Source organism: Lissotriton vulgaris, chromosome 3_1, assembly GCF_964263255.1.
Source record: "Lissotriton vulgaris chromosome 3_1, aLisVul1.2, whole genome shotgun sequence".
In the NCBI taxonomy this organism is placed as follows: Eukaryota; Metazoa; Chordata; class Amphibia; order Caudata; family Salamandridae; genus Lissotriton; species Lissotriton vulgaris.
The window spans coordinates 284,767,698-284,839,786 of NC_141689.1; positions in this window are offsets into that span (position 1 = coordinate 284,767,698).

A 72,089-nucleotide genomic window follows, 5' to 3' on the forward strand; every position below is an offset into this window, starting at 1 on the left:
CTTTCTGATAATCACAGACCATGCATTTTATGCAAGAATACGATAATTTCAATAAATGTTTGAAAAATTATTATTGTATCTTTCTTTTGTTTACCTTGGGTATGCAAGAGAGACAAAGGCTTAGATCTGTTTCCACAATTCCTTGAGAATCAGAGTGTCATGTTCGAGGTTACCAACAACATATAGACCCTGGTTAGATTAGGGGTTGGATGTTGTACTGTGAGCTAGCCGAAAACATGCCAACACGGATTGATAGTATATGTGGACCAAGTCCATATACTGTGACGTTTGTGTTGGTCGAATACACAGTCCTGCTATATTTGTAGGAACCTTATAACAGATCTAAGGCTTTTGTATTAGAAATGCTGGCCTTGGTGACAGCCTCTAAGGCCTTAACAAGAGACACCACAATTATACATTTCCCCTAAGCCAATGGACGTACCTTCATAACAGCTGTTTGAGCTGCAGTCAAAACCTTTTCTGTAGATGCAAAACACATTTCCGCATTGGAATATAAATGCAATTTATAAGCAATCTGCACTGTTTCTCCTTCTTTAAATAAAATATTGTGCCTCGACTGGAACCTGAAATTATGTGGGTTACCAAGTTGGTAGAGTTAACCCAAGTGTGTAAATGTTTAGACACAAGCATGTCTGTCTATAAATTTCTGAGAACAGTATTGTTCCAACGCATCCAGAATGCATCCAGAACGCCTCTGCACGCCTGATCCTCTACATCCCTCGCCGCAGCCACATCACACCCCCCCTGAAAGACCTGCACTGGCTCCCGGTCAACAAGAGGATAACCTTCAAGCTCCTCACCCACGCACACAAGGTACTCCACAACACCGGACCAACGTACCTCAACAGATGACTCAGCTTCTACACCCCCACCCGCCAGCTCAGCTCCCCCGACCTCGCCCTCGCTACAGTCCCCCGCTTCCGAAGAGCGACCTCAGGCGGCAGATCGTTCTCCCACCTTGCCGCAAAGACCTGGAACACCTTCCCCATCCACCTACGGCAGACCCAAGACCTGCTGACCTTCAGAAAACACCTCAAGACCTGGCTTTTCGAGCAGTAGCAGCATTCCCCACGCCACCGCGCCTTGAGACCCTCACGGGTGAGTAGTGCGCTTTACAAATGATATGATTGATTGATTGATTGATTGATTGTGTTCAGTGGACCAATGTTTATTAGAAAAATCTGGATGAATTGAATTGTATAACATTTGAACCAATTGTGCATAGTTCGGTATACTTGTTCTACCAACAGTTTAAAAGCCGAAAAGAGATTGAAGTTTCTTCAATGTATTTGGTATTTGCAAGCGAGCACATTTCTAAGGAATGGGGTGCTAGGCTTTTGCCTTCATTAAAAACCTCACCACCCAGAAACAGGACACTGAGAAAAGCAATTTTATATTTTGGAAAATGTAATTTAAAGCCATGGTCAGCGAACTCCAGAATAATGTGATCCACTGTGGCCAAATGTGTGTTTAAATCATCATTTATGAGGTAAATGTCATGTGGGTCCCTTGCTCACTGTGCCACTGGATTCAAGCTAGCCTGGCTGATGAAGGGTGACATACCCTGAAACCGGTGCCAGGATGCTTGTTTCCGGTCCAGGGAGGATCTGGCGTGGGAGTTCGATCTGGACTGTTCCCATGAGGCCCAGGGTCAAGACTGATTTGTATATGCCTGGGTTCAAACTGGAAGGCATGGTGAGCAATAAAACAAGGGATTTAGGCCCAGATCTCTGTACTGGGGTGAATGTATGACATTGTTCTGCATTCTGTCCATCAACTGTTGGTTTTGCATTTGTCACCCCGAGTGGGACGGGTATGCTCAGACATGAGTCCCGTGCTCTCCATGCCACTGGAATCAAGCTATCCAGGCTGATGAGGGCTGAAAGCCCGAAACCGGTCCTTGGATGCTTGTTTCCAGTCCAGCGAGGACCTGGCTTGGCAGTTCAGGCTGGACTGTTCCCATGGGGCACAGGGTCAAGACTGATTTGCATATGGCTGGGTTCAAACTGGAAAGGCATGGTGAGTAAAAAAACGATGGATTTAGGCCCAGATCTCTGTACCTGGGTGAATGTATGACATTGTTCTGCATTCTGTCCATCAAATGTTGTTTTTGCAATTTCTAAAAGTGGCATTTTCGAGCACACAATTTAAAAACCACCTTTACTGAAAGGTATGTTATTAAATTCTGAGTTATGGGAGCCTTAACTTAATTTCTCCATCTTGTCCCAATGGAAAGTTACACTTGTAAGATGTTACAAGGCAGCTCCTATGTTAACCCATTGCGACAGACGGCCTTTCAACAGTGAAATACGAAATACACAGATTTAACTATACGGACATATAACACACACCAGTACATGTCCCACATTTCATATACACTGCACCCTACCCACAGTGCTACCTTGGGCCTAACTGAGGGGTGCCTTACACTTAAGAAATCTGAAGGTTAGGGCCTGGCAGTTGTGTGTACTTGCTAGATCTACATGATAGTTAAAACCTGCAGTGGCAGGTCTGAGACACATTTACAGGGCTACTCCTGTGGGTGGCACAACCAGTGCTGCAAGTTTGATTTGCATACAACTATATCCAAACTGGGGTGGCGTGGTAAGCAAAAGAATAATGGATTAAACCCAGATCTTTGTGACTGAGGGTGAATGTTTGCATTGTTCAGCATTCCGTCAATCATTTGTTCCTTTTGTTTTTGTTGCCCTAAGTGGGAAGGGTATATCCAGACGTGAGTCCCATGCTCACAGCGCCACTGGATTCCAGCTAGCTTGGCTGATGAGGGGTGATGCCCAAACAGGTCTCAAGATGCTTGTTTCTGGTCCAGGAAAGGACCTGGCTTTGCAGTTTTGGATGGACTGTTTCCATGAGAAGCAGGGTCAAGACTGATTTGCATATGGCTGGGTCCAAACTGGGGTGGCGTGGGGAGCAAAAGAACAATGGATTAAACCCAAATCTTTGTGACTGGGGGTGAATGTTAGTATTGTTCAGCATTCCATCCATCATTTTTTCCGTTTGTTTTTGTTGCCCTAAGCGGGAAGGGTATGCCCAGACGTGGGTCAATCAATCAATCAATCATCGGCATTTGTATAGCGCGCCACTCACCAGGGAGGGTCTCAAGGCACTGGGGGGGAGGGGCAGTTACTGCTCGAATAGCCAGGTCTTGAGGAGCTTCCTGAAGGAGAGATGATCCTGGATCAGCCGGAGGTGGGTCGGGAGGGAGTTCCATGTCTTGGCTGCCAGGTAGGAGAAGTATCTTCCCCGGCGGTGACTTTGCGGATGCGTGGTACAGCGGCGAGGGCGAGGCTGGCCGATCGTAGCTGGCGGGTGGGCGCGTAGAAGGTCAGGCGGTTGTTGAGGTACTTGGGGCCCAGATCGTGGAGGGCCTTGTGTGCGTGGGTGAGGAGTCTGAACGTGATCCTCTTGCTGACGGGGAGCCAGTGCAGGTCTCTCAGGTGGCTGGAGATGTGGCTGTGTCGGGGGATGTCCAGGACAAGTCGTGCGGAGGCGTTCTGGATGCGCTGGAGTCTTTTCTCAAGTTTGGCTGTGGTTCCGGCGTAGAGGGTGTTTCCGTAGTCTAGCCATGTGGTGACGAGTGCCTGGGTGATCGTCTTCCTGGTTTCAGTGGGGATCCATCGGAAGATCATGCGGAGCATGTGCAGGGTGTTGAAGCATGATGATGAGACGGCGTTGACTTGTCTGGTCATCGAGAGGGAGGAGTCCAGGATGAAGCCCACGTTGCGTGCGTGGTCCGTTGGTATGGGAGTGGTGTCCAGGGCAAGGGGCCACCAGGAGTCGTCCCAGGCGGAGGGCGATGATCTCAGGATGAGGATTTCCGTCTTGTCTGAGTTCAGTTTCAGGCAGCTGTTCTTCATCCATTCGGCGACGTCTTTCATCCCTTCGTGTAGGCTGGTTCTGGCGGTGGCGGGGTCGTTGGTGAGGGGAGAGGATCAGCTTGGTGTCGTCGGCATAGGAGATGATGTTGAGGTTGTGTTTGCGTGCGCATGCTGCGAGAGGGCTCATGTAGACGTTGAAGAGGGTTGGGCTAAGTGATGATCCTTGTGGTACGCAGATGACTTCGGTGGTCTCGGATCTGAACGGGGGGAGGCAGACTCTCTGGGTTCTTCCGGTGAGGAATGAGATGATCCCTTCCAGTGCCTTCTCTTGGATTCTGATGTTGTTGAGGCGGTGTACTAGGTCCAGGAGGATGAGAGCCGCTGTTTCCCCGTTGTCGACCAGGGATCTGATGTCGTCGGTGGCTGCGATGAGGGCGGTCTCGGTGCTGTGGTTGGCTCGGAAACCAGACTGCGAGGGGTCGAGGGATCCATTCGTCTCGAGGAAGGCGGCAAGCTGTCTGTTGACTGTCTTCTCGATGACTTTGGCAGGGAAAGGGAGGAGCGAGATGGGGCGGTAGTTCTTGAGGTCGGTTGGGTCCGCTGTTGGTTTCTTCGGAAGGGCGCTGACTTCGGCGTGCTTCCAGATCTCCGGGAAGGTGGCGGTGTTGAAGGAGGTGTTGATGATGTCCCGGAGTTGGGGTGCAATGATGGAGTCGGCCTTGTTGAAGACATGGTGGGGGCAGGGGTCGGTTGGTGATCCGTAGTGGATGGTGTTCATCGTGCGTCTTCGGTGCTGACAGGGGTCCAGGCGCAGATGGTGGGGGTGGGGGGCGTTGGTTCGGTGGTTGGGCGCGTGGTTGGTGCGCCGAAGCTGTTGTGAATATCGGCGATCTTGCGGTGGAAGAACGTGGCGAGTGAGTCGCAGAGGTCTTGCGAGGGAGTGATGTCATTGTTTCCCGCGCTGGGGTTTGAGAACTCTTTGACGATGGTGAAGAGTTCCTTGCTGTTGTGGGCGTTGTTGTCCAGTCGATCTTTGAATGCTGTCTTCTTGGTGGTGCGGATCAGCTGGTGGTGTTTGCAGGTAGCGTGCTTGAGGGCCGTCATGTTGTCTGTTGTCTGGTCTTAACGCCAGGCTTTCTCGAGGGTACTGCAGTTCTTCTTGGAGATATTGAGTTCGTCGGTGAACCAGGGGGCTTTCTTGCTGCCGAGTCTGCTGGGAGGGTACTTCAGTGGTGCGAGGTCATCTGCGCAGTTGGTGAGCTACTGTGTGAGGTTGTTGGCTGCTTCGTTGGGGTCCGCTGTGCTGGCGGGAGGGTTCTTGTGGAGGGAGGTGATCTTGCTCCAGCTCCTGCGAGGGATCTGTTGCGGGTGGTGGTGAATCGTGGGTCTTCTGAAGCTGAAGTGGATGCAGCTGTGGTCAGTCCAATGGAGTCCGATGGAGTGGCTGAAGGAGATGTGTTTGCTGGAGGAGAAGATGGTGTCAAGCGTGTGGCCGGCGTAGTGGGTGGCGGTGTTCACTAGTTGCTTGAGTCCGAGGTTAGCGAGGTTGTCCAGCAGGGTGGTGGTGTTGCTGTCCTTGTTGTTCTCCAGGTAGAAGTTGAGGTCCCCTAGGAGGATGTAGTCAGCGAGGGGAGGGCGTGCGTGCTGATGAAGTCGGCGATGTCTTCGCTGAATTGGGTGCATGGTCCCGGGGGTCTGTAGATGAGGGTGCCTCTGAGGGTGGTCTTGGGGTCGGTGTGTATCTGGAAGTGGAGGTGTTCGGCGGCGGTGAAGGTGTCGTCGGGGTTGGTCGTGATGCGGATGGTGTTCTTGTGTAGGATGGCGATGCCTCCTCCAGTCTGGTTGACGCGGTCCTTCCGGGTGATCTTGTATCCGTCCGGGATGGCTATGGCGATGTCCAGCGCTGAGGAGGCGTTCATCCAGGTTTCTGTGAGGAAGGTGACGTCTGGTGATGTTGTGTCGAGCAGGTTTCAGAGTTCGATGGGCGTGTCTGTGGACGGAGCAGGTGTTGATGTGGATGCACTTGTGGTGGTTGCTGCTGGTGATCGGCTTGTCGGGTGCGGTGAAAGTCCGGAGGTAGGCGAATTTGCAGGCTTGGCTGGTGAAGGGTCCGTGGGTGCGTTTCGGGGCGGCTCGGTAGCAGGCGGGGGTTTGGCCAGCGTTGAGAGCATTGAGGGTGGCGGCATCGTAGGTCCGTCTTGTGGTCTGGCGTCGACGGGGGCCAGGGGTCCTGGCGCTGGGCGCGGTCCAGGCGCGGACGGGCGCAGACGAGCTTGCCTTTGGCGCGCCTTCGGCGAGCAAACGGCACGCCTGCTGCGCGCGCCTGCTGCGCTGTCGCTCTGGGGGCATCATAAGTACGGAGCCGGGAGGGAGGAGCAGCTGGGTGGCGGGAGCGGGGCGGCGCATGGGCTGGCGGGGGGCAGGGCCGCAGGGAGGCAGTGGCGGGAAGTCTCTGGGGCGGGCGGCTCAGCGGCGGCTGGGTCGTCCGAGCAGCAGGACAGCAAGCGGGGCTCAATGGAATCCAAAAGGCAGGCAGCAGAGCGTGGGGGCGACCTAGCCTGGTGACCATGGGTCCCATGCTCACAGTGCCACTGGATTTCAGCTAGCTTGACTGATCTGGGCTGATGCCCAAACAGGTCTCAGGATGCTTGTTCCCGGTCCAGGAAAGGACTTGGCTTGGCAGTTTAGGCTGTACTGCTCCATTGAGAACAGGGTCAAGAATCCTTTGTATGCGGCTGGGTCCAAACTAGGTTGGCGTGGTGAGCAGAAAAACAATGGATTAAACAGAGGTCTTCGTGACTGGTGATGAATGTTTGCATTATTCAGCATTTCACTCATCATTTGTTTATTTTGTTTTTGTCGCCTTAAGTGGGAAGGGTATGCCCAGACGTGAGTCCCATACTAACAATGCCACTGGATTCAAGCTAGCCTAGCTGATGAGGGGTGATGCCCCGAAACTGGTCCCAGGATGCTTGTATCTGGGCCAGGGAAGGGCCTGGCTTGGCAGTTTGGGCTGAAGTGTTCTCATTAGGAATCGGGTCAAGACTGATATGCATATGCTGGGTCCAAACTGGGGTGGCATGGTGAGCAAAAGAATGATGGATTAAACTCAGATCTTTGCGACCAGAGGTGAATGTTTGCATTGTTCAGCATTCCGTCCATCATTTGTTCGTTATGTTTTTGTTGACCTAAGTGGAAAGGGTATGCCCAGACCCTGTGGGTCCCATGCTCACTGCCTAACGGGATTCAAATCACCTTGGTTGATGAGGGGTGATACCCCAAAACTGGTCCCAGGATGCTTCTTTCCGGTCCAGGGAAGGACTTGGCTTGGCAGTTCGGTTTGGACTGTTCCCATGAGGAACAGGGTCAAGACTGATTTGCATACGGCTGGGTTAAAACCTGGGTGGTGTGGTGAGCAAAAGAAAAAATATATTAAACTACTCGGGGCATATTTACAATAAAATGGCGAAGTATGACGTTAGGCCAAGAAGTCTAACAACACATTTCGTCACTTTGTAAAGGCAGGGCTGCACCATATTTACTGGAATATGGTGCAGCCGTTTTCCCCTGCGCTGGCGCTAACTTTAGCTGCCTAGCACCAATGAAGGCACCCTTGCACCATAGTGCAAGGGTGCCTATGTTGAGGGAAATACTGTTTATGTGCAGGAAGGTCCTCCTTCCTGCACATGAACACTTTTTAAATGCCGTTTTGTAACTTCTATGTGTGCTGATTAATGCAACACAGATAGAACTTGCAAAACAGCTTTTTTTTTAAATGATTGTTTATGTGCAGGAAGAGGGACCTTCTTGCCGGGGGAGAGGGGTAGGGGACAAAGAAGAGACTGCCTCGCTTTTCCTCGGTACTTCACTCTCTCTCTCTTATTCTACCAGCTCTTCTTCCTGTAAATTCTTTACTCTCTACGCTCTCTATTCTTGGAAGAACTGAAAAACAAATAATAACATTAAAAACTTCCTTGAACCTCCCTCTTAGATTCTCTCAATTAATGTCTGCTGGACTCTAAACGACCTTACTCTCAAAGCCAAAGGCATTAGCTCTTCTGCGCATATATAGGATAAGAGTTATCTGAGCAGTCACAATATCCTTTCTTTATTCACAGGTACTCTTACGAGGAACTGGATAGAAATTGCCTCATGGTAAGTATACAACAAGTCAACAATGACTCACTCTTAATTTAAGTGTCAATTTATTTAGTAATATCCTAAGCAAGATCTTTGTACTTTTCTTCCCACACAGTATATGGTGACGAAAACCTCTGACTGGGTAAGGAGAAAACTGGCCTCCTGGGTTTCAGCTGAACCCACAGTAAGAAAGCCAGCCTCCTGAGGGCCACTTGGAACTCCGGTAAGGAAAAAAACGGGTAGAAATTTGAATATTCCTTTTCTTCTAATAAAGCCTAACTGTCCATCGGAAAGGCGTCATGGAAAACTACTCTACGCCTTAGACTGGCAAGCCCTCTAAAAACAACCTCTGACTAACTACTACAGAATGAACACATATACTGTCACACCAAAGAATGTTGGTGAAGTACACGGTTTAGAACACTGCTGCCACACTTCACAGCTGGTCATATCCTCGCACTCAAAGCCATAGGTGAGAGTCTAGACCTGTGATTGAACTGGCACACCTCCATTTTAGGTCAATTGCTCCGCACTTGGTCACGATTACCTGTAGTCTCCGATTGATGAGCACGGAGATCAGGATTCGTTTTACTGAGGTCTCACTGGTGCAGGGAAGCACATGGGTTCAGGGCCCTGACAGTACCCTCCGCCTCTGGGCTGAGGTTTGGTTTAGCGCGTAGATCCAGCTACAAAGAAAATTGGCCCCAGGCTCAAGATCGATTTTACAATCACATCATCAATGAGGGGGAAGCTTCTTTGATTCTGATTCACTGAACACTTTGGCAAACTCCTGGTATTCGACAGGCAGGCTCACACTTTCTACAGTACACACCAACAATTTATTTTTGCATAACAAGGCTGCTGGGTTTCTCTCTTGCGTTTCAGACTTCTCGCAGTTGCAATGTTCAGAGCAGTAGTTGGAGTTTAGTGTCACCGTCCTCTCCCTCTAATTTATCATTGGTTTGTGTTCCGTCAGCCAGGGAAGCCCCAAAATAATTCCAAACTATGGGTCATTAATCTGATTTGATCGAATCTCCTCTCTATGACCTTTATTAGAAATTAGTTCCACAACCTTCGTATGACTGGTGATGGATCAGGATGATACATTTGTACCATCAATAGCCCTCACCGCTTCGCTTCTCTCTTTAAGTAAGGCCTTCAGACCTATCTTAGCTCCTGAGTTCAACATCACAGCTACTCCAGGAAGAATGTGCCCTCGGAATTTCAAAGTTATAGTTATAATGAGGTGCGGAGCAGAAGACTGCAAGAAACTTGGTGATAAACTGTTGAATTGTATCTTTGTTTGCAACCACCAGCCCAACACCCCCTACTGGTGGTGCTGCGAGTTTTCCTTCTGAAATGTTTTGAATTTTTTGGGGCACCCTTTCACGAAGTGTCCGCTGGTTCTACAATAAAGGCATAGATTATTTTGTCTTTGCTTTTCCTTTTCTTCTTTGGAAAGTGGGCCTCTTATGTTTCCTATTTGCATGGGTTTGATACCTTGCTCTTTCGCTACAGATCTTGTCATTTTTTTTTTGAAATAATTTTTATTGTAGACATACCTGTACAGGTCATTACACATAGAAGTATCACCATAAATGTAGCAGACTTTCAACTTGCTTCATCAATCTGTACACAGCCTACATGCCCACAACCCTGGGGTTGGGCGGCAATGATGTCTCTGCTCGTCCACACCTGACGTTCCATATGAAGGAGTAATCAGTGTCCGGATTACTGTGTATGCCTACTTTTATAGTCCTACCTAACTACGCGCTAATCCCCAACTCCCCTTCCCTGCGCAAAGCCCCGAACTCCCCCCCCAACCAATCCCACCCACCACCACCTGCCTGAGGTTCCATTGCGACCATTCCTGGATTGCTAGTGCCATCCCCCCTGCATACCTGCTGCGCCTAGGGCCTCAGTCCACCTCCTCCGTCCCATCCGCCCCGGGGGCCTCCCCCTCATCATCAGCCTCGCTGTCCCTAAGTGCCTGCACCATTACTTCCCACGAGGTAGCAGTGTCAGCTGCTGTTGGGCTAGGGGTCCTACGCGCAAGCTGGTACCTATGTGTGCTGTCTGCCGCGGCCCATTTCAGAAATTCCTGCCGCCACCTCCGCGGAGTTGGCCCCACTCTCGCCTTCCAGTTCTTCGTGATCTCCCTCTTGGCCACCATCAGTCCCATGTCTATAAACTTACTGGTGAGTTTATTCTTGGGGGTGTGGGGGAACCAGTGCAAGAGACATTCCGCTGGACCGTATTCTATGGATCTGTCAGTCACCTCATTCAACACCTCTCCTATGTCCTGCCAATATTCCCGCAGGGCCGGGCATGCCCACAGCATGTGCACCAGTTCGGCCCCCTCTTCCGGGCACCTAGGGCAGGCCGCTGTCTCATCTCCAAAATACCGCCTGATTCTGCCCGGGGTCATGTACGCCCTGTGCAGCACATAGTAGTGGATTAGCTGGAACCTAGCGTTCCTCGTGCTGTTGCGAGCCCTGCGGACAAGTTGCTCCCACGTTGTGTCAGGTATTTCCCTTCCTAGGTCCGCTTCCCATTTGGCTTTGAGGGATGCGAGTGGAGGGGTATTCTCTCTGAGCATCCGATTATAGAGGCACGTTACCGCCTTGATCGTGCCTGCCGCCATCATGGTGTATTGGCACGCCGCTGCCGTCCCAGGTTCCTCCAATCCCGTGCCCCAGTGGGCCTGCATCGCCCTGGTTACGGCTGCGTGCAGCAGAAATCCCCCTCTCGGGATGCCAAAGCGATCTGTCAGCTCCTGGAATGGGAGCAGTGCGCCATTTTCAAACAGGTCCCCAACCACCTGTATTCCCGCTTCCTCCCATTCCTGTAGGTGCGACCAGTCGCCGCCATGTGGTAGGGCCGTAAGCATGCCCAGGGGGATCTCGGGCGCATATGGGCGCTGGATACCCGCTCTCTTTTGGGCCCGGTTCCAGCATTGTCGGTACGTGCGCTGCTCCAGTGACAAATCCCGACTGTCCAGCCGCTGTTGGAGGGTTACATATGCTAGGACATGTCTGGGCGTCCCCCGTAAGCTTTCATCCTCTGGGCCCCGGAACACCCGCGCTACTTCCTGCGTGAAGACTTGCAGTTGGGCTGCTAGGTAATATAGCTCAAAGTCCGGTACCGCAAGCCCCCCCTCATCCTTCGGACGAGAAAGCGTGGCCAGCGCTACTCTGCACCGACCCGTTCCCCAGATGAACGCCGTAATCAGAGACTTAAGTTGTCTAAAGAAAGAGCCGGGTAGCCAGATTGGGAGCGTCCGGAAATAATACAGTAATCTCGGCAGGGCGACCATCTTAAGTAGTGATATCCGGCCCGCTACCGACAGTGGTAACGTGGCCCAAAAGGCCATACAGCCCTTCAGTCCACGTATGCAGCGCCCCAGGTTGCCCTCAAGCAAGTCTCCCGGTTTGTGGTAAACGTGGACCCCCAGATATTTTATACAGGTAGGGCTCCAGACCGCCTCGGATCGGTGCTGTGGCTGGGCAGTGCCCTCCAGGAGCGGGAACAAGCTCGTTTTGGGCCAGTTAACCCTTAGGCCCGACATCTCTCCGAAGCTCTCCAGCAGGGCTTCCGCTCTCTGCAGGTCCTCCACACCGTCGCTGAGGAACAGCAGTAGGTCATCGGCATATAGCGAGATGAAATGGTGTCCGTCTCGGGCCCGCACTCCGCGAGTATGCTGCCCTGTCCGGGCCGCAGCCGCCAGCGGCTCAATAGCCAGCGCAAATAACAGCGGCGAGAGGGAACAGCCCTGACGTGTGCCCCGCTCCACTGGGTAGCGGAGGGATACAGTCGAACCCACCTTCACTCTTGCCATCGCCCCCGCATAAAGGACCTTCGTCCAGTGAATGTAACCGGCACCCAGCCCGAGGCGCTCCATAACAGCATATAGGTAGTCCCACTCGAGGCTGTCGAAGGCCTTTTCGATGTCGACTGAGAGGACCAGCTCCGTCCCTGCCCCGCCGTCGAGCCCATCCATGATACGGACAAGCCTTCTGATATTCAGTGAGGTGTTGCGCTGTGGTATAAATCCGTTCTGGTCGCCGTGTACAAGCCCCGTCATATGAGGCAGGAGCCTCGCCGCTAGTATGGAGCTCAGGATTTTATAATCCGCTGTGAGCATGGAGAGTGGTCGGTAGGACGCAGGGTCAGCGCCCTCCCTGCCGGGTTTCAATAGTGGGACCACTAACGCCTCCCGCATCGACTGCGGCAGCCGGCCCGTCGCCTTGGCCTCTCTATAGACAGTCAGGAGCCGTGGTGCCAGCGCGTCCAGGTACTTGCTATAGAACTCTATAGGGAGTCCATCAATTCCCGGCGATTTGTTCCTTGCCATGCGCCGCACCGCCGCCCGTATCTCCCCCACGTCTATATCAGACCCTAAATCTTTCGCCTGGTCCGCCTCCAGCCGGTGCAGGGGCAGGTCAGCCAGGAAGGGGTCCACCAGCCCCGTCCTGTCTCCCGGGGTACTCTGGTATAGACCCTCGTAATATTGCTGAAAGCCGTTGACTATGCCCAGCTGTGTGTGTTGCATCACGCCCGCTGTGTCCCTCAGTTGGAGTATGGGAGCGCACCGTCTTGTGGGGTTCGAGAGCCATGCCAGGAGCGTGCCCGCCTTATCGCCTTCAACATGGGAGCGCAGTACATATCGCTTGTAGTCGAAGGCTCGAAGTCTCTCCACTTCAACGGCCACTGCCTCCTTGGCCGCACATAGAGCCTCCTGGAGGTCTGGGTGTCCGGGCCGCCTCTTCTCTACCTCTCTAAGCGTAGTGTCCGCCTTAGTCAAGTCGCCCAGCAGTACTTTCCGCACACCTACATAATCCTTAATACAAATACCCCTCACCACTACCTTCAAGGCGTCCCATTCCATCGCTCTAGAGGTCGCCGTCCCTGCATTCTCTGCGAAATATAGGTCCACTCCCTCCGCTAGGGCCTCCCCGAAGAGGGGGTCCTCTAGGGTCTCCGGCCTCAGTTTCCAGAGCGGAATCCTGGGCTTCTCCGCTATCCATGCTAGCCGGATTAGGAGCGGGTTATGGTCCGAAATTGTTCTCGAGAGATACTCTGAACCGGTGACGCTCGGCAGCACCCCCCGGGAGCAGAGCATCGTGTCCAGACGGACATGCAAGTCATGGAGCCCGGAGAAAAACGAATAATCCCGGTCAGTCGGGTGTTGCCCTCTCCAAATATCTATTAGCTCCCAGCTCTCCTGCCATTCCCTCCTCCCTCTAGATAGCCTATGAACTGGGGAGTCACGTAGGGGGGGGTGGGACCTATCCAGCAAGGGGTCGGCAATGGAATTAAAGTCGCCTCCCAGCAGGACCGGGCCCGCCAAGGAGTGGGCCAGCGTCCCTGACAGTGTCGCTAGGAAAGCCAGTTGGTCCGTGTTCGGGGCGTATATACTAGCCAGCACAATATCCTTACCTTCTAGCTTCCCCTCCACCACCACGTACCTCCCGTCCTGGTCCACCCATTGGCGCGTTAGTTGGAAAGGGGTGCCCGCTCTAACCCATATAAGCACTCCCCGCGCATAGGCCGAGTAGCTGGTGTGGAAAACCTGTCCCCGCCATCTCCTCTGTAACGCCACCCCCTCTTGTCGTGTGAGATGCGTCTCCTGCAGCATTGCAATGTGTACTCCCCTCCGCACTAAATAGGCATGCACTTTATGTCTACGCTGCATGGTGTGTAGGCCCCGGACATTCCAGGTAATACAGTTCAATCCATTCACATTAGCCATTGTCCCGGTGGTCTAGTCGTAACCCTCTCCCCAGATCCTGCCCTTCGGCGGTGGTGGTGCCCCCCCTGAACAAAACAAAACATTGCATCTGCCCTCCCCATGGTGCACCCAGGGTCAACAACCTCAAGAAAAGTAAACAGTCCCCAACTGTGGTACCCCCCCCCCCCTCCCCCAGAACAGGCCCCAATATTGATATATCAGTCCCCATCCAAACTCCCAAACCTGATGACCCAGGTCTCAACTACACAGCCGTAGCCGTGGGTGCCTTAAGGGCTTTCGGAGCGCGGCCTCGTCCAGAGGGGGGCTGCGCCGCCTCGCTCCCCGTCTCCTCCCCCGTTCCACATGGTCGCCCTGCCCCGAGCCCTGCGGTGTGCCCCGGCCCCCACTGTGTGCTCAGGCAATGGTTCCCCTCCCAGTCATTTCAAACATTACCCATGCTGCATCAACGGAAGTTCATATGTTCAGGATCTCATCCGCCGTTTGCGGTGTCACCCGCGGCCCCTCTGCGCGGTGAATCCCCGAAAGGTCCGACTCCGATCCAGAGGCCGATACGTGAGTGTCCGAGTCCATGGCCCCCCTGGATTCAGGGCCCTCCGCTCGACCAATCTTCTCGACTTCCAGTAGCGCGGCCTGCCGTTCCGCCTCAGTCTGGGAGGCCGTGGGTCCCAGCTTCCCCCGCCCTCGTTTCCATAGTCTCCTCGATTTCCGCAGCCGCTTGGGCGAGCGCTCTCGTTCCTTTTCCCGCTCTTCTCGTGCCTTGGCGCCATCAGTCCCGGCCTTGTACGTCTCCCACCACTCCCAGGCTTCCGCTGACGTCGCGAAGAAGATCGCCTTGTCGTCCACTACTATTCTGAGCCTAGCTGGGAAAAGCAAGGAGTAGGCAATCCCTTCAGCCCGCAGCTCCTTCTTGATTGTGAGGAAGGAGGCCCGTTGCTTCTGCGTCTCAAAGGTGAAATCTGGGAAAAGCGTGACTGCGCTGTTCGCTATCTGGAAAGGGCCATCCTCTCGAGCTTTCCGTAGGAGCAGATCTCTGTCCTTGTGGTGCAGCAACTTGGCTATAATCGGTCTAGGTGGGAGCCCTGGCTTGGGCGGTCCCGAGGGGACCCTGTGCGCTCGCTCCAGAGTGAAGAACGGCGAGAGCCCCTCCGGCGCCACCACTGACTCCAGCCATTCCTCCATGTAGGCAACCAAGTTCCCCGACCCCTCCGTCTCTGGCACGCCTACGATCCGCACATTGCTGCGCCGGCTTCGATTTTCCGCGTCCTCGGCTCGCCGTTCCAGGGTGCGTATGCGGTCCAGGGCGTCCGTTAGTTTATTTTCCATCGCCTTATGAGCCGGTGCCAGGTCACTCAGCGCCACTTCGGTATCCTTGACCCTGTCTTTTAGTTTGTCGTGGTCCGCTCGAAGCAGGCCCAGCCCCGACGCCACCTGCGCAATGTCATTATGAAGCGCGTCCCTGGTGGCCGAAATGGCGTCCAAGATCCGATCCTGCAGTCTCTGCAGGTCCGTCTGCTCAGCGGGGCCCCCTTCTGCCATACTCGACGACGCCGCCTCCTCCGCCTTGGTTCTCGGTTTCCCCATAGCCGCCGGCCTCCTCGCTCCCGCCTGCCACGTCCGCCTGTTATTCGTGCGGTCAGCTCCTGCGCGCTGTGGGGTCTTGCTGCTCAGTCACTTCCCCAGTGGGAGCGTCCACCGTGGTGTCCGATCCCCGGGTGCTGTGGGGGATCGCTCTCACTACCCTGGAGCGGCGCGTTAGGCTGGTCGCGCCCTCGGTCGTCTGGCGTTGTTAGAGATCCCTCAGTGGCCCATGGGCTCCCCCGTTATGTCCCCACTCGCTCGCTCACCGGGCTCCCGCTGCGGGGGGTAGGGGGGGGGGCGCCAAGGTGGGCAGCGCCGTGCCCCGTCTCCCCGGGATCCCCTCTCCAGGCGGCACTCCGCTCACCTGATGGGTTGGCTGGCAATCAGGGCCGGGCCGATGCTCCAGGTCCCGCTCTCCCTGCCAAGGAGTCTGTCTGGAAGTCGCGCCTGCAGCGGCGCGTCCGGGTGGCTCTCCTTGTCCCCACACGTCCTCGCTGCACTCCGCGGCCGCGGACCTAGGATCGCCTCCCGCTGTGCGGGGGATCGGCGCTGCCGGCTATCGCGTCTCTTCAGTGCCCGCCGGCGTTGCGACCTGCTGTGCAGCCCTCGGTGCTCCGGGGCGCCGTCGCGGCAGCCATCTTGTGTGGCGCAGTTCGCCTCTCCGCATCAGCGATCAGCGGTCTGCCTCGGCGCTGCGGGTCCGCCGGCCGCCCAAGCCTCGCCCAGCTGGCCTCCGATGATCTCTCTGCCGGCGCCGGGGCACCCACGGGCTCTCCGGCCCCTGTGTCAGGATTTTCGCGGGGAAGAGGCACGGAGCTTCGAGCTCACGCCGCCATCTCCCTCGGCGCTCAAGCCACGCCCCCGCTACAGATCTTGTCATGTGAGGTCTAGCCCTATCAAAGCGCAAGACGCTGGGTTGAAACTCTTGTCTTTTTTCGCCTCTTCTTTCGGTTTGTCTATAGTCGCTTTCTAAAACCAGGTCAATCAAGGCCGATACCTCTGTGGGGCTATTTGGAATTTGCGACAAGGCATCCTTCAAGTCATCTTTTAAGCTACAATAGAACAGGGCAGCTCTCTTGGACTCCGGCTACTGAGTGTCTACAACAAGTTTGTTGAATTGTGCAAGGTATGTTTACTAGTTCCCTTGTCTCAATTCCAGCAATTCATTATCTGTAGCCTGTGCTACCTTACTACAATCAAAAATACGCAGAATTATTTTTTGAATTTGTCGAACTTATACAAGATTGGTGCATCTTGAGTGACTAAGGGCATTGACCAAGTAGCTGCGTCTCCATTGAGGTAAGACAGAATAAAGGCAATCCGAGACTGCGCATCAGGAAAGACGGTAGGGCGACACATAAAATGCAAGGAGCATTGGGTCAAGAACATTTGGGCCTTTATCGGTATCCCCGCTAAAGCGCTTAGGTGGTGTCAACGGAATAACAGGGGCATGGGAATGTCCTACTTAAGTGGTAGACCCTGAGCTAGCAACTGAACTTGAATTAAATATCTTTGCTTTTGCTAGTAATGGAACCTATCCCTGAGCATCTCTCTTAATCTGAGCTGCCATAACCGTAGTCTCTCATCTAGTTGCTTCCATCTCTGACTTGATTGCCTTATTCTATTCTCTAACCACAACTAATTCTTGTTGAATGACCTCTAGGACCTTACATAGGATTTTTAAATGTAGCCCGTCCGCCATTCTGCTCAGGTGGGTAGAAGTTCATGGGCACTTTACTCTGTTATGAAACTCAATGCATACTCACTTCAAATTCAACTCCCAATTCTCCCTACAGGCCTTCCCACGAACCCCAATAGCACTGGTCGTCGCGTGAACCCTGCCGGGAGAAAGGGTTAGGGGACAAAGAAGAGACTGCCACACTTTTCCTCGGTTCTTCACTCTCTCTCTCTCTAATTCTTACAGCTCTTCTTCCTGTATCCTCTTTACTCTCTAAGCTCTCTTTTCGCGGAAGAACTTGAAAACAAATAATAACATTTAAAAATTCCTTGGACCTCCCTTCTAGGTTCTTTCAATTATTGTCTGCTGAACTCTAAACTTCCTTACCCTCAAAGCCAAAGGCATTAGCTCCTCTTCGTGTCTGTAGTATATGAGTTATCTGAGCAGTCACTAATATCCTTTATTTATTCACAGGTACTCTTGCAAGGAACTGGATAGAAATTGCTTCATGGTAAGTATACAACAAGTCTAAAATGACTCACTGTTAATTTAAACATCAATTCATTTAGTAATATCCAAAGCAAGATATTTGTACTTTTCTCCCCAAACAGTATACTTGCAGTTACGAAGACTTCTGACTGGGGAAGGGGGAAACTGGCCTCCCGGGATTCAGCCCAACCCGCAGCAAAAAAGCCAGCCTCCTCTGTGCCACTCGGAACTCCAGTAAGGAAATAAACAAAATGGCAGAAATTCTTATATTAAAGCCTAACTAACTGCCCGTCGGAAAGGCATCATGGAACACTACTCTACGCCTAAGACTGGCAAGCACTCTAAAAAGTAACTCTAACTACTACAGAACGAACACAGACCCTTTTACACGAAAGAACGTTGGTGATGAACGCTAATAGGGCTATTCCCATTATTGGCATCAGTAGTTTACCTACAAGACTTCTTCCTACATTAGAAAACCAACTACCTACAGAGGAGAGATCATCAGTTAGTCATGTCAAGTCAAGTCAAGTCAAGTCAAATTAGCTTTATTCGAGATGTACTCATAAAAGGATAAAAATAAAAATTCCACATTCTATACTTATATATGTACAATACCAATTTGCTATTTATATACATATAATGATTTACAATAAAAAGAAAGTCCAAAACGATGGAAGAGGTCAAATTCATCTCGAAGGCTAAATACAAAAAGACTATTACAACAAATTATGGTCAAGCTTGTTGCATGATCATACTAGGCAAATATAATTTTTCATAAAAACATAACAGAGACGTAATCAATAATCACAACTTGATGGTTCTGCCTTAACACCCACCCCAAATATTTAGCAACTTCTATTGAGATGAATGGTAAAGTGCTGGTGCATATAAGTCTTAGCGCTTCGGCACTACTGTTTGTGCCCAATAATTTACACATTGGGGTTAGCCAAACACGCCTTGGGATTACATATACAGGACAAACAAACAGAAAATGAGCGGTAGTTTCCTTTTGACTCCCACATGCTGGGCCGATGTTACTACTTGCCTGCCATTCAACAACTTGAGGGGCAAAGATCCAGCTCTAATCTGGAAATAGAGCTTCCTATCTCCAGGTTTCGTAATAACATCCCAGTATAATTCTAACCTGGGGATAAGCTTTGCCTCAAGAATCCCACCTGCCATAGTGGAAGAATCAGTGCCACTACAGGTGCGATATGCAACCTGCTCCCAATACGTCTCATTTAGAGCACTTTTAGTTGGAAACGAAGCTGCCGCAGGATTTTCCCACAGCATTTGCATGCCCAAACCCACCAGAGTATTTCTAAGTTCCCTTAGCCAACTAATCTTGTGGAATTTATCAGATTTTATAACATCAATGAACCCTTCAGCATAATGAGAGAGCTCCGGTGTAGTCCAAAGCCTACACCAATATAAAATAGGGCGAAGACTTGCTACATCCGCGATGGGTTTCCTGCCCAGATCATATCTGAGTGGCTTTAATGGGGTACTCTGGGGAAGACCGGTAATGCTGCGAAAAAACGTATTTTCTGAGAGAGTTAATGGCATCAATTCCTAGAACCCCCATAACTCTGCGCCATAGAGCGCAGAACTGAGAGCTGTGGCTTCATAAACTTGGAGTACAGACTTTATCGGTTTTCTTAAAGATTTTTTGTGCTCCAAGTTTAAAGCTCCTGCATATTGCCGATGTTTTAGGGCAGCTATATCAATGTGTTGGTCCCATTTATTATCTTTTGCTACATGAATCCCCAAATAAATAAAAGCCTTGACCATTTCCAGTGATTAACCATTCATAAAAAACTTCCCACTAAAACTATGATACGGATTAAAAACCAAGAGTTTAGTTTTTGTCATGTTAACTTCCAAACCACAGTAAGAACAAAACTATTCAAATATTACTAAGGCATGCCACTCGGAGTTCTGGATAAAATAAGCATATCATCCGGAAACAGTAAAATCGGGATCTTTACTCTGGCTAAGGTGGGAGCATCTGTGTTTACTAATGACATGCGGTCGACTACTCCATTAATGTACAATGTGAAGAGTGTACGGGCCATTGCGCTGCCTTGGCGCACACCACGCTCTACCGGGAATTTGGGAGTGATCTTTCCCTGTCCACCCCACTGTATCTAGGAATAATTAGCCTTGCGAAGCCTCATCACCAGAGTTAAGATTTCTTCAGGTAGACCTAGTTTTTTAAAAACTGCCCATAGCTGTAGCCGGGGGACAAGGTCAAAGGCTGCACGTAGGTCGACAAAGGCAGCATAAAGGCTGCCTTTGCCCAATGCCACAGTCTTCCAATGAAGTAGGGTGAAACTAAATGCCTGGTCGATCGTACTTATATGTTTGCGAAATCCCGCTTGAAAAGGGTACAATATACTATTTTCCTCGACCCAGTCTAGTATCTTATTCAAGGTCATCCTCCCAATCACCTTTTTAATGGTGTCTATCAGGCTAATCGGCCTATAATTTCCAGGCTGCGTTTTATCACCTATTTTGTGCACTGGGATTATCACCGCCCCTTTCCACGATAACGGGACTGGTGCACCCTGGGCCACAGCATTAGCCAATAACATAATTTACTTGCCCCAGCGTACTTTGTCATGGAGAAAGACGTCCGCTGGGACCCCATCTGGTCCCAGCGCTCTACCACCAGCCACTGCGTTAAGAGCCACTGAGATATTATTACCATTAAAAGGTTTATCTATGTATAAAACAAGTCTGAAATCTTCTGTCACATTATCTGAAGGGTTACGCGCATACTGTGGTCTAAAATATTTTACCCAACCTTCCTGAGTAACGTGGCTTTCGGGCGGATCAGACTGGCCCCCCTCCCCCACTTGACAATATTCCAAAATAGTATAATATATTTACTATCACTTGCTTCCTTAAGGTCCTGCCATCGGAGTTCATCTCACAATTTCTTGGCCTCGTATATACACCTTTTGTAATCCTGTCTGGCTAAGTGGACAACATCCAGTCCCCCCCCCTGATAGCAGGGCCTAGTGCAGATCTAGCACGCCTACAGTCATCATTGTACCACCTCAGCGGTTTAAGGGCAATAGTTTTATTGGTTTTGGCCGGAATAAAAAAGTGGGCCCTAATGCGCACAAAAAGACTGTAATGCAATTTAGTTATGCATCTCGGGTCTTTACCAGATCTTTTTGCATGATCTAGGTGCAATATGGCTTTGTCAACCTCCTTGCTAATATTATCCAGGGCCTTTTGGTTAGTAATGACATGCGACCATTTAAGCCGGCGCATATCATTTGTGGGGACGATTTCAGGGAGACAGTGCTCAGCCATATCTACCTCTAATTGTTCTGACTTCCCCCATAGGTGAATTACACACAAGGGGTTATGATCGTTTTCTAATCACACCTTGACCATCATGTCCACTATCGTGTGCCAGAGCTTCATACTACAAAGTACTCAATCAATCCTGCTTTTATTATGCCCATTATCAAATGTGTTAGCCCTGTCATTCAAAGTTCTACCATTTTGTGCCCTCAGTCCCCTTTCGTAACAAATACAAATAGCATTAATCTGAATGACAGCCTCTGCCCACTTTTTTACAGGTTTAAGATCCAATTTCGGTACCCCCCCATTGTCTGTCCTCATCATCCCCCAGATACCAGTCATGAGCAGACAGAGGCTCAAAAGTTAAATTTAAATCTCCCGCGATAACTTCACTATTCTCTACTGAATGGGGTTCTAAGAGTGAACCCAGGGCCGCTATAACCTGGGATTTCCCACCCCCTAGACCCCCTCACATACACATTATAAATATCCAAACAACCCAAGAGGCCCAAATCTAATCTAATGAGCTGGATATCATTGCGCTTGGTGGATAATTCCTTGATAGTGATAGATAATTTTTGGCGAACCCAGATGGTTAAACCACCCATCGGGCGCCCTTTGGCCCCTTTCATCGTGGGAACAAAAAAATTCAAATAGCCCTGGGAAAAGTGTGGCTCGCATGACCAGGTCTCTTGAAAGACACAGACATCAAAATCATTGAGGAATGTGAGCCATTCCGGCGATTGTAATCTAGAACCCAGACCTGCTACTTTCCACGAGATTAACATACCCCCCAAAGCTACGGCCCGTGAATGATGGAATATTTCCTTCATTTGACGGATTTATACCGGGCTGCCTCTTCAGTCCCGGATTGAGACATATATTTGGGTGAATTATAGGAGAGGCCTCTCCCATGATATTACTAGGTGTAACAAGACTGCAACGCATTCAAAATGCGGCAGCCAGAGCCTTGGTGGGTTTGCCACGTTTCTGCTCAGTTTCTAGTACCATCCGTAAATTGCATTGGCTCCCCATTGACAGACGCATTCACTATAAAACGCTTTGTATTTCCTTTAAGATTCTGAAAAGTGCTAGCCCAGCCTTGCTGAGCAACTTGATTTCACACTATGTTCCGTTGCGCTCCCTTCGATCAGCAGAGCTACACTTAGCTACGGTGCCCAGAATTAGGCTTTCCAGAACAGGAGGTCGGGCTTTTCGATATCTTGCACCCAAGCTTTGGAATTCTCTTCCGGTTCACATCCGTGCTATGAATTGTTTGACATCCTTCAGAAAGGCTATCAAGACCTTTCTGTTCCCATCACATTAGTCTCTTCTGGTAATTTCCTTGCTGGCCCATACTGTTATTGTCTCCTCATGTGATAGCGCTGGGACGCCCCTTAGCTGGGGCAGCTGCGCGCTCAATAAAACAGATAACATAACATAACATAACATACTCACACTGTCGTGTTGATCCTTGTCACTATAGCTACTTCTACATCTTGTATCAGTTATGAGGGTGACAATTTCTCCCCTGTTATGGTCGCCCACTGTGTCACTAAGAGATCTTACAGTAAGGTCCTGATGGAGTCAATCGATATTCTCAAACCCAGATCCGCCAGACCTACTCCACTTGCTTTGCCTAGGGACCAGGGGGACCTGCAATAAGGGGCAACGCTTCCTTTACTGGATGCGTGAATGTGTTGGTGGACTAGTTCTAAATTCAAGGGCAAACAGGTTTTCAGCCAGTAGCTCTGTCCGTAACGTTAGCTCAATGGAATCATATTGCTCAGAGGGAAAACTTAGCCTTCTCGCCTTGGTAATATCCTCCCTGATTACCGAGCGACATCCTCTGACATTGCGCAGCCAGTGAATCTCTTTGTTAGTTAAGGAATCAGCACTCTCGCTATTACTATTTCGCCCCAGAGGTAACTTAGGGACATTGGTCATATACATTTTATGTGGACTGTGTGCTGTATTCATGTACAAACTCCCCCTTCTAGTATGTGGTTTATTTTTTATTGCTATCCTATCTGCCATCCTATCTGTACCACTCCCCCTGGTGTCAGCAGGCCGATGTTCCTGATCTGATATCGACTTCGGGTACATTGACCTATTAATTGGTGCTGATAATGGTGGCTTATTTTGGACTTTCAGTGGTGCCAAGGACCTACTTTCCATGTCTACTTCGGTGGGAACAGAGATGGTTTTACGCCCACGGGCCCCTGCCTTTTCCGTAGCCATATGATTTTCTGGTCGAGCTTTCAAAGGGAAGGAATTAACTTTAGTTGTACTAATATTAAACAGAGTGCGTACCGCCCCATCCAATGTGAGTCCAACCATAGCAGTTAAGTTTGTAATCAAATGTTTTATGGACTCAATGTCATCTCTTAAAAGAGAAACTAAGTTCATCAGATCACTAATGTCTTGTGAGTCAGTTCTATCCATACTGCTATGGGGATCTAAGACATGGCTTGATAAAGAGTTTAGAACTGGGGCAACTCCTGATCTAGTGATTTGTGATATTTGTGGAACAGGGTACTCCTTGTGTATATTCGCCAGAACAGAAAATCTATTAGTACACGGTATTAGTAGATCAGACACAGATGAATGGCTACTATTAGCTAGAATGGACTTATCAGTGCCCTCATGATCAGTAATCTTTCTCAACGAGGATACTGACTCCCTTACATCCAAATTGCTTCCATCTAGCACTTTTTCTTTGTGCGGAACATAGCAGGGATAAGAGGAGATGGATTAGCCTCAGATTCTATTCCCAAACCTCCCTTGTTCTGCTGGACAGTAGGCCCACCCAATTGTACACTTTTTCCAGTAATCAGAATCTCCTCACATTCTTCAACAAGGGAATCAATGTGATCGAGGATACGATTAGAAGCAGCATGTCTAAGCATCTTTTTGGCTTTCTTCCCCTTTCTATGTTTGGAGGGGTTAGCAGTCTCAGACCCCTTCACCCTTCCATGGACTTGCGTTTTCCCATACCAGTAAACTCCTCACTTACTGGCTCTAAAGGGCATCGTGGAATAACAATTAGTCCTCAAATAGTCAGTGGAAAGTGCCAGAGATACTTTCAACAGGGGGGGGAAATAGCTTAAACAAGCCAACAGTACCTTCCTCAGATTTCTTGGTCAGCCACACTTTGTTTAGAAGCACCTGGAGCTAAAGTGTAGAAGATTTTAGGTGGGTGGCCCGGCCTGGCTCTTTCAGGCACTGAAGGGCGCGGGACGGGTAAGCCCTTGGCCCGCGCACGTCCCGAGCTGAGGGAGGGCCGCGCCGGCTTTCAAGGCCTCCGGCGCCCTCAGCTGACACGTTATGCGCGCACCTCCTACAGCCCCCTGGGAGTTCGGAAAGCCGTCACGGAACACTACCCTACGCCTAAGACTGGCAAGCACTCTAAAAACTACCTCTAACTACTACAGAACGAACACAGATCCGGTTACACCGAAGAACGTTGGTGAAGTGCGCAGCTTAGAACGGTAATAGGGCTATTCCCATTATTGGTATCAGTAGTTTACCTACAAGACTTCTACCTACATTAGAAAACCAACTACCTACAGAGGAGAGACCATCAGTTAGTCTCTTCCATGCACTATCAACCTCCAGTGGTTTCAATTCCTCTTTCAAATGTGTGATATTTGTAACATATCTCCCAATTTTAATATTTTTGTCGGGTATGTAAGTGCAACAATGTTGTGCTTTCAACATTCAACATTCTACAGACTCCGCCCTCTTTTGCTAATAATATATCAAGAGCAAGTCGATTTTGCAAAACCATAGATCTTATCGCAACTAGTTCGGTATTGATCAATAAGAATCCTCCAGCAGTATCAGTCGATAAGTGATCAACCACTGTAGACAATTTACAATTTCTTTGCGTATTCAGAATTACTCGCACTGAAGGTATCAATGCACTAAATATATCACATACAATTTCTGAAAAACTAGCTCTTTTCTGTCTTGTTAGTCCATTATTATCTTCATTGCTTCCAGTGATTCTTTTAAGATGATATACCTTTGGGAATACTATTCCGAAATAGCAACATCCATACCAATGATCAGGCAGCTTAAAGTAAGCTTTGTTCCCACAAATATGATAGACTCCAGGAAATACTGGATCAGTTCCTCCTTTAGTCCCCAACCCTCAATTATCAGGAAATTGTGTTCACATTCACTGGAACCAATGAATACATTGTTATACTCTGTTTTTAACCTATGGAGACACATTTCCCACTTCTTTTCAAGTTTTTCAAGATCCAGAGACATAGTAGCATGAGTTTTGCCAGTTGCAATAAAATCTTCCCTCTCAGCCCATTTAGGTATTTGAGGTTTCGGTTCAGTAGCCCTTCTATGGAAATCCTGTCTCCTATTCTCTACTAAATTCAAAAATATCTTCTCTTCCTCATGTATCCTACATGTCAAATTGTCTTTATGTGCTTCAGCTATATCTATTGTTTTCATTGTCAGAAAGAATTCACCCATAAACTGTGAATCTTTACTACTAAGGACAGGGCTCATGTTTCTATGTAAATGAATTTCACAAAAAATCACATCTATGTTAGAATAATAATATTGTAATTTTTCAGTTCTGTAAAATAAACTAGCTAAAATACTACATGAAATACTGTTATAAATGGCAATTTCCGGTTGGCTGAGGCTTGCGCCAAAGCCAGGCAGAAACCACCATTCTACGTTAGGGCAAGGAAGTCACCCGCCGAAGATATCCCATGTTCACCCCCTTGGTAGCTTGGCACGAGCAGTCAGGCTTATCCCTGAGGCAGTGTGTAAAGCATTTGCGCATGCACACACCAGCAACAACATCCCAGGCTCCCCACAAAAGGAACTCCAAACAAGGGTATATCAAAAATAGCCTTTGTATTATCCAAACACATCAGATAGTAATCACACCATATAAATTGTGCCAACTGCAATGGGCAATATTTACTAGGGATTATGTACACAGGACAGAGCCACATGGACCACTGTCAGGAATAAGCACTTGGTAGAACTAGCACTTTGTAGAAATAGCACTTAGAACATAGAATCATTGTAGCACCAAATAATCATGGTAGAACACAACCAGTAACCACTGGTGAATCACTGTACTTTGCAACAGTCTGCGCCATGAAATCCACCATACACAGTATCCCATCAGTCTAACTACATTAGACCCTCACCACCTAAGTAAAACCTTACACTAGGGGTGTAAATCACACAGGGAAGTATAATCTTCCTAACACAAACCTAAACAGGTAAAACAACCTCCTATGCATAAACCATATCTAGAGGTATCAACACAGGGTGCGCAAAACATACTACACACAGTACATTTCCTAACACCCAAAAGCATCAGCACATAAATCATAATAGCACATCACATAAATCATAATAGCCCATAAATCACATTAGGGTCCAGGTTGCGCTACTGCGCCCAAACCTAAATGTAGCAGCTGCCCACTACTTGCTGGGCAGCTGAGAACAAGAGCAGGGCCTAAAAACGCTGCAGCTGGCACTAAGTGCTGCGCAGCTGGGGAAGGCCAAGGTAGGGATGAAAGAGTGCGACTCACTCCTAGATGCAAAGTACATGTCCCTAGAAAGAAAAACCTAAACGTAGCAGCTGCCCACTACTTGCTGGGCAGCTGGAAATAATAACTGCGACAGGGGTCCTCACTGGCCCTTTAGAACATATCTGTGCCAAAACGTTAGAGCCCTCTAGGCTCTAGAACAAGAATACAGAGAACCGTGGAGCCCTCTAGGCTCTGGGATCAACTATGCCCATTGGAGCACTCTGGCTCCTAAACTCATCATGCCCCCAAAATGTGGCTTTACATAAAGGTACCTCTGGGGGAGCCACCGGGCTCTGAGAACAACTATGCCCAAACCTGGGTATCACTGACCCCTGAGGACCCTACTGGGCCCTTTAAATAACTGTGGCCAATGTTAGAGCCCTCTAGGCTTTAGAAATAATGGGGGCTTCATTGGAGCTTCTCAGGCTCTGGGAAGAACGAGGAGGACCAACCACAGCGGTGTGGGCCCGGGGGCGGGCACCCATAATTTGCCCCGACATCACCCCCTACACAACAAAGCCTGGGCCCCTCTGGGCCTTGGTAACTACTGCGCCAGCGTTGGAGCAGCCCCCTACCAGGCGGGGCTGCTCGAGAGCGGGGCACCGGCAGGGTGCCTTGCTCACCTCCCCCTCCCCCCCAGCCGGCCTTTACTCACTGGCTCTGGGGCGGGGCTTCGTCCAGTCTGACGAGGGGTTCTCCCTCCTCATGGGAGCCCCGCCTCGCCTACTTCACCCGGTCCCCCATCTCGGGACCGGGACTTTGTGTAGAGCCCTCGAGGCTCCGGGCAGCCGTCCTCTTCCAGGCAGTCTCCAATTAGAGCGCGGCGGCGGGTGGGACTTCCTTTCACAACCGAAAGTCCCACCCAGCGTCAGGCTCTACGGTGCCTGACTTCCTGTTTTCGGCCAGAGGGTCGCGGCTGTGATTTTTTGAGCAGAAAGGAGGGGTGGGCACCCTCGGTACTAAAATAAAACATAAAAGCGGGGTGGGCACCCGCTGAGGCACACAAAAACAGGGTGGCACCCTTAAGAATGAATATAAATAAAACGAAGATGCAGGGTGGGCACCTGCGCACTCTGGGGCATACAAAGGGCAGGAGCGCTTCCCTCGGAGGGAAAACAACAGCGCTCTGCCCAGAAAGGAAAAATAAAGCGCTCTCAAGGCGCTGGGGGCACAGGCAGCACCAAAGGCCCCAGCGATGACCCCTACAGCAGGAAGGGTCCCAGCAACACAGGACAAACGTTTCCAAGGCAAGGAAAGTCTCCCAGCAATCGTCAGGCCAGGCAGAAGGGGCGCCAGAAAGAAGTCCTCCAGTAATCCAGGGGCTGGGCAGGGCCCAGGGAGGCAGGCCTTCCCCTGGGCCCCAGCAGCAGCACGCCCCTGGTAGATTCAAGTCAGAAAACAAGAACATTTAACATGAGGTCGCAGCCTCTTTTTATACACAGAAATCCTTTGTCTCCAAAGGTGCAGGGAAGGGGCGAACCAGATGCAACTGGTTCTTGAGCACTTTGTTTTGCTCAGCCCCTCTCCCTATTCACAGGACAGGCTAGGGACATCAGACTCACCTCAGGTCCCAGGGGCACTCCTCCCTGCCATCAATATGCAGATCTCTCCACTCACCACCAGGGCAGACTCATCCTGACTCCTGGGGCCAGGCACACCAGCCAGCTCTAGCCAATCACAAGACAGACAGTCAAATCACATTCACTGCACTGACAGGCCAACTTCTAGAAGTGGCACTTCCACACGAGACACAATACAGCCGCACACATCATCACGCAGCATTCAACCTCACGAGTTCGCACATACCAAACTCAACCTTGCACTCCCCACGCATCAGAAATTACCATGGGCACGCACATTCCCCATGCATTCCTATGGGAGGGCAGGCCAATCTCACACACGCACTCAGAGAGCGCACTCACTTTACACTGCGCCACAGTACTAAAGTGCGCAAAGACCAGAAATCACTATAATGATGTAACATTAAAAGGCAAAAAGTTCAGGGGTGAACCTGCCAGAAGGGCCAAGTCCAACAAATACCATATGTCAGTGATAAATGATGATGTGTCACTCCTTCTGCCACTGATGTCGGTAACTTCATACAGACAATCACTAACTTCCATTGTTTCTACATGATGCAGTAATAGATTAGCTAAAACATTTAAATCTGTTTCAATTCTATTTATACTGTGGTGTAAATCTGTCTCAACTGGTGCTTCTAATTCTACTCTACCTTGCTTAAGGTTAGCTACCTTTCCATGTGTACTAGTGTCATTCTGTTTACTTGCTGTCAGTAAATCAGGTATCGCTATTGTCAATCTTAGCCATGCTATGAGCACTATCAATACACTACATAAGCATATTCTACAACATGTCCTTATCCAATTTCTTTTCGGTTTTCCAGTAGCTCTATTATCAGCCAATTCTGATTAAGGAGACTTACCGCCTGATTCATCAAAGAAAATAGCGCTCGCAAAGGGCCAGATTCTGAGAATCTGGCCCTTTGCGAGAGCGATTTTTGCATTTGGGATTCAGCATCCCAAATGTAAAAATCGCTAATTGCGATCTCGCAATTTTGCGAGGATTGACATTTAAGGAATCTCTATTTGAGATTCCTTAAATGCAATTCAACATCCAATTTAATTTTGCGAATTCGCAATTTATTGCCGCAATTTACTGCGAGGTCAGACCTCGTGGTAAATTGCAAAAACTCTGAAAAATGCATTTAAATGCATTTAAATGCATTTTTCTGAGTTGCATGTTACACACACACATGTCCTTTGGACATGTGTGTGTGCAACACCTGTGTAAAATTTCATTTGAGGGGTGCTACAGGGTGTCCTTTGGACACCCCTGGCACCCTTCAAATCGCTATCTTATTTGCGATTAGCAAATTGCTAATCGCAAATAGGGAATACTCCCCATTCATTCCTAAGGGCCTTTTGACCCATAGGAATGAATGGCGAGTTATTCTTATTTGCGATTAGCAATTTGCTAATCGCAAATAAGGAATATGTAGGAATCGCATTTCTTCATGCAATTTCTACATGAATCCCGTTTTGCGAGTCCTTAATAGCGATTCGCTATGAATCGCTATTAGGGCCTCGCAAAACGGGAGTATGATGAATCAGGCTGTTAATCCCTTCTTTGAAAAATTTTCACAATATGTAAACTGTGAACTTGTTTTTAAGTTGGTCTCACTTCTTCATCAATTTGATCAACAATCAATTCGTCATCACTGTCTCCACTTATTTCCAGGTTCTCGAAATCTTCAAGAATTACTTATGTTCATTCAGGACCTTTGAATTTATTATTCAGTCTTTTTAAACGTGGACTTCTCCTTCTTAGTTTCTCTATTAATGGTCCAGACTGGCTTGTTATTTCGTCTACTTGGTCTGGTTCTTCATTTATTGTCTTAACCCCTTCGCTGCAGGGGTTAATCCCCCGCTGTGCTGGGGGCGGGGGGGGCGCGCACAGCGCCCCCATGCTCATGACGAGCTGAGCTCGTCATGAGCTACGGCGCTCCTGTGCTCATGACGAGCTCAGCTCATCACAGGTGTATTGCCTCCCGTGGAACACTCCGCACAGCGGGGGAATTCTCCCCGCACCTGAGCGTTCCGCGGGCCATGAGGAGCTGAGCTTGTCATGAGCACCGGAGCACCGTGGCTCATGACGAGCTCAGCTCGTCATGAGCATCCAAGAGGTTAAGGCGATATTTCAGTCTCTTGATGATACTAGGCAAATTATCAACTTTTCTGAGTCTTTTAACTAGCACTATGCTTTTATTTTCTTCAAAGGCTCTTTGTTTTTTATTCGTTTTGCTGTGGGACACTTTGTTTATTTCCATCTTCAGTTTTCCTTTCTATCTGACCTTGTCCAGGGCTTAGTACTTCTGCCGTTTCTGCCTGGATGGATTCTTCTACACTAGCCTGACCCTGTTCACAAGTTTATTTGCTTTGACTTTGTTCTTCTTCTTCTTCTTCCTGAACTTGTTTTTCTTTACCTATCTGGTCCTGCTCAGGTCTTATAATTTCTTGATTATCTCCTGCTTGTGCGTTTTCTATAGTACCTATCTGTCCCTCCTCAAACTCAGGAGTACTGTTTCTACTTTCTGCTGTCTGAGTCAATTGCTCTTTCCTTATCTGGTCTTCCTCAGATCTTATATTGGCTTTTGTTTCAGTGATCTGAGTGCGTTCTTCTATTCCTGTCTCATTCTCACTATCACTCTATCTAAATACATTTGGCTTTTCGTTTTTACTGTTACTTCAGGTATGTCTATTATTGGGATCCAATCGTCCTGACGTGCTCAGTCGTTCATCATCAGCTACTTCAGGACCCAATTCCTGCGATCCTTCAGCTGTACAACCTTCAGCCTCTGCTCCGTCAGGTTATGTCACTCTTTTGGTATGGCTGGCATGAATCCAATTAGGTATACCTGCACACTTTACAGCTGTGGTGGTAACCAGTATGACTTGATGTGGTTTTCCCTACTTTGGTGCTAGGCACGATTCTCAGGTGTGGTCTTTTATCACTACCCAATCACCTGAATTCAAATCATGTGCTTGAGTCGACTGTCTGGTCACAGCATCTTCTCCAACTTGGTGAGAGATAGAACGCACTTGATCAGCCAGCTCTTTGCAATACTCCAATACAAAGTCATCAGATATATTAAACAGCTTATGTCCTGGCACACATGCTTGCTTCATTGCCCTTCTGGTATGCTTCTGAGTCCCATAAGGACAAGAGGTAAAGCATCAAGCCACTTCAATGAGGTGGATTCACACACCTTTCCCAGTCTTGATTTAATTGTGCCATTCAGTTGTTCTACCACTCCAGAAGCCTCTGGGCGGTATGCACAGTGTAGCTTTTGCTCAATTTTGAATGCTTCACAAATTAATCTAATTATTTCATTATTAAAATGAGCCCCTCGGTCTCATTAAATCATCACTGGAAAACCGAACCTAGGAATGAATTCCCTCAACAAGAGTTTGGCCACTGTTAAACTGTCATTTCTCCTAGTTGGGTATGATTCCACCCACTTTGAAAATAAGCAAACAATAACAAGGACATATTTTAATCCTCGACAAGCGGGTAACTGAATGAAATCAATTTGAAGTCTTATGAAAGGACCCTCTGCTTTCCAATCTTTCCAGGGCAAACTACTGTTTTCCTGCCTGGATTCATTTGTTGACAAATTAAGCATCTCTGGCAAAGACTCTCTGCTACGTTACTGAACCTTGCGTTCAACCAATCCTGTCTAAATAGTCTCATCATTGCATCTCAGCCTATGTGTGTGTCCCCATGGTACATTCTAGCCATAGGTGCAAGCATACAGTCAGGTAAAACGGGTCTTCCATCTAAGTAAACTATTACACCATCATTACTTCTTTTCTGACACCCTATTTTCTCCCATTCTTCCTTCTCTTTGGGTTCTGCTTCATTTTGTAAATATTGTGTGTGAGTTCGCGTCAGCAAGATCACAACTGCATGTGGGGCATACACTGTCACAGGATGTCCCATTACAATGGATTCACTTTGTTCAAGACTCATGCAAGTTGCAGCTACTTATTTCAATCACCCTGGTAATGTAGATGCAACTGGGTCCAAAGTGGCAGAGAAATATGCCACAGGACGTCTCATTAGGCCATGGGTCTGTGTTAGGACTGAAAGAGCACAATTGTCTCTTGCATCACAGAATAATGCAAATTCTTTTGAATAATCTGGCATACCTAACGCAGGGGCTTCACATAGACTGTTGCGTAATTTTAGAAAGGCTGTCCTGCTTTCATCATCCCATTCAACTTGATCTTTTGCTCGTTTCTTTGTCAGTTGAATCAGTGGTTTTGCCAGTACTGCAAATCCCACAATCCACTGCCTGCAATATCCTACAATCCTGAGAAACATCATGATTTCTTTCTGAGTTTAGGGTAATTTCATATTTCTGATTATTTTGATTCTTTCTTTAGTCACTCTTCTGACCCCCCTTTCTATTTGGTGGCCCAAATATTTGACCAAATTGGTACAAAATTGCAGTTTCTCAGGTGACACTTTATGTCCACCTTCAGTCAAATGATTCAGTAGTGCAATGGAGTCAACAATGCAGTTATTTCGAGTTTTAGACGCGACTAATAAGTTGTCGATATACAGCACCAAGACAGACTGTCTGGGCAGCACCAGAGATTCAAGACATTTTTTTGAAATCTGATTAAAGATCGATGGACTTTCTGTGTACACTTGAGGAACTTGAGGAACACGATTCCACACGTAAACATGCTTGTCAAATTAAATAAAATAAAAAATTGACTGTCTGGATGCATGGAATGGAAAAGAAGGCATGGCACAAATCGATTACCTTGAACCATCCTGCACTCCATGGTATCTGAGATAAGATTACAGCTAGATTCGGTACTACTGGACAACATAAGACAACAATTTTATTTATTTTTCTCAGGTCTGGACTACCCTATATTTGCTGTTGGGTTTCTTTATGCCAATTATAGGTGAATTACATGGACTACTCATTATTTCTTTTAGTATGCCTTGTTCAACTAAATGTTCAATTTCTGCTGCAACAGCTGCTTTTATTTCTGGGCTCATTTTGTATTGTCGTGTATTTGGATAAACTGCACCTTATTTTATGGTTACTTTTACAGGGTCTACATTTGCCATTAAACCTACTTTTTTCCAGTAAAATCCCACACTTCTGGATTTACAGTGTTTTGAATTTCCTTCAAGGTCATTCTTTTATTTGGCTCGTTTACTGCAGTTCCCTGTCTGGCTAACATGATTTTGTACACTTGACCACTACATCAGGAGTCTGTATTGCGACACCACCCAGTGTGCAAAAGATTGTGCAGTTCATTTTGCACAATAAATCTCTTCCTAGCAAGTTTACAGGACTCGAGTCACATACAACAAACTTGTGCATTTCTTTAAAATTGCCAATACATACCGCCATTGTTTCTATAATAGGGGTCCTAATCTGTTTATTAGAAATGCCCACTACTTGGATCGCTTCTCCCGAGAGGGATAGGTTTGGGACGTCAGCTATTCTCACAGTAGAACAGGTAGCACCAGTGTCTAACAAGAAGGTGATGTCATTTCCTTTAACCTTACCTTCAATGAAAGGACCTGACTGATCTACCGGTAAGGATGCTCCAAGTACACATTCTTTTTCCCCCCCCTCTCAGGCACCATCAATATTAAGGGTGAGCGCAAAATCCGTTCCGCTCGCGGATTTCACGGATTTTCGGTAAATCCACAATCCGCGAATTTACCGAAAATCAGCTAAATCCGCGAGCGGCGGATTTAGGGGGCAAAAGTTCAAGCTTGTTGAAATTGTAACTATTTTATAAAGTAGGTGCTCGAGCCTGTTGAACTTTTAACTATTTTAGGATGGCGCCGACAAGCTGCCAGCGCCATCCTAAAATAGTTACTAAGTTAGCTTCAACAGGAAGCACTAAAAGATAAAATAAAGCAGGTGCTCGAGCACCTGCTTTATTTTATCTATTAGTGCTTCCTGATGAAGCTAATTTAGTAACTATTTTAGGATGGCGCTGGCAGCTTGCCGGCGCCATCCTAAAATAGTTACAGGATGATGGGCACTGGCAGGCAGCTCACTCAAGGGACCCCTGTGCTCTTCGGTGTGATGGCAAAGTTAATCAGCCCCCCCAAAAAATGTGAGTTTTGTCAAGGCTGGGCAGGTGTGGGTTCTCCCCATATCTATCGTCGAAAATTAGCTTTGATGCTTGATGGAGGCTTTTGCATTATTGACTTTCACAAGCTCAATCCCTGTGCAGTTCCTGTGACCACGAGCTTCTCTGATCCGTGCCTGTCCTTTTATGCACACAAGAGGCATGTGAACTCGCATATAAGCCCCATCCGTTTAGCCCCTCCCCACACACTAGTGTTGTGCACAGTCTTCGCGCCCTTTACCCACTTGATGGACAGCTCACTCGAGGGACCCCGGCGCTCTTTGGTGTGATGCCAAAGTTAATCAGGCCCCCCCCAAAATGTGTGTTTTGTCGAGGCTGGGTAGGTGTGCGTTCTCCCCATATCAATCGTCGAAAATTAGCTTTGATGCTTGATGGAGGCCTTTGCATTATTGACTTTCACGAGCTCAATCCCTGTGCAGTTCCTGTGACCACAAGCTTTTCTGATCCGTGCCTGTCCTTTTATGCACACAAGAGGCATGTGAACTCGCATATAAGCCCCGTCCGTTTGGCCCCTCCCCACACACTAGTGTTGTGCACCGTCTTCGCGCCCTTTACCCACTTGATGGACAGCTCACTCGAGGGACCCCGGCGCTCTTTGGTGTGATGCCAAAGTTAATCAGCCCCCCCCCCAAAATGTGTGTTTTGTCGAGGCTGGGTAGGTGTGCGTTCTCCCCATATCTATCGTCGAAAATTAGCTTTGATGCTTGAAGGAGGCCTTTGCATTATTGACTTTCACGAGCTCAATCTCTGTGCAGTTCCTGTGACCACAAGCTTCTCTGATTCGTGCCTGTCCTTTTATGCACACAAGAGGCATGTGAACTCGCATATAAGCCCCGTCCGTTTGGCCCCTCCCCACACACTAGTGGTGTGCACTGTCTTCGCGCCCTTTACCAACTTGATGGACAGCTCACTCGAGGGACCCCGGCGCTCTTTGGTGTGATGCCAAAGTTAATCAGCCCCCCAAAAATGTGTGTTTTGTGGAGGCTGGGTAGGTGTGCGTTCTCCCCATATCTATCGTCGAAAATTAGCTTTGATGCTTGATGGAGGCCTTTGCATTATTGACTTTCACAAGCTCAATCCCTGTGCAGTTCATGTGACCACGAGCTTCTCTGATCCGTGCCTGTCCTTTTATGCACACAAGAGGCATGTGAACTCGCATATAAGCCCCGTCCGTTTGGCCCCTCCCCACACACTAGTGGTGTGCACCGTCTTCGCGCCCTTTACCCACTTGATGGACAGCTCACTCGAGGGACCCCGGCGCTCTTTGGTGTGATGCCAAAGTTAATCACCCCCCCTCCCCCAAATGTGTGTTTTGTCGAGGCTGGGTAGGTGTGCGTTCTCCCCATATCTATAGTCGAAAATTAGCTTTGATGCTTGATGGAGGCCTTTGCATTATTGACTTTCATGAGCTCAATCCCTGTGCAGTTCCTGTGACCACGAGCTTCTCTGATCCGTGCCTGTCCTTTTATGCACACAAGAGGCATGTGAACTCGCATATAAGCCCCGTCCGTTTGGCCCCTCCCCACACACTAGTGGTGTGCACCGTCTTCGCGCCCTTTACCCACTTGATGGACAGCTCACTCGAGGGACCCCGGCGCTCTTTGGTGTGATGCCAAAGTTAATCACCTCCCCTCCCCCAAACGTGTGTTTTGTCGAGGCTGGGTAGGTGTGCGTTCTCCCCATATCTATCGTCGAAAATTAGCTTTGATGCCTGATGGAGGCCTTTGCATTATTGACTTTCACGAGATCAATCCCTGTGCAGTTCCTGTGACCACAAGCTTCTCTGATCCGTGCCTGTCCTTTTATGCACACAAGAGGCATGTGAACTCGCATATAAGCCTCGCCCGTTTGGCCCTGCCCCTCACACTAGCGATGTGCACCGTTTTCCCGCCCGGCCTTTACCCACACAATCCGCAAAATCCGCGACTAGCTATGTTTAGGGGAAGGGGGGACTCAATGAAGTGCGCATGCCGGCAAACCGATTGGTTTGTTCAAGAAGCCCTCACCCACCAACCTAGTTGGTGGCATGCTTCATCATCGGGCCCACCACAGTGACACCGAGTGTGTCCCGGGTGTGTTTCGACGCCAGTTTACTGCGGAGCTGGTATGTTCGCTGAGTGTGCAGTGTAGTGAGTGAGAAAGTGAAAGTTAAAAATCTATACAGTGGGTCCCAGTACCCGAGGGTAAATGGATAAACTTTAATTACTGGGCCCCTGTTAGCTGCTAAAAGGCAATCGGACGTGTTGGAGTCCGAATTAAGACCTCTAGCGTCCTGTGTGGTCTACATGGTTCAGCCAGGCCTTTTTTAATTTAAAACTGGCTTTCCTCAGGACCAAGTGAGTATGTGAAAAAATGCGATTTAAATAAAAATACTAAATTATAGTGATTGTGTTATTTTGTTGGTTATGTGTCGCACTCCCTAAGGTGCGTTTATATGTTTGTTAGAGGGGGATTCTCTCTGGCTTTAACAGGCTATTTGCTGTTAAATGCTTCCTTGGGTCACCTGGCAGAGAAAGAGACCGGAATTGCCGGTCTAGATCCTCCTTGGACCTGTCGTCCTTCTGCGGTGCCCAGAATGAGGGAACATACCAGCTCCACAGTAAACTGGCGTCGAAGCACACCCGGGACACACTCGGTGTCACTGTGGTGGGCCCGATGATGAAGCATGCCACCAACTAGGTTGGTGGGTGAGGGCTTCTTGAACAAACCAATCGGTTTGCCGGCACGCATACTTCATTGAGTCCCCCCCTTCCCCTAAACATAGCTAGTCCTTTTTGATTTTGACATCGAGATCTGTCTCACTCAAAAGCCTCAGTCTCCCACTCTTCTAAGGCTTCATGCTGCGTTCATATGGGTCTGGATTCTAATTCGTTCATGCATGTTCGCAACTTTTTAAAAATTCTTCCATTAAATGTTCCGTACTCTGGGAATGCCAATATCCCATCATCTTTTGTATACTCTATCCAATGTTCTAACCACACACAAGTGTGGTAGCCCCTTTCTATCATCATGTATGATGCGGGCATTTTCGGAGGTGGAATAATAATACCTTCTCTGGTTTTAACAGGCTTATCTTTTTTTTAAATAATTCTTAATTTTCTGCATAAATGAAATTTTTCTCTTTTCTCCGTACATGATGTTCGGCCTTCCTCTAATTTACTGTTTGCGGGCAAAACCTAGGTATCTTCTATTTGGTCGAGTACTTATAATTGTTGGATCTAGGCTCCACATATAATCATCACTATCTATTAACACTGAAAATTCTAGCTTTGCAATTTAATCATTTGTTTACCTTTTCAGAAATGCTTCTCCAATACGAGCGCGTTTCTTATTTAAATGGAATATCGACATTTAATTTACAGATACACTTTAACCAAGGCTTGTGCTGCTTTTCTGTGACGTGGGTTTCACTCTCTGAACTCACCCCTCCTTTACAATATTACCTCAGCCACACACCCGCTGTTTTAACCAATCCCAGCGCGGCTCTCTGTGACGTCAGTGCAGCACCCGTGGCTGACCTCTCCTTTGCAAGGTAATATGGCAAATCAATTTCATTCAATTTTAATTATGTATTTCATTAATTAACTACATAAAAGCATTCGCTACTGTGCCTGGTTGACTAAATTCAAAGAATAGACAATTTAACGGCGAGTAAAACTTTTCCGTTTACCCTTCACACACTACGAGTAAAATCTCTTCCGCTTACTCTTCACGCAAGAAAAAAGAACCTGCTACTTCTTCAGACTTACCTTTTCTAGTGATAGGTGATATAAGACCAAAGTTTCACCAGCAAATTCTTTTGCTGTCAATCACTCTCACTTTTATACAAGAAAATAATCCCTAACTAGTCCTTCAAGTTTTAACTAACTATCTGCACTTACTTCATCAAGGCCAGTAACCTCACTGCAGTGTGGCTTCCATTTGCCACCCGCTATTCAATATCCCAGGGGAATTCCAGACAACATGAAACAATATAAAACGGTTTTTGGTTAATACATAACATCAAATTAAAAATCAATATACAAATAATTACCTATCTTAACTAAAACCTCACCATAGCTCTGCTACCAAAGTAATACTGATGGCGCGAAATTACCAGTTCAGGATATTTTCTCTAGTACCATACTCCCCTGTGCCCATAAACATTACACACCTTAAACCGGTAATCTATTTCCTTACTGCCTATTAGTGATTTATATTTTAATACCTGTATACCATAACTTACCAATTCATTGTCACTTATACTTACTTATATCACTTAGGAAATTTGGATCAGTATGTTAGAATAATAGGTAGTATGAAAATTTACCTTTAAAAATAACCACAGACTCTGGAAAGTTTTAAACACTTTATCTATGCAATATTTTGTGAGTCAAGTACCAAAACAGTGCAACCAAAGAGAAAAATAATGATCAAAGTAAAATAATTTGAAGACTTTGCAGAATTATTTTTAGACATAAGTACCTGGGAAGGGTGGAAAGGGGAAACAGTACAAAGACATACCACACAGATTTATATTTACCTAGAAGGGTGCGAGGACCAACCCCTGGCCATGGGCTGGAAAGAAAGGGCTCCCGACTAATCAGGAGCCAACAGGACAGGACAGGTACAGGACAGGTATCCTCCGCTAAGTGCAACGCCAGCGTCACACCCCTCTCTGCAGCTACACTCGGACCCTGACTGGGTAGATTGATTCTTCTCCCTCAGCAAAACCCCGATTCTTCTGTCAGAGTTCTCCACCAGCCCTCTGCTCTCGATTCTCCTTCACCATACATTGGGTCAGTGACAGGTCTGTGATAAGTTGGACAATCTAACTGACTAAACCTATCTTAGTTATTCTATTTTCCAAGGGAATGTACCACCCCCCAGTGTTGCAAGTTCGTGTATTCCCTTCATTTGTTTGGTCAGGAAGATCGGGAGAGGTCAGCACACCATACCAGTATGAGATCATTTTCATTCAATGTAATTGATCAATGTTCCCGCCCATAATTTACTTTCCCATGAATTTTATTCCACCCAGCAATATTTCGTTTCAATTCATATACAATGTATTAGATACAGTCAGTATTTCTTCCTTTCTTGGGGTCAAAGGATGAGGTTCCCAAGGACATCACAGGTAAGATGGGAATTGGCTGCAGTTCAATGACAGAGCTTCAAGGATTTAGATGTTCGTATGCGCACGCGCAGGGATTTCAAGATGGAGGTTTACGGCACCCTTCAGGCCCAAATCTGAGCGATTACTAAAGTCAAAGAAAAACACATTAGAACATAAAAATAAATGCATGCACTCTATACCACTTATTCCCACTCTAATCCCAATATTTTATTTTAACTATAGCATTTAATGATTAGCAAGACACACAAGGTTTTAGTTTAAGCGAAAGCATGTGCTTTAGCATGTGAAGTTTGAAGCGGCCATCTTATGCACTACTGCGCAGCTGCAAGAAATTCCCACCAAAAGCAGAGTACGTCAAACTACATAGATGCAGTAGACACATGCGTAAAAGGGTTCCTGCGTTTTTGTCGGCCATTTTAGGACACTCGGATTACTGGTTTGTAAAAGCACATTGACAAGCTTCCCCTACATAAAATTAATGTTGTGTGGTGCAATTATTAGTAATTACAAAGCATGTTGGTTAATTTGTTACATGTTATTTCGGGAGGATTGAATCCGAGCAAGTTTCTGTACGTATGAAACCTTGTTCCATCACTAGTCATACATAAATTGGAGCTGTGTGTCAGTCAATGATTGTACCTTCACTCTTAGAAAGAGCTATGGAGAAACAAAGCCTGGGAAACAAAGATTCAAGCCAGTGGGAGAAACATTTTTCAATGTTTTCTGAGCACACCCACAGTTCACTCATGTAATTCCAACGTGTGTATGGCAAGCTACTCCAATCCTCAGGAGTCGGATCAAATTAATATAATCTCCAAGGTCAATGCATACAAGAGTCCACTTTCTGTATAAGAAGTCCTTATAATTTATTTCAACAGTTGATTACACCAGCCAACACGTGTTTCGTCGTGCATATATTGTACCTCGACTTCTTCAGGGCTGTAATCAAACAGCACCAACACCTGCTAAGACGGAGGGTCTGAAGGAGAAATTTAAAAGATTGGAGAATTTGAAAAGACAAGAGCTTAACAAGTGGTGGGACGCAGCTACATTGAAGCAGTATCTTCTGCTTAATAGAATACCCAGGGGCTTGAGATCCCAAATCATGCCCACATACGAAGACCTGGAACCAGATCTGTTAGCAAATTGGGAGCAAGAGCTCACGAATTCCTCTAGAAATCTTATTAACATTCTTATAGAGAATGCAGAGAGGAAGATTAAGAAATTGCTTGAAGAGATACATAAATTAGAGGAGGAAATTAAAGAACTTAATCAACCCGAAGTGACTATGAGAAATTATACTATTTTGGATAATTTCCTAACAGACCTCCAGGCGGATATAAAGCGTAGGAAGGCAAGGAAGCTGCAAAGAGATGAGAATGATTATAAAGCGGGTCGCGTTTTCACCTTTGCTAAGCGCTTTGATTACTTGGTCAGACAACCCCGTGGTTCCAAGCAGAAGGCAACTGCCACACCTAGCGTTGCAGCTAGTGAAACTGATGCCTCATCCATTGTTAGTAGTGAGAGTGAAGAGGTAAATGGAGGGGCGGTGGCCGAGCCAGGCACACGAGAGAATGCTTTTTTAGAAGAGGTGAAGCGTCACAGAATTGGGAATCGGGACTCCACGATCAGGGGCAGAGGTGGCGGAAATACAAGACTAGGAGAGGATCCAGGGGCAGGAGGACAACAGGGTGCAAGAAGGGGAATGAGGCTGAGGTCATGGAAGGATTGAATAATATGCAGAGCAATACTGTGAATGAGATTGAGATCATTAATATATCTGAATTTGAATTGACCAATGACATGATTAAACTGTTGAAAAAGGGACTAGGATTTTGTCCTAATGTTATCTCGGACTGGTACATGACCAAGATTGATGTTTATAAATTTGTGAGACTTTTGAAAATTAAAAAGTTTTTTGTTCATGCACCATTGAAAGACAAAAGCACTACTTTACATAGTCAATTGAGTGACCTGACTATAGAAGGGGCTAATGCTACAAAATTGTTACTTTCATTGACAGAGAATGAGGAAGACCCTATTACACTGTCTAGAGTCCTGGAGGACTTAGAGATTAACAGATATCTCAGTCAAAGCAGCGGTCTAAAATTAAAATCTAAGTGGACTCCTCAATTGGGCACAGGCAATACTATAGATGCTTTCCACAAGTCTGTGGAATTTGAAATTGATAAACTCATAGATAAACGGTCAAAGGGTGGCTTCTATAAAAAATCAGACAACCTCACACAGGGAGAAAGAAAAGCACTTAAACTCCTTAAATCCAATGACGACATCACAATTCGAATGGCTGACAAGGGTGGCAACGTGGTTGTAATGGATACCACCAAATATAATGCAGAAATCATGACACAGTTAGAGGATCACAAATACTATGAGCCCTTACCTAACAATCCACTACCATCCCTAATGATATTGATCAATGAGAGACTTAGAAATTGGTATGATATGTCGCTATTGGATTTGGATGAGTATAACTATTTGACAATCTCGACACCTAAAGCTCCTTGTTTATACACCTTACCTAAGGTACATAAGAATAGGGAGAACCCACCCGGACGGCCAATTATCTCTGGTATTGGGGGTCCGACTGAAAAGATATCTGAGTATATTGATATATTCATGAGACCGTTTGTTGAGAACTTACCCTCCTATATTAGGGACACTAAGCATGTCTTGAATATGATGTCAGATATGACCTGGCAAAGTGACATGTTTCTTGTAACACTAGAAGTGGTCTCATTATATTCAAACATAGACCACACATTGGGAATTCATGCAGTAGAGACCTTTTTCAACAGGAGACCAGCTGAGTACTATGAGCACACAAAGATGATACTAGACATGACACAGATAGTACTCAGTAACAATGTATTTGTGTTTAATCGCAATTGGTATCGACAGCGCCTTGGGACCGCGATGGGCTCCAGATTTGCTCCGTCTTTTGCCAACCTGTTCATGGGATGGTTCGAGGCGGAGTGGATCTGGGGTCGTCGTGGGGTCAGGTGGATTGAATATATTCAATATTGGGGTCGTTTCATAGACGACTGTCTCATGATCTGGACCGGCAGTCTGGAGGACCTTCTGTGTTTTTTTGAATACCTTAACAGCAATGATGTTAACTTGAGGTTCACAACCCAATATGATAAGGAGAGGATTTATTTTCTTGATGTTGAGCTATACACAAAGGGAAATAAGTTGTGTTCCAAGATGTACAGGAAGGAGACTAGTTGTAACTCACTATTACATGCTAAGAGTTGCCACCCCAATTCTCAGATAAAATCCATCCCGTATGGAGAGATGGTCCGAGCTAGGAGGAACTGTTCGGAGGACGATGAATTTAAGGATACAGTACAGGATATGTCTTCCAGATTTCATGCTAGGGGTTACCAACGGGCAGTTATTGAGAAGGCAAAAATACGTGTCCATAAACTTGAACGATCTCATACATTGAAAGATAAGGAGATTACAGAGAAAAAAGAACGAGAGGTACGCCTAGTGACTAATTACAACACAGAGTCTAATAAATTGTACTCTATTTTAAATCGACACTGGCACTTGTTATCAACTGATAAGGATTTATCGGAACACATTGGACAGAGACCGGCTGTGACCTTCAGGAAAGGGAGAACCTTGGCGAGTGACTTAAGCCCAAGTTATCCAATCAGAAACAGAGAAATTTGGCCCAGGAGCTTGACTAAGGGATTCTACAAATGTGGGCGTTGTAATTGCTGCAGATGGGCCTGTAAAAAGATTGTGAGTTTCAGCTACAATAATTCAGTAATGCATGAAATAGACACTTTCATGAATTGTGAAACCTCCTTTGTTGTGTATGTTATAGTCTGTTCATGTGGACAGATTTACGTGGGCAGCACGATAAGAAGACTAAGAGACAGAATGATGGAGCATATTAGGGCTTGGAAAAGTGGGGACACCAGATACCCAATAGCTGCCCATTATGTTCAGAATATTGATAATCAGGGAGATCACCAATTTTGTTATCATGCAATAGAGCATGTACCTCAGGATCCCAGGGGAGGTAACAGAACTCTGAAACTCAGACGTAGGGAAGTACTGTGGATAATGAAATTGAAATCGGTCCAGCATGGGCTTAACATTGATAATGAATACCAGTACTTCTTGGGCAATGAGTAGGAATTAGGCTGATCTTTGACCTATTTGACGTTCATTTTGTATATTTTTTCTGTAAATATATAAATGTCTGTTGTTGACACCTAGCAGATTTCTGGCACTAGATTGTACAGGGACACTCAGTCCCTAGGATTTGATTTCGCTTCCCTTCTAAATATTATATGTTTGATGATGGCATGCGATTGAATAGTTAAGATGATATTGCACCCTCGGTTGCCTTACGTTTGGCTAACTGGCTAACATTTACCCTTCATGAACTCTACTCACCTTCCCTATGGCACAATATGGATATACATTATGGTTATATTTTGTGATCTGGTTATTTAAGTATGCATCAATATATTAATGGATTAGTACATTATCCCTGGATTTATGGTTGAGCACAGGGACAACTGTAGACTTAGGAATGACTCTGGAAACCCGATCGTAATCGGAGAATTGAATAGATAAGATACTCATTTTTCATGGAATTTATTGACGCCAACGTGCGTGGATATCATATGCATCACTTACACTAGGATGCCTGTTAGCGGATCAATGATATTAGTTTAGCCCATAAATATATGTAGAGTAACGTGTGTTTACTCTTAATAACGATATGAACATATTGAAAGATGGCGCTTATACACAAACGCATTTTAGCCCATTCCAAGATGGCGCCCATGCGTGATGCCGATATTTCGAACTTTAGTTCAGTTAACGTGCCTAAATACTATATATCAGAATTATATGAAGTTGCTGGATACTTGAGTTTTGACATTTATTTTGCCTGTTTACATGCATAACAGCGTGCTTAGAATTGTAGAAATAATATTAACATGTTACAAGATGGCGCGTGTTAAACAGCATATTTAAGGACACTTTAAGATGGCGCCCATGCTAGACGCCAATGCTTGGATGTGGACGGACGATTTAGGAGGAGATGCTAATAAGCAGAACACAGGTAAATTTCTAGCTGAGTTGGCGGGGGTCTTATAGAGACACAACATTTTGAAACGGTATGAGATATTAAAAGCTGTTTCCTCTTATATATATTCCAGGCAGTCGAGATATTTGAAGATATCGACGTTTGGTGAGTGTGGGTAAAATTTATTGACTTGAAGTAACTAGAGGTTTTATACGGGTTATCTTACTATAGTCATTATTTTGATACAGATAACCATATATTGACCAAGAGAAGACGACCCTGTGCATATTATATACTTTATAGTTACCGTTGGTGAGTATATGCAATTCTATATTAATTGCGGGAGAAGATAATAGATTAGTGCTTTATAATTTGGTGTTTTGACAGTAACTGATCTCTCTCGCTTGCATTAGAAGTGAACTTTACATTAATAGTGAAGAAGACAAGGGGAACCTTGTGTATAAAAGGATTTTTGTAAAATAACTTTATTTAAACTTGGTATTTGGTTTAGGAGTATGCACCGACTCAGATGCTTTTACTCACAGGATGGTTTAATGATTCTATTTATGGTACATGGACCGTAAATTGGGGTGTGACATGTGCTACTTCTATTGTTTAGGATACATTGGACAAGTGAAGTCTAAATGATAACATATTAGAACACACCAGATGATAATTACTGGGTGAGTGTTGTAGGATACACGTTTGTATCAATTCTACCCAGCAATATATACTTGGATTGTAATATAATTACTTTTGACATTGGTGGAAATTATAGGTGAATGGAGAGAGAGACACTGTTGGCATATTGCTGGATGAATTGCGAGGAGAATTTTGAAGGTAAACCCGATTTATTCATAACATAGGGGGTGAACGCTTAATTTTAGCTGGCATATCATTTCTGTTTGGATTCACTAGTGGGATATACAGCTGTTTTTTTTTATATTAGTGACAGGATCTAAGGTATATATTATTTGATACGCCTCTGTTTTTTCAGATTGATTGATTTGTTCACGTTATGAGGACCATATAAGAAAGAGAGATTACGGAAAGATACAGAGGTGATAAGTTACCCCCACCTTGCTTATATATCTTGGTGGTAGGGTTCTTTCTCTTTTATCTTACACAGGGTGCTTACTAGGACTGGAATGGCTTTTTGTTAACTCATTTTCTCACTTCAAACTCTTCACTCTGCAGGCCTTTATCTTACTGGATGGTGGTTGGTACTATCCCACATCTAATTTCAGTTACATGAAAAACATTTATACTGATTATAGGAAATGTTTTGTTTGATTACAGCCCTGAAGAAGTCGAGGTACAATATATGCACGACGAAACACGTGTTGGCTGGTGTAATCAACTGTTGAAATAAATTATAAGGACTTCTTATACAGAAAGTGGACTCTTGTATGCATTGACCTTGGAGATTATATTAATTTGATCCGACTCCTGAGGATTGGAGTAGCTTGCCATACACACGTTGGAATTACATGAGTGAACTGTGGGTGTGCTCAGAGGATATTGTTCTTAGTATTGCTTCACTTGAAGCCAGTTGATGTTGGATACGCATCATTCCTCTTGGAGCACCTTTGTGATTATTGTTAATAATTATAATTTTGTACCCTGATGTTAAGGTAGTGCGCCCATAATAGGTTGGTATCCCCTACTAAATTGAAAAATGTTTCAATGTTTCTTTACAAGATAGCAGAACACTGTCTTGCAGAAGGGAGGGAGACTTATTTAACTATGTTTCTAACGGTTTCTGAAGAGCTCTGGAATACCCTCCCCAGAGTCCTTTGTAAAACAAAAAGGTGAACAAATAGGGATTACTTTGTTGCACATGATTCCAAACAGCAATCGATGATAAGCTATCTACAGTGAAGTTTCTGTTCACTATCAACCTTGTGTCTGAGCTCAGAGCAGTCTCAGTATCGCTCTGACCTGACATTTGGTGGGTACAGGATGACCACCAAAAAGGTAAATGATGTAATTTAGTAGATCCCTAGCCTGACTCTCTCAGTGGAAAATTCCCACTAATGAGGGTCATAACTATTTTTTTTCCACTCCTCTAAGCCCAGCTTACTTTTGAGGCTCCGGACTGGGCTGGTCTGGTTTTTCCCCTGTCACTGTGCAGGCTGATAGTTGTGCCTCATGTTCGGGCCTCGTGCTTTTTTGCTCTTGACAGCTTTCTCTCTGGTATTGTTTTGTTCAGCGTTTCGTACCATCAGTTTTTTTCGTATAGTCATTTCTCAGGCATGGTTAAACAAACATAGCACATTCTGTTCTGGACGTTCCCGGATGGTTTCTTCACTTTGTGTATCAGTCCTCTTCCAGAGCAGACCTACTCTTTGTCTCTAAGACAGATGACGAAGAGAGTCTCACCTGAGAGAAACCCCCAGCACGAGCACTAAGGAGAGAAACCTTCATACCGGACACTCGTGTGCAGGGCCGGACTGGCCGTTGTGGGCACTGCGCAATCCCCGGGTGCGCCGCAAGAATCTGGGCCGGTTTTGGCCCCCTGGGGACCGTTTTTGTACAGGACCATTTTTCATATCTGCAAAATCAGCCCTGTGACAAAATCGGCCGAAAAACAGCCCCGGCAAAGAGCTTGGTCGCACCCCCAATGCCCCCCCGGGGTGCGGCCAAGCACTTTGCCAGGGCCGGTTTTTGTTCCCAGTCTGGCCCTGCTCGTGTGACACTGACACTAACTATGCACATCAGAGGAGACCACTGTTTCCAGACTCCTCACACCCTACATCTGATCTAATAAAAGAGCTCCAGCAAGAAACAAAAGTCAAGAAATAGCAAAATGGCACCATCCTCCTCAGACACATAAAATATGCTGCTACACAAAAACCTCAGGAATGCTAGCATTTGTCTGGTAGGCTACTTCCAGCCACCATCTAGTTCTCAGCAACGATGCAAGCTGATTTGCGCTGGCAGTCATACAGTGTACAATGTGCAGCTCAGCTCACACATATTACCATCGACCTTCACCACATATATGCCCTATCCAATTACACAGGATGTAGAAAGGGACCCAGAATTTGTGAGGGACGAGGCTACTAGACCACTCGCTAAGTGCAGAGAACAGGGAGAAAGGCCTGCTTAAAAACACACGCTTTTCACGTATCATCAATTGGTGGAGGGAGAGAGAGTAGAGATCCTTTCAATCTCCTTTCAATAATTATAAATCAATGTGGAAAGGATCACTGGTCCTGCATAACCAAGGTCTGCAGGTGGATCGGTAGGTGTCTCCCAAATAAAAGACCCTCATACACGTGTTTTTTCAGAGTCGTGTAGCAGTATATGATGTGTCCCCGCTTCTTGTAACTCGTGTCCGTGCGTAATCCTTGGGTCAGTTTTTGTTTGCACCCTCCGCCAGGAGGTTGTACCATTGGTTAAAACAGTAGTGATGGTGAATAAGTGAAATAGTGCTATAAAGGTGTTCTAAAATACCCGGACAGCCAGAGGACCACTTTTAACCTCACAAGATTAGTGCGCTAGAATTCCTAAATAATTCCATAGCGACACGCCTTAACATTTTACCCGAATCCAGAAATATTAAAGTTGAACCTCTGGCTGTTATGGAGGACCAGTGATCCTTTCCACATTGATTTATAAAAACACACGCTGACACGAAATGCCAAGCTCATGTCCGCTGAAAAATAGTATTTCTTGCTAAAGAAGGCACACATGGTGCACTCCTCTAGATGACATAACCCCATAATCCCATACATCAATTACGCAAACCTTGGCATGCGTGTATGATAGTGTATACTGAGACCAGAAAAGTCACAAGCATTGGTAATGCATAGGTTTCACCTGTGTAATGAATAAAGAATTGTTTTCATCAATTATGGTCCAGGAGAAGGAAAGAGCTCCCTGACAGATAACACAGGAGTTGAGAGGATGTGGCGCAGCGACCAGAGCTGCCGACTCGCGAGCTGACGATCCCGATTTGAGTCTCGTTGGCACCGCACAACATCGTGTTATTCTATGCAATTAACTTTATCTCGCACAGTGATAAATTGTTATATAAATATGCTGCAATGGTAAAAGGCAGAACTTTATGAAAATATAGTTCCACCAAAGGAGATGTTAACAGTATTTCGGCAACGAGAAACTGATAAGAGAAGCAGATGAGGAACAAGCATTGGTAAATGCAGGAAAATATGCTAAGCCAATAGAAATAGAGGAAAGGTAAGTGGCACACACAGGAACCAATGAGAAGCCAGGAAAGAGTGGAGGTGGGATGTAAATCTCTTTTAAGTTCATATTAAAAACAATAGATTTCTCAAGCACATCACAAGTTCTGTGCAGGTAAAACCTAAATATGGTAGCAACTTGCATTGTGGTATCTCAAGGCAGGGGTGCATGCTTGCAAAACCATGCATTGTGGGCATGTGTGTGACTATATCACTCCAGCTTGACAATAACTTCATTGGCTCCTGTGGTACAACTGATCAAGTCAAATTTCTGAAGGCATTTTTCAAAACCTGCTGTGGCGAAAGCCCAAAGTACAATTATAAAAAAGTATATGCATTTTTAAATACTCAAGAAATAAAGCAAAGGGAGCCTACCTCAGAAAGTCACAGAATCCCCATCTGAGCTCGAATGCCACCTTCACAGCTTAAAAAAAGCTTTGAAAACCAACTTCTTTAATAAATATTTCACTCTTGATCAGTCTTCGTCAGGGCAATGCCTCTCTCTGTTTTTTGAAGGTACACAACACATTTAGATATCTGGGATGTAATGCAGTGCCAAAGCCATATATATGGTCCGGTAAGTTTTTTTGATAATGTTGGGTGCGCGTGGATGTGCATGTATGTGTGAATGTTTGTGTATTTTTGTGTGCGTGCATGCCGTAAATGGCTGTGTATGTGCTAGGTGTGAGTAAGTGTCAGTACTTAATTTGTAAATAAATAAGTGCCAGGGCGGGCTCTTGTTAGGAGGCCACTGCAGCTTACACAACACATTGCCCCTGCCAGCTGCCAGTGATAGTAACAACAAAACTACTAACCATCAGACTACTACAGGTGTGACAATACAGAGTGTTCCAGGCCCTGAAAGTTGGAGTAGGATACTATGCTGAATTTATGTTGTCTGACGATGGTGGCAAGGGGAGCTGTGTAGATGTTGAAAAGGGTTGGACTGGAGAGATGATCCCTGGGGTACTCTGCAGTTGCTTTCTGTGGGTTCGGAGAGGAAGGATGGCAGTCTGATTCTTTGGGTTCTGCCTGTGAGGAACGAGCGGACCTAGTTGAGGACGGTTCCTTGTATGCCGCGTTGTGGAGTCTGGAGGCGAGTGTGCAGTGGGAGATGGTGTTGAATGCTGCTGAGAGTATGAGTAGGATCAGGACCGCTGTGTGTCCTTGGTCGAGATGGGTGCGGATGTCGTCTGTGGTGGCAAGTACGTTGGTTTCGGTGCTGTGGTTGCTGCGGAATCTGAATTGGGAGGAGTCGATGATGGAGTTATCTTCGATGAACCTTGTTAGTTGTGCGTTGAAGGTCGGTTCAGCGATTTTTGCTGCAAGGGTGATGGAGCAAGGACTCGTTGGAAAGAGACTTGCTCAGAAGCAATCCTCTCATTTAACTTTTAATATTGTATTAACCACGTATTGTGTAAATTAATACGCACAACATTGAACATAAAAGACAGAGATGCTTGCCTTCGTGCTTTTCTAATAAGTAACTGGAGCGAAATTCTAAAATGGCTGCTAACGGTAAATCCTTATTGCACATGCATCAACTGTACCTACGTAGTATGACAAGCTATCGCTTGGAGGGAATTTCTTGTGCCTGCACAGATGCTATTAAAATGGCTGCTTGAAAACTCACATGTTTAGCATCTGCTTTGCTGAAACTAACACAAGCTATTTTACTAATGCTAATGTGAGGAAAGCATTATTAAATGAATGGGATGAGAGTAGAGGTAGGTGATATACAGAGATCCATTTTATTTTGAAAATTAATATTTGTCTTTCTGACTTTCCTGTTAGTATGCATTTGGGCCTCTCGTATGAATCCAGAGTCTATAACCCACCTGACCTCCACACATGCATTGTGTGATTGAGCCAGAAGAGGGATACGAGTCTTGAACGCAGCCAAGGACGCAAAATATACATACCCTGGGAACCAGAAACAAAGACTCCTGAATGAAAGGACATGCATGGAAAATGTTATTTTTCTTGCTAATATGATGTGAATATGGGTGGGAATAAAGATTTGTGAATAAGAATTAAGGGGTGGGATCTTTGAACATTAGACTGATAGACTAAGATGAAAAATAAGCATGGTGTGATGATCATCCCCCTTGCCTGTCCAATCAGAGTTAATAGTTCCACGATATTGAAACATTAATGGGAGGTCCATGAATATTATAGGGTATAATTGAGAAAGTCTTAGTTAGTTGGGTTAGTGAGACAGAGGAGAGACGCAGACGGAGATTTGCTGAATATTACTGAGCTTGGGATGGTGTCGGAGTGACGAGAGATGCTGATGAAGAATCGAATGCAGAGCCACTTAATCTTAAATTTATTTACTTAGAGGAAGATCGCGGAAGAATCTCGAGGAGGAAGAGAGTGTCAGAGAGGGGTGCTACGTAAGTTTCGGTGGTAGAGAAGTCATTTGTACTGTCCTGATTCCTGTCCTGAAGCCTTTGTCGCCTGATCTTTTTCTGGGGGACCCTTCCCAACTCCTTGCCCAGGGGGTTGGTTTTCACACCATCCTAGGTAAGTATTCTTTTCCTTGAATGTGCAGATGTACTTTTCTCGCTATCCTCTCCTTTCTGAGCATAAGTCATTGTAAGATATAAAGTATGAGTTGGATGACTGATTCATTGAATCTTCCTTCCTATGAGTGACGGAGACTGTACTGTACTTTGTAAGTGGTTCACATGAAATCGATTAGATTAAGATTTAAAATATTTCCAGAGTCTGTGGTAATTTCATAAATGTAAGAAGATTATTTTATGTCATTTCACCATCAACTAGTTCGACTAATGGTCCATTGACCAGAGGAAAGAACTTTTTGATCAGTGAAAGATTAGTCGAGAAGAGGTGACTAATCTTGAAATGGTAGGAAATCCTTACTTTGACTCCAGTGGTTATTGCCAGGTTGTGTGAGTGTGTTTATGGGCCAGGTGAGTATATGGTATTGGAATACCTGTTGCTGGTGAGTCGCTGGATTAAAGGTGAGGAGGGAGATGGGCCAGTAATTCTTGAGGTCAGTGGGATCTGCTGTGGGCTTCTTGAGCAGGATTTTGACTTCTGCGCATTTCCAGTCATGGGATAAGGTGCTCATCTTGAAGATAGCATTGATGGTATGTCGTAGTTCTGGAACGATGGCAGTAGCGGCTCTGTGGAAGATGTGGGGAGGGCAGGGGTCTGTAGGGGCCCCCGATTGGATGCCTTTCATTGTCGAGGTGGTCTCTTCGGTCGTGACCGGTGTCCAGGAGGAGATGCGTGGATGGCTGGCATTGCCAGAAGAGGGAGTGATTGCGGAGTCGGGTGTCTGATCGTTGAAGTTGTCATAGAGGCTCTCGATTTTCAGATGGAAGTAAGATCCGAGCTTGTAGCAGAGGTCCTCGAAAGGGGTGATGTCTGTGGTTTTGCTGAGGAGCTTTGTGAACTCCTTGATGACGCTGAAGAGTTCCTTGTAGTTGCTGGAGTTGGCGAGCATTCTAATATGGATGAAGGTAATTTTGGTGGTCCTGATGAGTTGGTGGTATTCCATCACGGCGTTCTTGTAGGTGGTGTGGTCATAAGATGTTTTGCGGTTTCTCCAGTTTTTCTTGAGATGTCTGCAGGTGCGCTTCTTGTAGGTCAGTAGTGAACCAGGCGGCCTTCCTGGGGTGCTGTCTGTCGGAGTTGCGTAGGGGTGTGAGCTTGTCTGTGCAGTTAGAGATCCATTTGTGCATTTCTCTGATTGCAACGTTGGCATCTGTCATGGTGGTGGGGGTGTTCCGGTTGAGGGTGGGGTTGAGCTGGTCCTCTGTGACTTTGCTCCCGTTGCTTCGTGGAGGGCGCGGAGCGGGTTTGGGCAGCTTGGGTTTGTTGACAAGGGGTGGTCCGTCCATGGGGGTTGCATGGTGTGGCTAAAGTGGATGCCACTATGACCACCAACATCCAGACACATGATGTTACATACTCCCTACTCCTGCTCTACCTCTCCCACTTTACCACTGGGCATGCCAGACCTGTTGAGTCTCTGAGCTGCACAGTTTGTGGGTTTTCATCGTCAAATCTATCTGGGTAGGTTAATGAAAGCTCAGTTTAACTTGGTGTCAAAAGATTTTCTGTCATCTCTTTTGTTTTTTCAACACCTTCTGCCACTAATGGTTTGTGCTGGAGTAAATCTCAGACTGGACTTCACCAATTCTTTATGCCTGGATATTTCAAAACCCCTAACGCACAATTCCAGATTGCACAGAGTGCAGGGACTGTGGGGCATATTATCAAGGGGGTTTATCTCCGCTTTTTTGGCTTTAAAAGCCAAGAAAGCGGAGATAAAATGATCTCCCTATTACCAAGCTGTCGCTAACACCAGTTAGCGACAGCTAGTAGGAGATAGCGACCATCTTGGGCCCCACTTTGCATGTCAGTGATATTTATCACTAATGAGATGCAAAGTGGGCGTGCCAAGATGTTAGAGACTGAAAACAGTCGCTAACATCGCTATCTCCTATTACCAACTTTTGGAGATATTCGCGCTAAGCGGGAATATCTCCAAAAGCTAACACCTGCCCTGAGCAGTTCTTAGCCATGTTATCCAATGGGAGGTGGATAACATGGCTAAGAGCATTTGCTCGATAATGCATGAATATTGCTGACTTTTCAGCGATATTCATGCATTTCGGCCGTTTTTTATCGCATTTGCGATAAACCTTGTTAATAGCAAGGTTTATCTGCGATAAAAATCGCAGATGTGCGGCGATAATTTTTGTCTCTAAACAAGTTAGAGACAAAAATGATCGCTAGTTGTTGGTAATATGCCCCTAAATTCTTCGTTGTCTGTACTGTCCTTTCCCTTAAATGTGAATATCTCATTGTGTTTAAATACCTGTGCATGATTTTAAAATGAATCACAGGCTCACTTATATCTACTTCAAAGCTCATTGTGACAACCACAGTTTTGCCTTCCGATTGATCTTTTTATATTTTGTGACTGTCAAAGGGAACTTCATGCATACATCTCTTATATAGAAACTTTTCATCACCTCGAAAATACACCTTTTCTGTTCATGATAGTTGCAGGTATTCTGAGTCCAGCGCAGGGGTCAGTGCAACAAACGTTTTGATACCCCTCTCACAATGCCATTCTTCTCCATGGATTCCCTCACTACCACCCTCCAGCAGTGTCCATCATGTCTCCATAGCCACTCACTTACACAGGGCCGGACTGGCCGTAGCGGGCACCAGGCATTTCTGGTGGGCTGCCAGGGCAGGGGCCAGTTTTGGGCCCCTGGGGGGACATTTTTGTTACAGTGCCGTTTTTGCAGATAGCTGCAATATAGCCCCCTGTAACAAAATCGGCCGAAAACGGACCTGGCAAAAAGCTCGGCCGCACCGCCAACCGCACAGAGGGGCCAGGCCAGTTTGGGTTCCCAGTCCAGCCCTCCTCTCACATGCATTTCCTTTATTTTATAGCACTATTCATACCAGTGCAGGGTGTCAGAGTACTTTACATCACACACACACACATTATACAGAAACAATGAATCATACTTGTGTAGATACATTTATAGGAAATGTTACATAAGAAAATGAGGATGACAAGGTGTAGGAATCACATCTAATCCATACTTGTAACTAGTATATTTTTAGAGTATTTTAAGAATGCTGGGTATGGAGAAGCACAAACTCACGATCTTATCCAGTAGCCCAGCGGTTAGAGTTGACTTTACCAATAAGAATGTATTTCTACCCAAACTCTTTTTTAGCAACATTAGGATAATGAAAGACTTAGGAAAATACCCTAACATTTCAACATATTCCTTGCAGTTTGCACACAGGTCTTTTGATGGTAGGTCATAGCTCACTGTACTATAATAGGATTGTAACTTATGAACTGCGAGTAATTAAAGGATCTCTGTGACAAAGCAATGACCCACTGAGCAACCTACATAAAATACAATTCAGAGCTGCATGATACACATTCTTTGAAGCAGGAATATTAACCATCTGTGCTACTTTATCAGTCTAAACTGCCACTAAACAAAACCAGATCTCTCCCCAGCAGAAGAATTGACAGCGATCTCTCTCCAGCAGAGTTATCTTGACACGACTGGACACACAAGGAGCTGTGCAGCAGGTGCTTTTAAACCCATAGCATATTTCAAAACACAGCGCCCCTTAAGATCAGTGCCCTGTGCGGTGGCACTGACCACACCGCTCTAATGCCAGCACCCAGACATGTATTGCATAGTGCACTACGTAGGTGAAATCATCATACTCCACCAATGTTTGCATGACCCACTCCAACCTTAGAAATGATCAGTGATTTACTACAGTCCAGTGCAGATGTATCTTTTTTTCCAAGGTGGGAATGGGCCTGAAACCAACCCGCCTAATTCATGCAGTTTATGGGTAGCAGTTTTATTATGATAAATATATTTTCACTGTGAAGAAAAGAAAAGAGTGTGAATCCATTTTCACATGGATAATTTTCGAATGGATAATTATACATGTTGGGCATCCTTAATGGTTACCCAAATTTCATGGGGGGTACTAGGTCCAGGATTAAAGATTCTGGGCAGTACCTCCACCCTTTGATCAAAGTATTCCTGGGGTATTGACCTATGACATTGTCCACCTCCTCTGAGCAGGTGGGACACACTAAATGGCCTGCATGTGGTTTTACCGGGTGTGTAGGAGGTAACACCAGGCCTAGTATTCCTGCACCAGTAGTCCTGGGTGAGGGAACACAAGGGCACTCAGTATAAGCCAGAGAAGTATCCTCTGCAGAGGATACTTCTCGAGCCAATTCAAAATGAATGCACACATTGAAGTGGCTCTGGGTTAATGTAAATGTGAATTTTAAAAATACTACAACCAGAGATACAAGGAAATGTGTGGCAGAAACCAGCAGTACCCCCAGGCAGACAAACAACTGCTCTATCCATAATTTTATGCATGTTCGGGTTAACAGACTCTCGATTGGACCAAATGCAGTCCTATTAACTGGCATTTTAAAGGTGGATCTCAGACACTTTAGCAAACCCTTACTAAAATTATGAAAAACATTTCTATGAATACTCCTGGAAAGCTGTGACTGTCACAGCCTTGTCAAATATATTCAAAACCCATGAACATTGTAGAAAAACATAAGTCCTAGGAGGTTAATTTACTATTGTAAAGCCTGACCGAGAAACATTGTGGAAAGTTCAAACACCTAGGAGGGTCAATTTATTGTTCTTTTTGAAGAAAGTTTGTAAATTCAGGGGGACAGATTTATGTTTCTAAGTTAAGCCCCACAAACACTGGAGAAAGTGCATAAACTTTGGGGACCTAAATTACTATTCTAACTCCAGTCCCAGAAATGTGGGGTAAGTGCATAAACCTAAATGTACTAATCTACCTAACTCCACTTTACAAACATTGGTGAAAAAAATAATATTTTGGGGTGGGGGTAGTTTTTCTATTTTACTCGAGCCCCACAAACATTGGGGAGACTGCATACATATTTTGAGGAGGATACTAATATACTATTCAAGCTCTAACTCCACAAATATTAGGGAAATCACATAATGAAGTTGGGTCAAATTTCAATTACCAGAATATTGGTGAAAGAATGTAAGGTTGGCCATTGTAATTCAAGCCTCAAAGACATAGAGGAAAGTGCATACATTCAGGGGGGCAGAGGTACAATTCCTACACTCCCACAAGCATTTTGTAAAGTGCATATATATTGGGGTCATGGGAGTTAATTTATTATTCTAACTCCAGTCACACAAACACCAGAGAAAGGTCATACATTCAGGGTCACCAATTTGCTATTCTATCTCCGGTCCCACAAACATTTGCTAGAGTACATGAATTAAGGAAAGAAATGAGCTGACATCCTGATCTAACTCCAGGCTCACAAACATGGAGGAAATTGCACAAAAGCTGGGGTTTAGGGAGATATTTTCTAGTATAAATTTCCTTTTCAAGTGAGTATCCAAGTCGTCGTCCGTGAGATAGATGTCATCGACATAAGATAATGTCTCATCATCATATATTTGTAGTAACTCTGTTACTCTGGCTGAAAATAATCCCGGGCTATTCTTGAACCCCTGTGGGAGCCTACAGAAATTTTTCTGTGACCCCATTATTGAGAAAGCGGTCAAATACCTGCTTTCTGGTGCAATATTTTGACAAAAGAACCCATTAGATATGTCTAATGTTGTTTTATATTTTTTTCGAACTATGTTATTCATCAGTGCTGCACTGTGCGAGTTCTGTACCGCAAATGTTTTGCAACACGAGTTAAGGTGTCTGTAGTCCAGGACTAGATGATACGAATCATCTGGTTTGGAGACAGGAAACAAAGGATTGTTCATTTGAGAGGTGCATGTTTCAATCACCCCCTGGTATTCAAGTTGATCTAAAATCTCCCCGACCTGTTTTTTAGCTTCTTGCTTAATTGGGTACTGCCTTTGTGCAGTAGGTTGACATTTTAACTGGATTTTGTGAGGAGGAGAGTCCTCATCCCATCCTACATGATTTTTATATAATGCTGGTGCCTGGGCTACTGCCCATTTCCTTGCATATATATATTTAGTGTGAATTGGAATATGATTTGAGAAGGCAGGCATAATCATTTCTTCGCCATGAGGGCACTCCCTGACAAACTCTGGGGGGCAATCTTTCTCAGCTAACAGGATGTCATAGCCTTTTGAGAGGTTATCCCAAAATAAACCCCTTATTTTTCTAGTCTTATCTCCCTCTATACGCAGTGTTATTTCGTATATCTTATGAGGTTCGCTAACTCTGGTGTCTGCAGTTTCTACCTGAATGTATTCATTCCTGTCCACTGTCTCCAGATGACTCATCAGGATCTTGCGAGCTATGGTGATTTCTGCTGCACTGTCTAGCATTGTCTGTGCCCACTCTCCGTTTTTCAGCTGTGTCCTCAGTATTCTCGGCATGTTCGGTTACCCTAATACTGGCTACCTTCTTCCTTGGGAATTGTAATTTTTTACTTTGAGCAGGTTCTTTGGGCCCGATTCACAGAATGAACTTACTACTTTTGGCATTCACAGAATGCACTTACTACTTTTGGTATTCACAGAATGAACTTACTCATTTCGGTATTCACAGAAGTTAGGACTACTAACTTTAGGACGCCTAAATGCCTTCTGTGAATACCGAAAGCCTTAAAATTACGATTTCTCTCAATTTAGTAGTAGTAAAGTTAGGACTACTAACTTTAGGATGCCTAAATGCCTTCTGTGAATACCGAAAGTCCTAAAATTACAATTTTTCTTAATTTAGTAGTAGTAAAGTTAGGAGTCCTAACTTTACTACTACTAAATTGAGAAAAATCCTAATTTTAAGATTTTCGGTATTCCCAGAAGGCATTTAGGAGTCCTAAAGTTAGGAGTCCTAACTTTACTACTACTAAATTGAGAACAATCGTAATTTTAAGACTTTCGGTATTCACAGAAGGCATTTAGGCGTCCTAAAGTTAGTAGTCCTAACTTTACTACTACTAAATTGAGAACAATCGTAATTTTAAGACTTTCGGTATTCACAGAAGGCATTTAGGAGTCCTAAAGTTAGTAGTCCTAACTTTACTACTACTAAATTGAGAAAAATCCTAATTTTAAGACTTTCGGTATTCGTAGAAGGCATTTAGGAGTCCTAAAGTTAGTAGTCCTAACTTCTGTGAATACCGAAATGAGTAAGTTCATTCTGTGAATACCAAAAGTAGTAAGTGCATTCTGTGAATGCCAAAAGTAGTAAGTTCATTCTGTGAATCGGGCCCCTAGTCTTTGGACTTGGTGTGCTCTTCCCTTGGATCTGACCGTCCTCTTCTTTCCGATTTCTGCGAAAAAGATCGAGAGGGACGTGTATCAATACTTTGATATCTATCAGGTTTTTTCAAGTTATCCCTATTTCTAAGGTGATATCTTTTCTCAGAGTGCTCCCTCTGGGGAGACTGGTGTTCTCGAGTCGGAGTCCTTTCCCTCCGCCGAGGAGACCTTCCTCTGGACTGGAAAATTTTTCCTTGGGAGTGGAATGTTTATTACCATCCCAGCTCTTTATCGGAGTGTTTAGATTATTTTTAATAAATAATTTTTCAGGATTTTTGAGTAGTTGTGGTTTTACAGGTTTCCCACCCAAACTATCTCTACCTAATTCTTCATAGCATTTTTCTATAATTCTGGCAAGCTCAATTGGTTGGTCTGTTATATCTGTTTCTTTCAATTTCTGGCGGATCGCCACAGATGCTGCTTCTCCTTTTATGTTGGCTAGTAATATAGCCGAGACCTGCTTGAAGTCTTTCAGTAATTTCATACCAAGAGTTAAAGCAGGTTCTGGACCGTATTCATTCTGAATTTGTTTTAGCACATCTGGTATTACCGCCATGGACGGAACACCATGTGTTTTTGTGTAAATGGAAGCAAAGACTGTACCCCAAGTGTCACACTCCTCCACGTGTGGTGCGATCCCCATTGAAGGCAGATGGTCAGAATTCTGTGTTTCTCAATAGGGGTAGTAATCGGGAATACTGCCTGAAATTTGAGTAATTTTCTGTGCTAACCAGAAAGGGATTTGTTCCAGTTTTATGGGTGTTTTACCAAGACATGATTGTATGTTCTGTGGTGTAATTTTATTTGTGTTCCCCTGATGAGGGGTCAGCTGTGGAATGTTAACTGCTGGTTGAACTGTTGCAGTCCGCATTACATATTGGACTAACTGTCTATGTATTTTAATTAATGTTTTTAGCTGTTCTAACAGCTATTCGCGAGACATTTTTTCAATGTCCGGATGTGGTGTGTAGCTGGCTAGAACCGGCCACGTTGCTCCTGGTCTACCTAGTGGACCGAGCCTGGTGATGTGATCATTATGTTTTAGGGCGCCTTTAAACCAGAGCAGGAGCTCTTGGTATTTTAATGGAATTTCAATCTCCTCCAAAGGAGCGTACTCTTCCGGTGGTTCCTCTATTTTGTAATAGTGGAACTCGTGTGTTGTAGCGTTTGCCGCTGGAAAGTTTATCCAAGAATAGAATACCTCTGTCTGACGATATTCGTGTGCCTCTATCACGAAAATGACTGTACCACCTCGTGATGTCAGTCCGTTTTCTATAAGTTTTAAAGTTATAAATTTTCTTATATTTGCCGGGATGATAATTGCATCCAGTTCATTAATCCCTGTAACATCGGAACCCTGTTGATTCGCGTCTACCGCGACTTCATTGGTTCCGTTGTTATTGACATTTTGTGGCATTGTATTAATGAAGGTTGCAGAGCAGAGATTAGGTGCACAATATTTTGGAACACTTCCTTCAACGTTGACTAAACCAGAAGCTTTACATAGGAATCTCTTCCTACTAAGTTCAGGCGGATTTTAACCTTTCACCCACTCCAGACGTCTATTGGAGTATTTACGGGAGAAAGGGTCTGTGTGAAAAAGCACGACTGAGTTACTCTAACGTCTTGCGTTAGTTTTGTCGCCTTACCAAATGTTGGGCGCCATGTAGTGTAGTTCCTATTTTCCCTATAGGCCCTGTGCATTGGAATAACATAAACAGCAGTGTATGTCATGTGCTTATCTAGGTTCCTGATCGATACTGTGACCTTATGCCCCTATTCGGCTATAAATCCATTTATTCCCTATATTGGCATAACCGTTCAAGTGCGATTTTCTGTAAAGTCATCTCTGGCCTCACACGAGCAGAGCCACAGAGCCACATTCCAGCATGACTCTCTGCTACTTCCTTTGCGACCAATTAGTGCAATGACAGAGCAGCAGTCACTATCTGATATTCCTAGATAACACTCCGAGTTCTTCAACAAGATAAAAACTTAGCAAACCTGGAAATCCCCGCTTGCTATGTTTTGATTAGTAATGGAACTCTAATGAGCAACTGATAACTATCACTTCCTAGTGACATCTTTAATTGACGTCTTATGTCCAGCAAACTTGCGTCAAACCCGGCACCTGTCAGGTATAAATATTACCAACGTTGCCTTAAGCAATGAGCGAACATGTTGCTGATGCCAGCTGCCTGCATGACCCCGTGTTGGTAAAAACTAGCACTCTGTCGCTGCAGCCTGCTATCCTGTGGTGGTGAAGCTACTGATTACCATTATCGCCGCTACAGCGCGACCTATGGTGCAGTACGCTTGAGGAGCCGTGCAGCCGTCCTCTGCGAAGACATCCAGCCCAGCTGCCCGCGGACGCTGTCACCCCTCCTTCCTCCAGACGCGCTGAGAGAAGCCGCTGCCTTTCTCGTGCAGAGAAATCCAGTCCCGGCGCTTCCGGTTTACCCTCGCAGGTGACTGGGATATCGAGAGAGACCCCTGAAGGAGATACCAATCCTCCATCATTCTATTCAGAGGTATGGTGTTGACTAAACCCTTAGACGAGAATTCTTGAAACAAACCTTGGCAAAACCAACTTAACTTAAGCTACTTACTTACTCCCCCTTCTCACGTGTTAGGCTTAGGTCAGGCACACTGGGGTAGGCTTAGTTAGAAGCACCAGTTGAGTATGTTAGCCTAATGTATATATGACTGTATATATGTTTTATTACTTTTAAACCATTGTATGGCTAAGAAACCATATCAATGCTTTTACAGTTCTATTTCGCTATTCTTATCTTACTGTACGTACTTTTTATAATAACAGTTATTGCAATTGTGGCAATACATTTCTCTTGTATGAGAAGAAAGACTGTTCAATAAATGTTAACCTTTATTGATACACGCCCGTCTCTCTATTCTCTACATACTGTGAAAGTAAACTGCACTAGACTGACTGAGTGAAATCTGTGTCTATTGTTTCACACGACCCTAGAGATCGACTCTTGATCTGAGGAGCAAAGTTGTCATGTTGCACGGTTGTTGGAAAGCTGAATCCCTTCTTGTCTGTGCCAAGGAAGCTGATCACTTCCTATGCAGAGAAGAAAGTTTCCAGTGACCTCTGAGCTAGTTGGTAACACAACCCAATTAAGTTTAGCATAGTCAGTGGAGGCCTGGAATATAAGCAGTTCCACGTCGATACTACTGTTTATGTTATTCCAATGCGCAGGGCCTAGTGGGAAACTAGGAACTACACTACATGGCGCCCAACGTTTGGTAAGGCGATAAACTAACGTAAGACTTGTAGAGTAACTCAGTCGTGCATATTTCACACCCCTTTCGCCCGTAAATACTCCAATAGACGTCTGGAGTGGGTGAAAGGTTAAAATCCGCCCGACCTTAGTAGGAAGAGATTCCTATGTAAAGCTCTGGTTTATTCAACGTTGAAGGATACCGTGTTCCAAAATATTGTGCATCTAATCTTTGTCTCCTTGGAGACCTACTCTGCAAAAACTGCATTTATACAATGTCAGTAGAAAACAACGGCACCACTGGGGCCGCAGCAGATGCGACTCAGCGAGGTCCCGAATACACAGACCCGGGTGCTATTATCATCCCGGTCCAGTTAAGAAGATCTATAACTTTAAAACTTATAGAACACGGACTGACACCTCAAGGTGGTACAGTAATTTTCGTGATAGAGGCTCACGAGTATCGGCAGACAGAGGTATTCTATTCATGGATAAACTTTCCAGCGGTAAACGCTATAACACAAGAGTTTCACTATTACAAAATAGAGGAACCTCCGGGAGAGTACGCTCCTTTTGAGGAGATTGAAATCCCACTTAAATTTCAAGAGCACCTGCTCTGGTTTAATGGCGCCCTAAAACACAATGATCACATAACTAGGCTCGGTCCACTAGGTAGACCAGGAGCCACGTGGCCGGTTCTAGCCAGCTACACACCACATCCTGACATTATAAAAATGTCTAGAGAAGAGCTGTTAGTACAGCTAAACACATTAATAAAAATACATAGGCAATTAGTCCAATATGTAATACGGACTGCAACAGTCCAGCCAGCTGTTAATACACCACAGCTGACCCCTCATCAGGGGAACACAAATAAAATTACACCACAGAACATACAGTCATGTCTTGGTAAAACACCCGTAAAACGGGAACAAATTCCTTTCTGGTTAGCCCAGAAAATCACTCAAATAGAGGCAGTATTTCCTGATACTACCCCTATTGAGAAACACAGAATCTTGACCATCTGCCTTCCTATGGGAATCGCACCACACGTGGAGGACTGTGACACTTGGGGTACAGTCTTTGCTTCCATTTACACAAAAACACACGGTGTTCCGTCTATGGCGGTAATACCAGACGTGCTAAAACAGATTCAAAATGAATTCGGTCCAGAACCAGCTTTAAATCTAGGTATGAAATTACTGAAAGACTTCAAGCAGGTCACGGCTATATTATTAGCCAATGTAAAGGGAGAAGCAGCATCTGTGGCGATTCGCCAGAAGTTGAGGGAAACAGATATAAAAGATCCTGTTGAGCTTGCCAAAATCATAGAAAAATGCTATGAAGAATTAGGTAGAGACAGCTTGGGTGGGAAACCAGTTAAGCCCCAACTGCTCGAAAATCCAGAAAAATTATTTATTAAAAATAATTTAAACACTCCTAAAAAGAGCTGGGATGGAAATAAACAATCCACTCCCAAGGAAAAAGTTTTCCAGTCCAGAGGAAGGTCTCCTCGACGGAGGGAGAGAACTCCGACTCGAGAACGCCAGTCTCCCCAGAGGGAGCCCTCTGAGAAAAGATATAACCTTAGAAATAGGGATAATATAAAAAAACCTGATAGATATCAAAGTATTGATACACGTCCCTCTCGATCTCTTCCACAGAATTCGGAAAGAAGAGGACGGTCAGACCCAGGAGAGCACACCAAGTCCAAAGACAAGGAACCTGCTCAAAATAAGAAATCTCAATTTCAGAAAAAGAAGGTAGCCAGTATTAGAGTAATCAACCATGCCGAGAATACTGAGGACACAGTTGAAAAACGGGGAGTGGGCATTGACAATGTTGGACAGTGCAGCAGAAATCAGTATAGCGCGCAAGATCTTGATGAGTCATCTGGAGACAGTGGACACGAATGAATACATTCAGGTTGAAACTGCCGACGCCAGGCTTAGCGAGCCCCATAAAATATACGAAATAACATTGCGTATAGAGGGTGATAAGACTAGGAAAATTAAGGGTCTATTTTGGGATAAGCTCTCAAAAGGCTATGATATTCTGTTAGCTGAAAAAGATTGGCCCCCGGAGTTTGTCACGGAGTGCCCTCGTGGCGAAGAAGTGATTATGCCTGCCTTCTCGAATCACATACCGATTCACAAAAAATACACATATGCAAGGAAATGGGCTGTAGCCCAGGCACCTGCATTGTATAAAAATCATGTAGGATGGGATGAGGATTCTACACCTCACAAAATCCAACTAAAAAGTGAACCAACTGCCCAACGGCAGTATCCCATAAAACAAGAAGCTAAAAAACAGGTCAGGGAGATCTTAGATCAACTTGAGTACCAGGGGGTGATTGAAACATGCACCTCTCAAATGAACAATCCTTTGTTTCCTGTCTCCAAGCCAGACAATTCATATCGTCTAGTTTTGGACTACAGACACCTTAATACATGTTGCAAAACTTTTGCAGTACAAAACTCGCATAGTGCAGCCCTAATGAATAACATAGTTAGGAAAAAAAGTCAAAACGACATTAGACATTTCTAATGGTTTCTTTTGTCAAAACATTGCAGCAGAAAGCAGATACTTGACCGCTTTCTCCGCATTTGGGTCACAGAAAAAATTCTGTCGACTCCCACAGGGGTTCAAGAACAGCCCAGGACTATTCTCAGCTAGGGTAACAGAGTTACTACAAATCTATGATGATGAAGCATTGTCTTACGTAGATGATATTTATCTCACAGACGACGACTTGGATACTCACTTAAAAAGAGTGAACACCATTATACTTGGGTTCGCAGCAGAGGGTTACAAATTCAACTTTAAAAAGTCCCGAATTGCCCATCTGACAGTACTATTTTTAGGGTACGAATTATCAAGTGAAGGGAAAAGCCTAGCGGACAACTTCTTAGAGAAGTGCGCTGTACTCCAAGCTCCAAAAACGCTGAAGAATTTACAATCAATACTAGGTTTTCTGAATTTCGGAAGAACTTACATTCTAAATTACGCAGAAAGGGTTAAACCTCTCTACGAACTAATTAAACCTGATTTAAAACAAATCAATTGGACTCAAAAACACACAGAAATTTTGAGATCACTGCAAACAGACATGTTAGCAAAAACTAAATTAGATACACGTGACAACACGATCGATCTTGTAATCCGAGTCATCCCAGGAAGATGCGGATTCACGTACCTAACCTCTAATGAGGGAGAAAAGGTACCAATTTCAATTAAATCTCACTTGTACACACAAGCAGAAAAAACATTCAGTCGCACAGAAAAAACTGTGAACGCAGTGCAAATCGCATTAGCAAATGAACGAGAACTAGCACACGGCAAACGGATTAATATCCTTACAGCGGAATCCGCCTTCGAGGCGCTATTCAGCCCAGTAAACCTGCCTACAGTGTCACTGGATCCGAAATGGATACAGTGCATAGATTCTCTAGGAGCGGAAGACGTGAAATACTATTTCACCCCGCAAAACGAAGAACTGAATGATTTAGAATATGAAGAAGAATATCCTCTGCCAATCGAAATCCTGCCTCTCCCACAATACGCATGTATAATCTATACAGATAGCTTTGTACAGCATTTCAACGTAGAGAGAAAATCCTACGATGCAGCATGTGCGATTATTAAAGGTCGTTGGCTGTGCGGTAAATTCAGACCGAAAGTAACAAAAACTGAATCAGTACAGTACTGTTCGGTTCAAAGAACTGAAATCAGGTCTTTAAAGATGGCGCTCGAAAATGCAGAACGCGAATTCCCCACACTTATAGTGTGCGATTCTCATTTTTGCGTCAACTCTTACAACAATAAACTGCAGAGTTGGATCGAAAACGACTACAAAGATGACACAGGTGCCACAATAAAGCATAAATTGCTCTGGAACGAGGTAGCTCTTTTACACAAAGAACTACAAAAGACTCACGTGATTCACGCACAGAGTCTTCAGCGTGATGGCGTTCACGTTGCAGGGAATTCATTGGCTAATACAGCCACCACGGAAGCAACTAAACCGGCTTCCGTAGCCACAAAAAAGCGTACAGATAAGTATATAGACGGGGAAACCATGCTAGCAGTAAAAACGACCGTAAAAGGCGACTGTGCAGCACTACCCGTAAACTATCCACTCAATTATGCATACATAATCGATGCAAACTCCGTTCCTTTTGCTCGAATCCCTGGAGTGGGGGATAGAGTAATTCCAAACAGGAGCAGGAGGGGCTTCCTCCTACTGGAAGCACACATGGGGTTGGGTCTGAAACACCAAACAATCAAAGCCTCTCTGAAAGAATTGCAATCAGAGTACTGGTGGCCAGGAATGAGTATAGATATTCAATGTTTTGCTCAAAAGTGTGAAGACTGCAACAGAGATCGCAGTAATGAACAGGCCAGTGTAGTTTCAGGATCCCTTCTAGACAGCATAAGGCGGTCTATCTGCGCAATCAAAGAAGAGAAGCGCGTCCCAGTGTACACCCTTAAGACGAAAAGCACTTAAAAAATGAGGCCTCCAGCGCTCGGCTGACGCTAGAAAGGTTATAAAAGATTTGCGAGTCCATATCGGCATATACGCAATTACCACGTTCCATTCTGACCAGGGTCCTGCTTTCAGCTCTCAAGCTTATAAGGAGGCCATGGCCGGCATGGGAATTGGGTTGCGGTATTCTTGTCCGTCGCATCCCGAAGGGAATAGTGTGGTAGAAAGAAAAAACCGTGACATAAAGCAAATCTATAACAGCGAAGGTATTAGGTTCAGGCGCTGGGTGGGTCAAACATTTAATAAGTGTCCAGACTAGTCTTAACAACATGCCAAGAAATTCTCTAAAAGGTTTCAGCCCATACGAACTATTGTTCGGAATTAGAATGAACGTTCAGGACCTCGATAGTCAGATGTCAGTGGTACAAGAAGAAACAAAGCAGTTTGAAGTAAAAGACCGTTTGGCTGTTTTACAGGAACTGAATGAAACAAGAAAATCATTAAGCAACATAAAGTTAAAGCAACAGCCAAATACCACTGACGAGGCACCACCCGCAACAGCCCCAGCAAGGCCTGTCTGGATTCCAAAGATTGGGGATCTAGTCAGAGAAAAGATCGCGGTTAAGAAGGAATTTGGGCCTTCTTACAGAAAAGCAGTACCTGTCTTAGCAGTCAACGGAACAAGATCAGTTGTGCTACCGCCCCTTGCTGGTAAAAAGGAGAACAGAGTCGTGTCCATCGACCTGGTAAAACCACAAGCATGTGGCCTATAATCAACAGTAGGCCCAGTGGACTCCCAAGAAACAACAGAATACCCAAACTTGCAACAATCCAAGAGGTTCAAACTGAAAGACTAATCACATTCGATCAGCCTGCAGTGCACAATGAAGGACTATGCAATAATGCCATGGAACTCGTGCCTCTTGAAACACAGATTGAAACAGTTCGTCAAGAAACAACACCAGTCTACAATAATGTGGCATCAGAAAGTGCTACCGAGAGACAGATTGAAAGAACAATCCCATCAATTGACAGAACTGCCTCTGGTTATTTCATCAACTTCGACAACTTCTCTGAAGATGAAAATGACCCCGAAGTGATGCCAGAAACAAAAAAGTCTTTTAAAGAAAAAGCAACGGAACTCTTTCATCAACTGAAGGAAATCTACCTAATTTCCCCTTGGCTAGAGTTCTGGTTCGGTCTAGGTGTATTTTTCCTCCTGCTTTGGCTCATCATGGTACTGTGTTTGGGAAAATTCATTGAAGGAAAATATATTACAATGGACACAGCAAGTCAGAACATCAACCTAGTCCTGAAACCACACAGATCATCCCACGTGAAGAAAAGAGAACTGTCAACAGTAAATGTCACAGCAATTCCAATACCTGGTGGGGTAGTATGGGAGAAAACAGACTATGAGATCTATGGTCCGGTCGAAATCCTGAAGTATCCTCATCAACTAAAGGTTTCCTTAAGTGACTTTGTTACACCTAGTACATTCTCTGATGATTGGGACTTTAACAGTATTAATGACATGATGTCTGATTTAGTAATGTCAGCTAGATTCACAGATCATGATTATTTACAAGGTTCATCTAGTTATGAGCAGTTATTCTGTTACACCCACTATGGGGATCATTACTTGCATAAATCTGCACAGCCTAGAAATGTTTTTATGTATAATCAATGGGAACATTGTTCTACACCACCTAAAAGCAGTTCTAAAGCATTTTTTGAGAAATTCAAATATTTTTCAGGGTTTAACACCAGTGATGCAGAAACGTTTTATTATAAACTGTTAGATAAAACAGGCATGAAAACAATGCTGACAAATTCTAAATTGATATATTCAGAAGCATTTTATGACAAAATGATGACATTTGGTTTTGATTATTGGAAAAATATTATTGAAACAAAATCAATTTGGGGTACAAAAGATTGGCAGGTGCAAGGCATAGAAGCACTGTTTAGAACCTGCATGATACCAGAACAAATGTTATTTTTAAATGACACTGTACACCAAACATCTTGTCTTGGCCTAGCTAAGAACAAAGAAATGAAAACACCGTCTATACCAAAGCCAATAGCTGAGAATACAACTGCAGATAATGAGTTAGACGTGTCACACATTTTACATTTCAACAGAACACATCCGGATTGGAAAAAGTGGTTAATCTGGCCTACAGACACAAATAGCTGTCAAGATAGATTCCTGAACAAAACACAGGGTTTAAAAATGACCAGATTAGACCCTAGATATTCCCAGAGACAACATCCAGGAATTATAACCACATACAGTGTAGGTAAACTCTGCCTAGAATGGCTAACTACATCCACACTGGCTGAAATTAAGCAACACTTGTCTTTATTAAAAGATGGTGCTGATTTGCGCGATTTCATTCTTGGACCACGCAAACAGCGTCAAAAGCGTTTCATAGCGACCAGTATCTATGCTGCTTACAACGAGGCTTGGAAAGTAAAGCAAATTGAAACTGCTGAAAAGATACGAGAAATTGATCGTATTAATTTGGAAAAATCACTTTCTGTGGTAGACAATGGGTTAATGACTCTGTCTTCCAGAATATATTCTTTGGACAATATTGTATCCTCTGCCTTTGATGTGATAGACAGAGATTTGCTAATGTTACAACATGGCCAGTCTCAATTACGCTCTATTATAGAACTAGGCTGGACGCTGCAAAATCTTCGTTCAGGCTATGTGCCTTGGCGTCTGATAAACACAACGTCATTATTTTCCATTTTTAACCTTACTGATAAACAGATCAGTTTGGCACAGAAAGGAGCAGACTATACAATTTTGAGCATCGAGAAACTCGAGAGATTATCATTGACAATGTCAGAGAGCCCTGTCATTGAATGGATAATACACGGAATTATCACAATTCCGATAACAACTTTCCGATTTCATAAATGCCTTGAATACATACCTGCTGGCCAGTATGAACAATTGGGTAAGGGATATGTTAAATCCGAATGGAAATTACCATACACTCATTCTTGCTATAGTGACAGCGACAAAAATGTATTTCTTAGTGGTGACAACTGTAAACACTCACTAAGCGGTATACTTTTGTGTCAGGGTATTAATTTACACGGAGCATGTGATGGCAATTCAAACAACCTTTCATGCCACCAGCTAGTCACACCTGCAACTCAGATAGAGCCCTTCTTTATGCAACTCGCAAACGGGAGTTACATTCTAAGAACGGATCACAGGTGCTGTGGCCTCGCGCCCGGAAAAAGTTATCTAGTACAAGTAACGTCCATGGTCAAATGTTGCATGCAAGCATTGTTCCCGAGCGGGCCTCCAGACACAGTGACTCCCCTCTGGCCTCGTCTGAATCTCTATTCTATACGAATTGATACATTAAGCAAAATGAAATCTGTGCTTTTACAGACAACAGTGCCTATAACGTCATCTAAAGAGACGTATGATCTTCTAGTCGCAAGGACGGCTACTGAGGTCCATGACCTTTTATCAACAAATTGCCCCGTGCATTTCGTACAAATGCTCGACGAACTCCTTAACATGTCTAGTGCTACAAGCATCCCAGGCATATTTAAGACAGTCTTTACGGGACTGCTAACACCCTTCCAGGCAATTTTGGGAATCTTTCCTAATTTTGTGCACTCCATCTTTGGTGGTATTCCACTATTTTTTGGACTCATCGCAGGGATTCTATTTTTGACCCTTCTGCTACGTTATGGCAAGCCTCGGCTCAGACATAGCTCCCATGGGAATGGAAGAAACAATCCTAGCAATGCGCTACAGGGACAGGATAACTAACGTCCTCGGATTGGCCAGGCTGAGAGATCTAAACATGACCTGGTTCCTTTCATTCAGACCAATATGGCAAAATTGCATTTTACCTGTGCTACGGTGTATGCTTTGCGGCGATGAATGCGTGTTGGACATCTGTCTTTCACTTCCATCAGCAGTACCAATGGACGTCGATACTTTGCTAAGTCCAATAACGGCTCACGCATTGTGTTGTCCCCAGCGGCTACCAATCCTGATGACGGCATTCGTGGAGACTCCTGTGCTACATCCAAGTGGTAACAGTGGAGCGAGTGACAAAAGCAACATCATCCAGGTACAACGTTCTGTGAGCATTGCTGGTCCCGACTATGATGACAGCAATCATTCTCACACCTGCCAAGTTACAGCGCTATCTAATTTGGTTGAACTATCACCTGATTTTGTAGACCAATTCTTTGCGAGCCTGTCTGATACGATGTTCTCACCCACAGAGAAACAATAACTTTTGAGAAGCTTTCCGACACACAGCGTTCCCATGAACTCTGAATTCGGCCTTCAGTTTTGATCAACATAAAACTGCCAGGAGCTTTGGTAAACTGATTTTTTCTTTGAATTGGACAATTTTTTTAAAAATATTGACCCTCTCTTTTTGGCACGAACAATTCTTTGCTTAACGTAAAAACTATTCTTAGAGAACAGAAGCTTCACACTTCTATTTCTAAAAACACATCTAGAGACATAACAACATAACACCAGCCTCTAGCACACATATTATTACAATGCATTTTTATGTGATGATTTATCTCGCATTTCTTCTGTCAGAGATACTTCATGTGTAATTCTTTATGCATAATCGTTCATTGATTTCATATGCAATAATTTCTGAATGAATTACTATGCTTTTAAAACTACGTACAGTACCTAAATTCCATGTATTACAAGTACGCCTATTTCGAATGCATTTATGTATTTTGGGGTGGGCTATGTTACACCATGTTACACATGCATCTAATTGCTTAGTTTTAGTAATTTTGATGGACATGAATTCGTGGAGTGGGTGTCATGTGCTTATCTAGGTTCCTGATCGATACTGTGACCTTATGCCCCTATTCGGCTATAAATCCATTTATTCCCTATATTGGCATAACCGTTCAAGTGCGATTTTCTGTAAAGTCATCTCTGGCCTCACACGAGCAGAGCCACAGAGCCACATTCCAGCATGACTCTCTGCTACTTCCTTTGCGACCAATTAGTGCAATGACAGAGCAGCAGTCACTATCTGATATTCCTAGATAACACTCCGAGTTCTTCAACAAGATAAAAACTTAGCAAACCTGGAAATCCCCGCTTGCTATGTTTTGATTAGTAATGGAACTCTAATGAGCAACTGATAACTATCACTTCCTAGTGACATCTTTAATTGACGTCTTATGTCCAGCAAACTTGCGTCAAACCCGGCACCTGTCAGGTATAAATATTACCAACGTTGCCTTAAGCAATGAGCGAACATGTTGCTGATGCCAGCTGCCTGCATGACCCCGTGTTGGTAAAAACTAGCACTCTGTCGCTGCAGCCTGCTATCCTGTGGTGGTGAAGCTACTGATTACCATTATCGCCGCTACAGCGCGACCTATGGTGCAGTACGCTTGAGGAGCCGTGCAGCCGTCCTCTGCGAAGACATCCAGCCCAGCTGCCCGCGGACGCTGTCACCCCTCCTTCCTCCAGACGCGCTGAGAGAAGCCGCTGCCTTTCTCGTGCAGAGAAATCCAGTCCCGGCGCTTCCGGTTTACCCTCGCAGGTGACTGGGATATCGAGAGAGACCCCTGAAGGAGATACCAATCCTCCATCATTCTATTCAGAGGTATGGTGTTGACTAAACCCTTAGACGAGAATTCTTGAAACAAACCTTGGCAAAACCAACTTAACTTAAGCTACTTACTTACTCCCCCTTCTCACGTGTTAGGCTTAGGTCAGGCACACTGGGGTAGGCTTAGTTAGAAGCACCAGTTGAGTATGTTAGCCTAATGTATATATGACTGTATATATGTTTTATTACTTTTAAACCATTGTATGGCTAAGAAACCATATCAATGCTTTTACAGTTCTATTTCGCTATTCTTATCTTACTGTACGTACTTTTTATAATAACAGTTATTGCAATTGTGGCAATACATTTCTCTTGTATGAGAAGAAAGACTGTTCAATAAATGTTAACCTTTATTGATACACGCCCGTCTCTCTATTCTCTA